Raw genomic sequence first — 72,089 nt, 5'->3', positions numbered from 1 at the left:
TTTGTGCTCATCACAATCACAATAGCTCCTCATGAAGTTTGTTTGCATGTTTTAAAGTTATCATAGGACATTTGTTAAAACAGAAGGTGTTTTGTACAAAGGTGTAGCATAACCCCTTTTCTCTGGAGTTTCTTGTTTCCAGTGGCCTGGGAAGTTTTATCTTGATGTATCAATCTATCAAACAACTCGTACGAATATATATATTTTTTTGTGAATGATTTGAGTGGGGAAGAGAAAAATTGTAGCCTTAGGTCAGAAAACTACTCTACACAAGCGCATAGACGCCAATGCTTGGTCAACAGTTTGCAAGAGCGCAGTCTTGTTTGTGTGTAACCTGTTTCCTGCATTCTTAAGTACTGGGAAGGAAACAAACCGTAGTACTCAAGGCAGCCATAGAGTTGCCTTCCAATGTTTGTGCCATTAATCAGGATGTATTATTTTTAGTTAGCTAGCTATGAACCGCTTTAAAAGAACACGCTGACTTTTTGGGACTTTAGCTTATTCACCGTGTCCCCCAGAGTTAGATAAGTACATACATAGGCTCCTCATCTCCGTGCGTGCCGTAACTCTGTCTGACGCACCCACCGCTAGCCTAGCTTAGCACAAAGACTGGAGGTAAACAGCTCCAGCTAGCATACTGCTCCCAATAAGTGACAAAATAACGCCAACATTTTCCTATTTACATGTTGTGATTTGTATAGTCACAGTGTGTACAAATAACAAGGTCACATGAGACACAGCCATCTTCTAACTGTATACATACTGGGAACTATATTCTCAGAAGTGATTTGCTCGCAGCACCTGAGAAGCCCCGTGGTGAGGAGCAGAGAGTTCGCTCAGAGCGTTGCGCTAATCACTCAGCAGAAGTAGCAGTGTTATAGTTCCCAGTATGTATATTAGAAGATGGCTGTGTCTCATGTGACCTTGTTATTTGTACACACTGTTGTACACGTTATTTTGTCACTTATTGGGAGCAGTATGCTAGCTGGAGCCGTTTACCTCCAGTCTTTGTGCTAAGCTAGGCTAGCGGTGGGTGCGTCAGACAGAGTTACGGCACGCACAGAGATGAGAAGCCTATGTATTCTATGGACTTATCTAACTCTGGGGGATACAGTGAATAAGCTAAAGTCCCAAAAAGTCGACATGTTCCTTTAAGACAGACATCTAAGGATACAAAAAAAAAAAGCGTAACACTCGCATTAGGCCTATACATTTGTTAAACTATTTTTGGAGTTTACAATAAAAAACAAAAATTGCTTATTTATAGAAGACATGGACAATTGTATTGATATGGCATCCGCAGACAGTGATTGACTGTCGTAAAACTCGTAAAGCAGTTCAGTAACTTAATGCTTTCTCTAATGGTAGAGCGGTTCAGGTTGGTATCTCCTTATATAGCCTACAAATATGTATGGTAAAGAGTTTGCATTGTTATATTTAGTAAATGAGGAAAATTAATGGAAAATAAAATCAAAGGAGGTGGTAAGTGGTTCACCAGAGAAAACTGATCACAGATTACGGTTTATGCTAATACCTGCTATAGCACCCCTTGTGGCAGTGCTGGGAATGCAACACTTGTGTTGTTGTCACACATTTTATCATTTGAAATCAAACTCGAAAGAAAGAGTTTAGAAAGCGCTTGCGGTCACATGTTTGTGTAGAGTATGTTTCGGGCCTAACTGCAAACATTTTTCTTTTTTTTTACCTTTAAGTAAAATAGCTATACAATAGTTTGGGATGTTAAAATGCATTGTGTGACAATGTTGACCATTAAGATTTGTAAAGAAATCTGATCGTTTTATTTTTACTTTAATTATTTAAACTAATCCTAGCTTATTTTTTTGTTTTTTTGTTTTTCTCTAGTGTTTTAGACAAAACTCTCCAAACTGTAATCTAAATAAAATATAATTAATCTGGTTAAGAGGATATAAAGTAACTGCATTTGAATACTTCTGCAAAAGCTGTGCATATAACGCCACAACGAAAAATAATGCATGCTTACTTGATTCGGCAACTGGCAAAACAAATTTGTGGATATTATTTAAGACATTGGTTTCTGTCATTGTATTTTTTGGGGGGAGTTTCTACATGTTTCACTTTTAGCTTCGGCGAGACGCCACTCTCAAGGGCTACTTTCATTTCACAACTTTATCTATTAGGCTTTATTTACTAGAGAGATCTATTGTGTGACTTGTGTCAGCCAAGAAAGCTTTAATCATGTTACTTTTGCTGTAAAAAGACACATTCAGTTGGACCACATCTATATGCACATACATTTACTGTTGCCTACTTTGTACCCTGAACTCATTTTTATCACAGACAGATTATTTCTATCCTGTATACTTCTTTGTAATGTGCCAACATGCCTGATTTCTGCAATCACGCAGTCTTTCCTTTTTGTTTTCCTTTATTTAAGTTCTGTGTAGGTTGCCAGCTGTACTATTGGAGAAGATAAATAGATTTGTATGCATTACTGTACTATTTTGGAAATATGACTTGCCTATATTGATCTTGAAACTGATGCAAAGATGTTATTAGGGATTGTTTCTGACTGGCTTCCGAAGGATTCGGATTGTCTTCCATTGTCGAAAGGTATTGCTGGATTTGAAAGAGAATGTGGCATATGTATGAATTCTGTGGAGATGTAAAGAACACATTATATTTATTTGAGCAGTACTTTGTAACAATGTCATCTTTTTAAACATTGCCTTTATACATGATTTTCCGGTTTCTGTCAACAAAACACTAGGAGCAGGAATTAAATAATGTAGCATTCATTCAGAATTTGCAAGCAAGTTTTTTCCTTTTTTTTTTTTATATAAGTATTTAAACTAAAGATTTTGTTTGTTTTTAAAGGTGTGTTAAGCGATTTCTGAGAAATGCTGTTGAAAGTGGATCGGACTGAGCGGCAAAACACACTTTCCCAATCAGCAGTAAGAGGAGTACACACTCAAGGCCAATTTATACTTCTGCGTCGGGTGCGCGCAGTATACGGCGTAGCATACGCATAGACGTGTACCATACGCCGTACCCTGACGCGCACCTCCTCAAAAATGTAACTACACGTCACGACGACGCGGACCGCAAGATCTGTGATTGGTCGGCTTGGTAGCATTGCTCTTCCTCCTACGCGTTTCCGGCGTGTTCTTCTGCACCGCCCGCCATTTTTAAATTCAGAAGTTCTGTAAATTCAGAAATTTCACTAAAATTGACTTTTTTTCCAACTCGATAAGCTCCAGCTCCAACATGATCCGCTCTCTTTCAGTCGCCATTGCTTGTAGTAGCCAAATCAAAACAGCCACGAGGAATCTATACACAGTGGAGCATTAAAACCCGCCCCCGCCAACTAGCGTTTCGGCGATGTAACTGCAGAGCAACGCAGACATAAACGCAGAAGTATAAATGCTCACGACGCCATCTCCTACTTGCGTAGCCTACGACGTACACTACGGCGTACACCCGACGCAGAAGTATAAATCAGCCTTCAGTGCCTGTGTTGTGTTGCATAACTTGTTTGTGAATTTGGGGGCGGAGCTTTCAAGATGGGGTGTGTTTGTTTTTGGTGATTTCAAATATCAACAACATTTTTGAGAAATCGCTTACTGCACCTTTAAACATATGCATTGCTTCCTAATGACAGAATGTAGTCTATTCTTCTGAGGGTGTTCATTATCAACAACAACAAACAAAATATCAATTGATACATTTGCTAGTCCTCGTTCCGTATTTTTTTATTTTTATTGAAGAAAATCAAGTTTCCAGAATCGTATCCAATTAATAAAAGGAGATAAAAAATAAATATGAACTAGAGGTATTCACCCTTATTTCATAACGTGGTAAACACCTCTGCAAAAAGCTATCTGCTAATGAAGGTGCTGAATGGGGTAGATCTCTAAAGGTATCATCTTTGTGGAAACCTTGAATCGTGTGGGAAACATGCTCTGGGATTCAAGAAGAAAAGCAGAAATAAAGGCTTATTTCCAGATATATTTGTTTGAAAGGTTGCTGCCTGTATGCCTGTAATAACCATAATGACTGCAAAGTGCAAACGTGTGCAAGCACACGTACAGAAATACACCATGAAGTCCCGAAGTGGGCGGCGCATAGAGAAGACAGGATTTGCGGCTGTCATGTTACGTTAGGGCGGGAAAATCAGTAAGTTTAGTTTACCTTATTACCTTGTGTGTTGTGATCTCCGTGCCAATAAAGATCACAGGTTTTTATTTTCACATGATAATTTACATTTTTATGTGTACTGGTTTCAGTGCATGGGGTTGAACGTCACCACTGCGGCCCCGCCCCCTTTGACGTCAGACACCACTGCCGCTGTTTCCCTGTTTCAGACCCATTTCGATTGGACGGTTTTTAAGTGATTTTAGCCAATCACACTCGCCCAGGTCAGAACAAATGAACAGGAAGAAAAGATGGCGGCGAGGAACGGAAAGAATGGTCTACTGGAAAAAGTAATACACCTTTATTGTATATCTCCTTTTATGGGATGTTATGAGTCTTGAGAGCACAGCGTAGTTTATTAATATTTTTTTTTTTTACATATTTCATCTTTCGCAATCTTTCGTTATTCGGACGTGGATGTTGATGCGACCATGGCGCTCGTTTGCGTGTCAGGAGATAAAATGTGAAACTTGTAAATGAATGCACGCGAATCGTGTACAAATTGTTACTTATCATGTGTATTGAAAACTGTCGAATGCCGTTTAAATGTCTAGATACAGAAGATTACACAGCATTGCACTATGTTGCACACAATATTGTGTTATGCTCCTCATTTCCTTTCGCATGCACCGTGTCATTTTATTTCCAGTCAGGAGGTCACGTTAACTTAACGTTTTATTTGGTTTCCATTTCGGTCAAAATGGACAAGACATTTTTACTGTGACTTCCTTGTTAATTGTGATCTGACACATAGTATTTCAAATTGGTGGTTTTCAGTCGCGTTATCAGAAGCTGGTTTACAATAATTTTAAATAAAGCAAACTGGATACAAATGCACAAACTTTAAAATAAAAATCCCCATATAATATAAAAGGCAAATCTGCCTAAATACTAACATACCATCGTTATTCAGGAAATCTATATTAACGTTATATGCACTATTATGCAAGTTATTTAAAATCAGAAATCCCCCAAATACCTGTAATTGCTGTAAACGTTAGCCCTTTTTTTAAAATATATAATTTAAAGATGTTTTTTTTATTGTTTTTGATTATTTTCTTTGTCATTTGTTAGACTTGTTGTTAATGTGTTCCAACAACCAGTCAGTAGTGATGCAGGTTCAATTTTTTACATATACACGTAAAAAAGCATACATGATTTGGCTGAAAGTGATAACTTTCTGTTCAGTAATATGCCAGATGATAGTTCAGGAGCTGTGGGCTGATTTAGATCAATAACTTGAGGCGTTTTTGAGGGATTTATTCAAAGATTCATGATACACAAGTTGCAACCATATGTTACGGAGTCCAGCCACTGAAGGCAATGCAAGTATAAGATGTAGTCTAATAGAGGCATTTAATTGCATTTCATCACATTCAATTCAAACTACTAACTATAATATAATCTTATAAAGACGTTTATTTAAGCTGTCAATTCAGTAGCAGCACAGACATATTAATTTAGCTTAAACGGTGTAGCACTATGTTGAGTTTGCATACCTATCTTGCACATATTAAAATATTAAATACTCTATTTGGCTTGACAGTGTGGCTTGCTAAAATCATATTGCATGTGTTTCAGTGGAGGATTGATGAAAAGCCAGTGAAGATCGACAAATGGGATGGTGCAGCTGTGAAGAACTCTCTAGATGATGCAGCGAAGAAGGTCTGTGTGTATATATATATATATATATATATATATATATATATATATATATATATATATATATATATATATTATATAGGCCTAGCTAATATATTTCATATTACACATACACCGGTTAAAAGTTTGGGAACATTACTATTTAATGTTTTTGAAAGAAGTTTCTTATGTTCATCAAGCCTGTATTTATTTTATCTAAAAAAAATATATATTGTTACATATAATTACAGTTTAAAATAATGCTGATTTGATAGTCAGTTATTATCAATGTTGGAAACAGTTTTGAACAAAATAAAAAGGTTTATTCAAAATAGAAATCTCTTCTAACAATATACATCTTTGCTATTACTTTTTGTCAAATTAACACATCATTGCTAAAGAAAATTATTAATTTATTTCAAAAAAGAGAAAAAAATTAATGACCTCAAACTTTTGAACGTTAGCGTATATTGTTAGAAACTATTTCTGCTTGAATACGTTTTTTAAAAAGAACAGCATTTATTCTATCAAAGAATCCTGAAAAAGTATCACGGGTAAAAATATTAAGCAGCACAGCTGTTTTCAACATTGATCATATTTGATCATATTTGATCATATTTGAATGATTTCTGAAGGATTATGTGACACTGAAGACTGGAGTAATGATGCTGAAAATTCAGCTTTAATCGCATGAATAAATCATATTTTAAAGTACATTAAAATAGAAAACCGTTATTTTAAATCATAATATTATTACCCAATATTACTTTTTTTTTTCTCTGTATTTTTGATCAAATAAATGCAGGCTTGATGAGCATTTCTTTAAAACACTGATTTCCAAACTTTTGGACTGGTACTGTATGTTGAAATGTTAGTACAATTAAAAATAAAAAGCTGATCAGAGCTGTATTTTCAGCATCATTACTCCAGTCTTCAGTCACATTGTTTTTCAGAAATCTTTCTAATATGATGATTTGCTGCTCCTAGAAACATTTCTTATTATCTAACTAATAATTGTATTCAGCTAAGACGCATTATATTGATCGAAAGTGACCATAAATGTAAAAAAAAACAAAACAAAAAAATATAAATATATTAAGCAGCAAAACTGTTTTTAAATGGATGATAATCGTATCAATAATAACTGAGCAGCAAATCATATCAGAATTATTTCTGAAGGATCATATGACACTGAATAAATTGCATTTAACAATATATTAACTTGGTTATAAATTATTTAAAATAGTAATATTATTTCACAATATTAATAAGTTTTACTGTATTTTCAAATCAAATAAATGCAGCCTTGGTGTGCAGAAGAGACTTCTTTCATTGAAAAATCGTAATTGTTCCAAACATTTGCCCGATTATGTGTGTGTAGATCTATTTATGTGGTTTCTTGAGTGATTTATTTGCATACTTTGTTTTTATACTGGTTATGTCCATTAGATGAGTTTTTAAATCTACGTTTTTCTCCCCCATAGGTGCTGATTGAAAAATATGGCTACATTGAGAACTTCAACTTGGTGGATGGACGTCTGTTCATTTGCACGATCTCCTGCCTTTTCGCCATTGTAGCTTTAATTTGGGATTACCTCCACCCGTTCCCAGAGTCCAAGCCCGTGCTGGCATGTTGTGTTGTTTCATATCCTTCATTGAGCAAACTCGAAACGCAATAGAGACGCAACGGTTTGACAATGTAAATGAATGTAAATTGGGCACTGCTTCAGTTCTTGTCCTTAACAGATCAACACATACTTCATAATGATGGGGATTTTGACCCTGTACACTTCTTACAAAGAGAGGAACATCTTCCTTGTGGCCTTGCAGAAGGACCCAGCTGGAATGGACCCAGATCACAATTGGCAGCTGTCCTCTAGCCTAAAAAGGTGATTTTTTTTTTCTCTCTCTCTTCTATTTATTAGTGGTGATCAAACAAACTCTTACCATAAAGATCCCGATAAACGTTCTTTAAAAGAAGTTTGAAATGCATGACCAGCGATATAGTGACGCAGCCCACACTGCCGAGAGGCTTTTAGATGAATATTTAAATATGTTCTGTGCTCTTTCCTAAAATAAACGCGCTGCAAAAATGACAAAAAAATTCTGCAACTCAGCAGTCAAGTCACGTTTATTTATAAAGCACAGATTTACTATATTAAAGGGGTGGTTGAGTATGATTTCACTTTTCTAACTTTAGTTAGTGTGTAATGTTGCTGTTTGAGCATAAACAACATCTGCAAAGTTACAACGTTCAAAGCAAAGGAAGATATTTGCTTTTAAGGACTACAACTACAACTGGTAGGGACTACACGACATTCCTCCGGGTTAGTGACATCAGCAACCCTAAAGTTTACATAAGCCCCGCCCCCTGAACACACAGTCCATGTTGAGAAGAGGAAAAGTTGTTGTAGTCGAGCACATTTGTGAGTCAGCTCAAACTTTAGCATCCATCTTTTCACATGCAATAGAAAGTCCCTCTGTGTGCATCTCACAACAGTTCCTATACGAGCGACTTATAGATTACCATGACAGAATATGCTAATTGAAGAGAGTTAACTCCACATCAGTTAACCATTCAGAGACGTCCTGTTGCTTCTACATGTTGTCACTTCTTCTTGAGTCTCTCCATCTTTGTCTGACTCTGTTTTAACATTAAAGACAGAACAGTTTCTGTCATCTTAGTGTGTCTGCGTGTGGTAATCGCAGCTGCTAACACACGAGCTCTTGAAACCCCGCCCTCTGCAGCAGCTCATTTTTATTTAAAGGGACAGACACAAAACGATGCGTTTTTGCAAATCCTCAAAAAGTTTTACATGCTATATAAAAATGTCTGTGGGGTATTTTGTGCTAAAACTTCACACACACACTCTGGGGACATCAGAGATGTATTTTACATCTTGTGAAAATGGCATTATACCACCCCTTTAAGCATGAAAAATAATTAGAAATTTAGTTTAGAATGTCAAGCTCATGTTTTCACTCGTGGACGTCTGACCTTGACGGACTAAACAGAAGAAATGAACCGGAGAAGATTTCCACGTTAAAGAAGACAGAGCCTCAGAGACACGCCTAACTATTATGTCATCGCAACGGACCAATGATAGTTTGAAGGCGTTTACATGCCGGAGCGAACTCTTCCAAGAATTCGGAGCGAAATCCAAGAATGAACTGGTGTGAGGTAATTTAGAACAAAATCAGGCCAAAACTAAGTTTGTTTGGAGTTCGAAACATCTTCCCAAACTCCAAACAAACTTAGTTTTGGCCTGATTTTGTTCGAAATAACGTCACACCAGTTCAGATTTCGTTTTAAGTATATCGGGGTCTTAAATGTTAAAGGACAATTTCGGCGCAAAATGAACCCAGGGGTTAATAACACATGGTTACCGAGTCGATTGTTCTCTGGGATGTGTTTTCATGATAATCGAATGTAAAGAGTTTTATCTCTAAAAACTGATTAGCTTATAAGTAAAAAGAAATCGCTAGTTAATACCACTGATAGAGGTGTGCGATATATTGTACGATAATATCCAAATTGTTGTCTGGACGATATGCAAAATTGGGATATCGAATATTTCATAATTTGTACAATCCGACCCCCCAAACATGAAAAGAGCTGAAGGAAGTTAAAGAGAAAACAAACAACACACACTATAACCTTCTAAACTATGATATGTAGCGATTTTAATACTGTATGGGGTTTGCTTGATTGTATTTTATGGTTTTTTTTCCACACCAGTTCAGATTTCGTTTGAAGTATATCGGGGTCTTAACTGTTAAAGAACAATTCCAGCGCAAAATTAACCCAGGTGTTAATAACACATGGTTACCGAGTCGATTGTTCTCTGGGATGTGTTTTCATGATAATCGAATGTAAAGAGTTTTATCTCTAAAAACAGATTAGCTTATAACGCTAGTATATTAGGTATCGAATATAAGTTGACAAGGCTCAAAATAGCCTCACATTAACACGGTAGCATAATGAGGGTCCCTACATGCAAACCGAAGCATTGAGAACTTTGTGTGTACAGACAGTTTAATAAGAAGATACTTTATAAAGACAGTACATTACGCGTATACATACAGGCAGGAGCCATCTTGGAAAACAGTCTCAACTAGTCGAGCAACGAACGCCGTGCTAAGTGAGCTGGTCGATAGGTGAAAGTCACAGTTCAGCTCACTTAGCACGACGTTCGTGGCTCGACTAGTTGAGACTGTTTTCCAGAGATGGCTCCTTTTGAAGAATTGTCCTCTAAACATCAGTGCAGTGCAGAACACCCTAGCAACTAGTGATGGGTTGGAAGGTCGATTTTTCTTGATCATCTAAATTTTTCATTTTGATGAACCAATATAGATTGCTAAAATCAATTTTTTTTAAAAAGCAATCGTTTAGTCCAGTGCTTCTCAAACATGTCGTGGGAACCCCCTACCACTGCACTGTTTATGGATGTTTCTCTTATTAGACAGTCTTGCGCTTATCACCAAATTCAAGTCTTGCTTGAGAGTTGAATCAGGTTTGCTAGATGAGGGAGACTTACAAAATGTTTAATGGTCGGCGGTCACCAGGACAGGTTTGAGAAGCACTGTTTTAGGGCTTGTTTACACCTGCTCACTTCCTGTTTTCTCTGATCGAACTGCTATCCGATTGTAAAAAAAGTGAATTTGAAATCTAATCGTGAATTTTGTGTTGAAGCTCCACCCTATTAGAAATGCCATTCCTCAGGGGAAAAAAAGTTTGATACTGTGGTTTACTATAGTACTAAATGGCTTGTGTCCGTTAGGTTTGATGACCAGTATACGTTAAGAGTGTCCTTCACTGACGGGAAAACCAAGCTGTTCAGAGAGACGGAGTTTACAAAGTCGGTCGGGGTGTTCTTCGACGAGAACGGGACGCTGGTGATGGACCAATTTGAAAAATATGTCTCAAAGCTTCACGACACATTGGCCACAGAGAAGAAGACGAAGTAACGGTCAGTCGAAACTGGCGGCGCAGGCCTTCAGCGACCCAGCGCACGCAGTAACGGTGGCTGTAGTGGGACAAAACACAGATGTTATTCAGGCTAGTGAGTGTTATCACAGTTTAGCTCAGCTCTAACATTACGTAAGGTCAGCACAGTGTTTTTTTTTTATTGCTAATGCTAAATAAAACCTATTTTGTCCAATTTTCTTTTTTGTCAGCCATGTTTTGTTTTTAAAATGCAAGTAACCGGTGTCTCAGTTTATTGCTCTTTATAAAGAAAAAAAGCCAGGCATTTCTACCATATGCATAGATAAGAAAAAGTGTTCTTCAATATCAATGTATTTAACACTCACTCTAAAGAAATAGTTTCCATAATATTTTTTTTTCTGGTAATCAGCAGTTCAGTTTTAGATATTGGAAGAATATTTATATTTTCATAAAATGAGTCCCTCCTTCCTTCAGGAGTGTTTTTGGATCAGAGGTGATCTACATTAGTGCTCCCACATTTCACGACGCCTTGTGAAGCGTTGTGTCTGAAACAAGCAGATTTTTGTACATCTGAGCACCCGTGTATATATAGAGCCTTATTAAATGTCTGTTCAATCTGCAGATTTTTTTTTTTTTTTTTTCCCTATTCTGAATTTTATCGGTTTAGGCTTTAAAGGACAACGAAAAGCAAAGAAATGACCTGTCCATCTGTTGTGTTGTCCCCCTACCGCTTTGATACGTTTATGTTTGGCCATTTATGCTTGAACCAGGGATAACCGTTTTATGTTCCCTGTTTTTTTTGTGTTGTGAGCATCGGATCAGTCTTGACCTGTTTTTCACACTCAGGAGTGAATAGACCTGAATTTCCTGGTTTTCTGTCAACAGCCATTTTCATATAGATTATCTTAATTTATTTTGAAAAGTTTAGAGCCGTACATCTGGTTGCAGTTTGTTTCTCCATATTGTGAAATATTAGGCCTGCTGAAATCCACAGGGACTTCTTCACGGTTTTTGTCTAATGATATTCAGCTTTAGCTACCCATATTGTATGTGCCTGTTATTCTCAAACAAAACAACAAAAAAATTAAAAAATAAAGTAAGGCATTTTTACATTTGTGTTTTGCTGTCATTATTTCAGGGACATTTGCCAAATTTGTTTGACGCTTTTGTGATTGACCGTTTGCTCATTTTCTAATCAGGGTTCATATTCTGATCAAGCGTTTCTGCAAAGGACCGATCATTTACATGACAAGAATACTCCAATGATAAATAAATGAATATGAAAACCGGTGCAACATTCAGTTTAAGCAAGTATACAAAATATTGCTATTTTTATTTTTCAGATTTTGAATATCCACTAATATAATATAGTAAATATTCCAATAAAAACAGTTTTGATTTTACACAACCATCTGTGTCTCGTTTCACCTAAAACCACGTTCAGATGTGTGTGCAGGATGTTTTGTTACATAATGTTGTGTTTACATAACCCTGAATTCCAGTTAATACTAGCATGTGCCAGATAAGTTTTCTACAGAAACCATAATATTGACTTGTGTACACATGCATATGTAATTGGAATAAAAGACCATATTTCAGTGAAATCGATAGTCATTCACTTCAAAATATGGTCATTTTGTGTCAAAGCAACCACATTTCAGAAGCTTTCCCTGCTGAAATTTTATATTTAAGACAGACAAACATAAATAGTGGGGCCACACTGAAATTCCCATATCTTTGGGATTGTGGGCCTTAAATTGTGGGATATAGGGTCTTAAAAATGAAGATACCAAAACATTTTTGGTAAGAACCAAAATCTAAAGTGATAGAAGGATATCTTTATACTTCTTGAGTTCCAGATTTGCAAACTTGAAGGGGAAATGTAGTGCTTTTTCCCATTTTTGAACTGTCATTATTGGCATATAATGTAACAGATTGCTAAAGTCAATAGATTTTACTAATATACCAAAAATAATAGTGATTTAAAATAGCTATTTCCCCCTCCTGTAATTGTCACTTTGGCCCCCTTTACAAAATAATGGATTTGACAGTAAATATTCATGGCATTTAATATTTTGGCTTCATTTATGCATTTCTTTCACCAGAAAGCAAAATCAAACCAACCAACCAAAGGTTGAGTTGACATGTAATGGACTTCTCCAATCATGTAGTTCTCCTAAACCTCTTTTCTCCCTGTCGACTGCAAGCTCGCATTTCGTCTTGCCTCCATCCAGTCAACAATCTATAACCCTGTCCTTTTTTTTCTCTTCCATAGCCCTTTTTTACTCCGATGTATGTCACAATACTGGAGAAAAGATCTGTCGCCAATGCATTGCATCTTTAAAATCGACTGAGGTTTGCATGTTAAGTCATATGCAGTTCCGCAGGTCATTGCATTGACCACATGCTACTATTGGGGATGAGATGCCACAAATAACATTTGGTCACTTTTATCCTGTCAAAGCGAGTCCGTGGCCTAGACATTATTGTGATGGCAGAGCCTGTGTAAACAGATCTGTGGGGCTTCGTCCCATTGTGCCCGACTTATATGCACATTGATGGAATGACTCACATTTGGCCCCGTCCAATAAAGTGTTCATGCACGTGCCTCCACCAACTCATGAAAACACCGCAAACAATGAGGATAACACTCCCCCTTTTGAACTGTGGACCATTTCAATCTGAATAGAGCCGATTTCAAAGGCTGACATTTACTTAAAAACACGTCCCTTTTTAAATCAAATCATCAGGATTGGTTTCGAGAACATATGTACATTTTACATTCACTCTTACAAAGAGATTGTTTGCAATGATGCCGAAGAACCATTTTGTTCCATTGAAGAAACTTTCAGTGAACATTGTTTTCTTCATTTGAAGAGCATTTTAATAATCTAAAGAAACTTGTTTTCCACCATAAAGAACCATTTGTGGAATGGATACAATGTACCTTTCTTTTTAACAGTGTATCATTGCATAACACAAGGGGTTGACCGGCCTCATGTATGATAAATGTTATTATAACTGTCAAAAGTAGGCATCTTCAATTGGACACAACTCTGACATTCTGAAGAAACTATATAGACGTGTGTGTTTTTTTTAAAAGATTGATTTTATTCAGTTGAAACACCATTAAGTACAACACTGAAAGTATTCAGCAATCCAGCTGCTTCATGACCCAACTGTTAAAGGACGTCGAACTTGCATTTGCCCTCTGTGTACGGAAGGGGTTGTCGCCTTGCCGTGAGATATGTGGGTCAGTGAACTCTTGTTGCTCAATGCTGGTCATATTGCGGAGACCCACGCTGAGCTGCTTTCACTCCACTAATCCAGTTAGAGCAAATCACAAACAAATATACTGCATGTATAAAGGGACCAGTCTAATAATAATAATCATCATCATCTAAATATAGATTTTTTGAGTACACATTGCTGATCCTTTTGACAAACAAAATGTGGATATATATCTTTAGGTGTAAGTTTTGCTGCTTTCTTACTCAGTCTTATGTCAGGTGATGGTTTTGGTGAGAATAATGCAAACTGTTGGTTACATTTTACAGCATAACTCGTTCTTGAGGTGCGGCCACATTTACTGTTGCTCGGTGAAATCTCGCGAGCGAAGTCGGGTAAAAATCAGGCAGATTCCAGTAAAAGAATCAGCGCGGTCGTGAGTTTTGTGTTCAAGTTGGTCATACAAATTTGCTGACCAACAGAAAGGTTTGAATGTTACTTCTACTTCAAGCTGTGCTTCATACATCTCTACGCTATTGGCAATATTGCACACAAAATTTCACCAATATGGCCGCACCTTTATGCTATCATTCGGAGATCAACACAGCATTTCTTATATTCTGTGACAGAAGAGGTTCTGCGTCCAGTCTTGATGAGCAGGAGCTTCTTCAGAAAGGTTAAAAGCGCAAAGCACAGCACCTAGAAAGTGAGAATACAAATATTTGGTTAGAATATCTATTATTTGTGTTACTTTTTTCGGCAGAAATATTTCAGGTTACTAGTAAAAAAATAAAATAATAATGCATTGACAGGTATCCACTTACCAACTTCAACCATATAACTGAGTTACAAGGTGGCGATTTCGTATGAATTCGTATGATTATTAGAAAAAAAGCATGAAAGTCCACCCTTAACCCAAACCTAACCTTTACTGGGGCGAACGTATGAAAATGCATGAATAAGATTGGACAAATTTATACTTTGAATTAAGGCCCGTTCACACAAAGAACGACAACTATTAAGATCACCAAAGCGATAATATTAGCGTCCGCACCAACAAAACGATAACGCTCTGTTTATTACAAGCGATGCTGCGGGTTTTGTTGACTGCCGCTTTAATTGCTCGAGCTCTTTAAAGCAGGATGGATTCTGATTGGCTGTCTATGTTTTTATCTTTCATCAGCTGGGAAAAAAAATTGTTCTGAAAGTGATTCCAGCCATATCGTTTCTCTGTGCCGTTATAGTTGTGGTGTGGATTCTACTGTTCTAACACATTGAGAACGGTTTCCAGAACTATCTTTATCATTATCGACAGTACTAAGCAGATTACTTACAAATTAGTCGTTTGCTGGTTCCAAAATTACATGACAACAATTGTAGTCAGTGACGTAATCCATTAGGCCTACATGACACATTTACAGTAATGTAATCGAACTACTGTTTTGATTACTTTTGACCTTATTCGTTTATCACATTAATTTGAATAATATAATCTTGTACCATATTAATCGAACTTGAACATAATTGTATTATCTATTATTTTTATTATTGACCTAACTTGTTCGGTTAAAATCTCAGGGAATAATTCAAGTAAATATATTAGGTCTACGAGGTTCAGCTCACAAAAAAAGTTGAGGAATTCCTGCATTGCATGTAAATATGAAGTTATGTGAATTTGTAAATTTTAACGTGTTTTGAAAGACAAACGCCTTCCAAAGAAAGTAATACATGGAAAGTAAAAATGTCTCAATGAGGGATAATTCAAATGAGTAATTGACCACCATTGTGAAAATAATGTGTAATACTGTAATCAACAAAACGTAACTATAGTCTGATCATGAGTATTTTAAAACATAATATAATTGAATTATAAGTACTTCATTTTTGGAATGTGATTGCGTAACCCACATTACATGTAATTAATAAGTTAAAACCCAGCATTAATTATCATTATAGTTACCATCCTTGGTGTGAACAACCATCAATTCGACAAAACGCAAAATAGTTACGAATTGCCGTGCGATTGTTGGCATTTACAATGGAAGTCTATGGGGCAAGTAGTATATATTGTCCCATAGACTTCCATTGTAAGTGAATATTTGCGAATATTTTGATGTTGTACAAAAACTATAAAACAAATGTAATTTACGCAGAACGTTTCAGTACCTGTATCTTCGGGGACAACCATGATAGCCAATCATGTACTCCTGCGCATAGCAGTGCTTCCTGCACAGTCCTCGATATCCACAGGTCCATCCCTGCACCTCCGTGTCATTGGCTGTCGGGAGATAAACAACAGTCATCATGCACAATTCATACCTGTCCAACAGTCATAACTGTCTAATGCTATCAATCTGCCAATGCACATCAGCATTGTTAATACTAGCATTAATATCCAGACCAGTTGTAGTAGCGACTGCATATTGCAATGTAAAAGTACCTTGACTCGCTGACAGCAGCAGCAGAGTCATCATCATCATCATCAGTCCCAGTGCCCTCATGTTGTAGCATCTCCGTCTCTCCGGCTGACCACTCATTTATACTGTACAGCAGCCGGCCTCGAGGGGAGGGACTAGTCTAGTCAATAACAGACTTTTCATTCCTTTATCTGCATCAGCTGTGAGATTATGTATGCATTTTTTTTTTTTTTTTGTTCTAATCCCAGCAACATTTTAAAAAAGTAATTTACCCGTAGAGAAGAGATTGTCTACAGTTTCATAACTTGTTATGCCCAGCATGCAAAGAAAGAAAGGAATATGTTTGGATCAATTATAAGGACTGATTTGATTGTTTTATAATAATCGATACTTAAGGGTCTATTGGTAAAATGTTTAATGTTTGAAAAAGCGTGAAAAATGAGCCCTTAAAAAGTATAATGGGCATGTTATGTAATGCATTGGAATTTACTGATGTAATGTTGCATTGTAGCCGCGGGTCTTTTCTTTCAGTGCCTCAGTGGCCAAAATATTATTACACGTTTGTTAAAGCATGCGTGTCAGCATATTGTGTAGTCATTTGTTTTGTTTGTGATATGAAACATGACGAATTGTGTCGACATCATTTTTTGGCCAGGCTGTCATACAAAAAAACAAATGAGAGAGCCAACAACATATTAATAACTGATTTTGTTGTAATCAGTGTATGCTTTTTTGCATAGTAACATAAAACCTGTAGTTTTTTTTTTTTTGGTCAAATCATTTTGTCAGTTAAATACATTGACCAAGTTCAGTGTTTTGTTTTTTCGTCATGTTCAAAATATTTAAAGAATTATAAAATATTTTACCCATATGTTGATGGTTTAATCAAATTTATAGTCATTCAAAACTAATAACCCCTCCGGACATCACTTTTGGCCACTGACACGTGTTGTGTATAATTGTCTCAGGAAATATTGATAACACATTATTTTACAGGGTCCTTGTCACATGCTCTATAGTGATAACTAATGATGCGTAATTACATGCAGCTTATCCAAAGCAAACCCAGTACATGTAGTCAATTAATATAACTTTAAATGTATAGGTATCACAGGACACCTTAAAATAAAGTGTAGCCAAATGGTTCAATTTCAATATTACACAGGTTGCAGGTGTAAAATGTATATGATTTTAAGGATATATATGCAAGATTACATAAAGTTGAAAAAAAAATTATTTGATGGCTCTGTATAATTTGGTATAATGCTTTATGAACTATTTTTATTGTATGTTTATTAATGTTTGACATTGCAACTCAAAATACATGTCTTTCATTCATTCTTTCTACCTACTTATGCTACATTTTGCATAGTTTTGCATAAGTTATGGGTCATTTTCCCTTTACTGTACACTAGGGGGGCGTTTACACCATACATATGTATATGTAGATGCCACATTTGACTCTTGGCACGTTGGCATAGGCTATATCTATGGTTTACATACGGATCCGCGGAAAAGACTATAAACCTGTATTCTGCTGCCAGACCAGTATTTGGCGATGACACTTTGTAAAGAAACTGAACATGTAATGCATGAGACATCACAGTTTTGACAAATGTGCATTCTTTTTTTTTTTTTTTTTTTGTATAAAAACAGTATCGGAGGTGATAACAGTATCGTTTTTAAAAAATTGTACTTTGAAACCCGTCAAGAGTCGTGTTTTCAGGCCCCCAAAAACGCCGTTGTCGTGTAAATGATCGGCCAAAAAGAGTGTTCCCTAAATCTTTGCAAAGTTACATCGCCAACTACTGGCCATATGCATAATACGCCATTTTACGCTAAGACCTGATCAGAATCAATGCTGATAGAACTATTGTTGTTAATTTAAAAATAGTCGATAGTAATGTTGAATGACCTCATTTAACACTCCTTATGTGTGTGTTTCTGCAGTGGAAACCCATTGGAAAACAGGTAGTTGGAAAAACAGGTAGTTGTGCAACTGTGTACGGCCAGAAACGTTGTCAGCAAAAATCTACTATTCAGGACCCACATCAGCGGCTATAGCAGCTCACATGCAGGACCTTGTGACCAGGACCCTTTCTCTCTACACGTACACACCCCATTCACACGCACTCACACACACACTGGTTTCAACACTGTTGGGTAAAGAACCATACCAACTGAACAGCCCTTTTTTTCTCTCTCTCTCTCAATGAAATGGGCATAAAATGATAATGATGTCTGTCCACCAGAGGGTGTACATGTGCCTTAAATCTGTTCTTAGTGCATTCTGCATTGGTAGAATGAAAAGTTGAACAAGGCATAGGCTATTTGGCTATATTGAACTTCTATCTATGGAATTGATAAAATATAGATAGCCTACATATATAAAATATACTAGCCTATATATATATATATAGCCTATATACAATATTATAGCTTAGGCTACTGACTAGGCTTTATTACGTTCTATTTAGCGTCCGTTTATTTAGCGTTAGACGACGTTTATTGAAAACAGTTCCGCTTTTTAAAACGCACCTCAAGACCTCACCGATTTTTCCCCGTGTCGTGTGTTCCCTTTCATCGCAAAAACGCGTCCCGTGTGTGTGTCTTGTCCTGTCCTGACCGCACGGTTATGGTGACGTCACCTTCTGAACACCGCGCGCAGGTACGGCTCTTGTAAACAATAACATCGCGAGGAGCGCGTGAAAGACTCGGAGGAGCCGCTGAGGACCAAACAAATGCGAGATCTCACTGCATTGGCCAGAATCGGATTTAGTCGCTGCACATTTTAAAGGAATGGCATGTCTTATGGCAGCCTTTTCAGTCAACAATACTGCAGTCACCAACTCCATCATAATGGTAAGATTGTTATCTCATTGATATCTATTTATCTATATGTATGCATGTATATATGTGTGTGTGTAATATATATATATATATATATATATATATATATAGGCCTATAGTCAACAATAAAAAAAATATACATATATATATATATTATATATATATGTATACATTTTTTATTTAACCATTTAATACTTAACACATTTAGCTGCGTTAATAAACTATGTTTAAAACATGCTTGATTGATATTAGTGAACCCGAGTAACCCTCTTTACTGACTCCGTGCACAGATAGTCAGGTCTTCACATGACTGTCCTGGTGTCAGACTGCATACCAATGCAAAGATATTTCTAATGCATGATAAGTTGCTAAATGTTGAATATAAATATACATTTAATATATAAATAGAAAAACGTATATGCCAGCACTAATTTGGTAAATTCTTACAATTTCATTTGTGATGATGATGTTTTAATATCCTTTTATATTACATCATACAGTTTTAATATGGAGGAACACATTACTGCATTAAACTCACATTTAGCCATCACTGTTTTTGTTTTTCCTCTGAGCTTAGAATAAGCTTTGTCCGATAGTAACCTCATCTGCCGTGTGTGGTTAGAGAGAGAGAGAGAGAGAGAGGTTGTCTCTCTTTATATTTCACATGCATTTCTGATAAACTTTTATTTTATGCTACATATTACTATACATATATGTTATATGTGGTGTTGATGCTTATTGCTTATTCTTCTTAATACAAAAATAAAATAAAAAATACTGTCAGTAGTACAGTAATGGCATTAGAGAGCAAATGCATGGTCCTTCGATATACCATGGTACTCCGATGTACTTACTTTGAAATATACCATATATAATTGTTTACAAGAGACATTGCTACTTTTTATTGGTATGTACAAATTTACAACAAATTTAGGGTGTGTGTGTGTGTGTGTGTGTGTGTGTTCCTGGTATTACCTATGTTATGGGGACCACAAATATAGTCAAAACCAGTAAATTCTGACCTCATGGAAACATTTTTTTTTTTTTTGGCCCCCATGAGGAAACAATCATAAAAATCATACTAAGCAATGTTTATTGAAAATGTAAAAATGCAAAAAAAAAAGTGCAAAACAAGTTTTGTGTGATGGGTAGATTTAGGGTTAGTTTAATGGGAGAGAATATACAGTTTGTACAGTATAAAAATCATTATATGTCCCCATAATACATGGAAACCGTGTGTATGTGTGTGTGTGTGTGTGTGTGTGTGTGTGTGTGTGTGTGTGTGTGTGTGTGTGTATTAATACACTTCTTACACTTGTTCATTTTATCCTTGATACTGATATTTTATACTTTTATACTTGACACTTGACTCTGAACATCAGAAATTTGCCTGCAGAAATTTTGAGTTCTAAGTCAAGTTTGAGTTCTAAGTACAATCCTCCGGTCTTTTCCCTCAAGGCTGCGGTGTATTACATAAGCGTTCTCTCTTTCCATCCTCAGAATACCAATGGACCTCCGGATCTCATGCTAGACCCTAGAACCGTGTGTGTGTCCATTGATGAAATGATATCCAAGCCTGTCGGCAGTCAGCAAACGCCACTGTTGCACGGACACCTGAAAAAAGTTGAGAACAATCTGACCGAAGCCCAGCGGTTTTCATATCTCCCCCGCAGACCCGCAGTCAACATCGAATTCAAAGACCTCTCGTACTCGGTTCCTGAAGGCCCGTGGTGGAGGAAAAAAGGTAATGTTTGACACTTCAAGCCCCGAAGCACTTTAAATGTCATTTTTGAAGAGGTTGTGTAAAGGTTGTGCTTTAACATACACTTTATTGTGTTACATAACTAAAGCACACAAGTAAATATAAGTAATAGTACATTTCACGTAATACACTTTAGAAAATATTAATTTACTCAATTGCGACTTCATCATTACAAATGTGACACACATGACATACAAGTCTCAAAATAAATGATGATACAGTATATTTTAATTGACCATATTTTAATTGACCAAAGTTCACTATTCAGCTAATTACATTTACTATCAATTTAAACTATAATATATTTCCATTTGAAAACATCATATTCTGAAAAAGAATCATATTCTGTCTGAAAACATCACATTCAGTTCGTATATTCTTTTAAAGTATATTATTTCTATAATAGGTGCTCTGTTAAAAAGTATGCTAAGGTGAACTTCTTTTTCACAAACATAGGGACTCACATACTGTATATGTCTTTGTGCACTCCATTACATCTTTCATATTTAAAAAAAAATCTGCAACATACTGTATTTAAATCCATCTCGCGTAGGATAGTTGGAAAAGTTAATAGTAGTTTACTGTGATTTTTTTTTTTTAAACTGATATGGACACAGTAAATGTATGTCTATAATATGTGTTTTAAAAGCATACTACAAACTAATGTTAATGAGAAAGTCCATGTCTGCACTAATGAACTAATCTTGCCGGATGTTTTCATTTAATTTGCTGCAAGGGGATTTGTTGGTTTCTATTGGAAATATTCTGGGAATTGGATTGATTGCAGGGGGAATGATTTGTTTCGGATACAGATATAAATTGTCATGTGATATGGAGAGTGTAGGATGTTGAATGGATTAGCCAAGAGTGGTTTTAGGCTTTTAGTTTTTTTCAAAAATGTCCTTTTTGCTGGATGTTATCCTGAGAATGTCTGAGGATGTTATCCTCTGAAGTGAATTCATTAATTAAGCACTTCGGTTGACATAACCGCCCAGCTGTCCGCTTTGCCTTGGCTTTGCTCTTTTTTTTTTACGTTCACCTTAAAGGATCAGGGTTTTTATTTTATTTATTTTTTATGGACAGTGATGTCTTCATTAGGCTAACATCTGGATTGTAGTTTGGTTTTAAATGTCTTGGAATACAGCAAATGTTCATTAGCAGCAGTTTTGTCACTGGCAGAAAATCCTGAATGTGAGTTCACCAAGGACAACATCTTCATTGATCCGGGAACAACATTCCAATCAACCAATCAGATTTGAAGGACAAGTTTACAGTTAATGTAAGTTTAAGCTTACAACCAGGGTTATGTGCTTCTACATCAGTGTTATTCACTATCATTTCCCTCTGGTTTTAGGGAGAAGTTATGGGTTTAGGAATAGGGATAGGGTTAGGACATTTTATGTTGACCCAGGACCGCATCTAACTCAGCAAAATCACGGTGACCCAAGCCAGAAGGCAGAGTTCAGCCCAAGAGATGGGCTCTTTTCATCCTACAATCTGTTTTTTTGTTTGTGTTTTCCTGCTTTTTTATTTAATTATTTTGTCACTTGTCAGGTTGTATTTTTCACATTTCCCCCTATAGCTCAGAAGTATTTTTAGATGTGCTCATTCACTGCTCAGTGTTACCCATCCCTTCTGCTAAGACGAATGAATAGTGATCTAATATATCTAAATTTAATTGATAAAGCGAGAGACTGCAATGCTGTCTTGTATTTGATAAAATATTAAATTATATCAAAATGATCCAATAAAATAAGTATATACAGCAAGTACAAAAAGCCCAGCTTGTGGGCAGAGGATATTTACACTAACTCCTCCCACTATTACACAATTACAAAAGAAATCACGCTGATAACAGGATCGTGGAGTGGAGAGTAAGGCGACCGAAAGTTCGAATCTGCCTTTTTCGGAACTAATTCTTCTCCGTTTTCCAATCGCATATCAGCTCAGAGAGGCGTTTATTTTAAATAAAAATTAAGATGATATTCGAAAAGTTGAAAAAAAGCGTCAAACAGTGGAAGTAAAGTGTTTATAGGGTAGGGCATGGAGTTAGGGACAGGGACAAGTAATGTCCCAATATGGCAGCATCCATTCATGATTTTAATAAATATAATCACATACACTAATTATGTTGTTATCATTGCTTAGTGTTCTACACGATATTGCAATACACTGAGGTGCAAATATACAGTAGTATCTTCCACTATTTACATGTAAATAGGATTTAACTCTATTTGTACTATATTTACACTGCAGGTTTTGATGCCCAATTCTGAATTGTTGACTATATCCGTTGACTATATTTTTTTGATGGCCAGCATACATCTTCTTTTAAAAGTGACCCATGTCCGGTATCTGCATTTACTGTATACACTTGGTGAAACGACCCAAGGTAGACATATTGACCTGGGTCAAAAAGGAAAAATGGCGTGATTTGCAATGGACCCAGATGAAACGATAACACAAGCTCTAAAGGTCAGCAAAACATTGGATTGAGGCTTCGTCCTCCATTGCGCCATTGAAAAGAGTCATGTGATCACGGTTGGTGTCCACCTGAGTTGATGTCATTCGCCTCTGACGCTTTTTCAATGACGTACGACTCGCGTTGACAGGGAATTATCCGATCAGTCCGCTCACATGCAGATGCACGTATCCTATTCATTTAGATTTATTTCCACGTACGAATGAGGCCTGAAACCGCTCTGAGAATATGGGAATCCATGCGCTCTTTTCCTGCTTACACATTCATGGGCCACGTCCAATCTGTGCCACATGGGAGGAAAAATTGGAATTGGGTCACTTGAACCATGTAATGTAAATGCTGCCTTAGGGCCAGATTTACTAAACAGGGCAAATTAGCAAAGCACTCAATTCCAAAACAGTGCCGATGGGAGTGGAAAGTTCAGCCCGTGATCTATACTGAACTTTAAAGAACACAGACGCAGCCGGATCATTTCCATAATGACCAACACAATCTACCAGTCAGCGTTTGGTTTAAGACTTGCTTTGTTTGGGCGGTAAATACTGGCGTAAATTGTAAATTGATGAGCGCAAACCTTAGTAAATCACCTTGGTTTAAAAACTATCCTTAAGTAAGTCTTTAGTAATTCCTAAAAAATGTTTTTTTAACGCCAAAAGAGTGTTTTCACTGGCGCAAGCTGCTAGTAAATCTGGCCCTTGGTGTGGCTAATTGTAGCCTATACATCTAGGCATGATTCAGCATTGACACTTAGTGCAAATAGCCACTGCCATAAAGTAAATAATAACTTATCGAAATTCGAAATAAATCTCATGATCTCTGACCAGTCTTTAGAAAGCAAAATTAACCAATAATAATGTAGAATTTGGTAAACACTTATTTTCTAAAATGTTTCCTTCCCTCCAAACAAAGAGTCAACCCAGTTCAAAACGTCAGTAATATTTTTATTAATTGTGTGTTTTGTTTCCCAATGCTTAGTCAGAGAAATGTACAGTTTTGCTCTGAGAATTTCCAGTCAACTGAGAACATCTAACCTGCTTCTTAAAAGAAATTGTTCATCAATAATATAATTTGAGCACTAAAATATAATTATGCATATAAAATATAAGCTCTTTTTTTATGATGATGATTCCAACTGCGGGCATCACTGAAAATTTAAAGTTTAAATCTTCTTTAAAGGGATAGTTCACCAAAACATCAGCATTTATTCAGCCGCATCCTGTTCCAAACCTGATTTTCTTTTTTCCGTGTAACACAAAAGAAGATATTTTGCAGAATATGGTTAACCACACAGTTAATGGACCTCATTGACTTCCATAGTATTTTTTTTCATACTATGGTAGTCAATGGGGTCCAGCAACTGTTTAAATACATTTTTGTCAATATATTCGTCAGTACACTTTAACCATTTTTCAAAGACAATAGAAGTAATTATGAAATAGTCCTACTTGGGTCAAAAAAGCGCTCTTAAGTTCAACTATTTGCATTTATTATAAATGACTATTTTCACTGAAAAATAAACAACATGCAGGATTAAATGCTTTAGTTTGAATCACGTTCTCATGTTTCGGACAACTCGGATCATGTTCCTTTCACACAGCAGCGCACTCTGTGTCCTTCGCTGTTTTCAATGTGCGTTTTGTCCATAGAAATTGTCTATTCACTACTGTAAAGCCACGTGACTGACTGATGGTTTCCGAGTCAAATTCATTTTCAATTATTTTCATTATCGATAATAATCGATTGTATCGATATATATAGTTGTTGCAGCCCTAGTGTACTTTGCTCTGCACTGCACTTTAAGGCAGATTTAGTTGCTCATTTATGTATTCAATGCATACACATTAACACGGTATATGCTACTTACAGAAGAAACAACAGTATTAGTAATATACTGTTTCTTTTTTGGTTTCTGTGGAATAATTGTGCACCTTATTCATCATTTACACCTTAAACATGTATAGGAAATTACATACAGCAGGGACGGTTTTGATTTCATGTTGACTTTAAGCAAGTCCATGACATGTTAGCGATATGATTCCAGCTTTGCTTTACTGAAAAGGAATCGAGAGCGACGGGCTGTTTATTATCAATTGATTGCCATCGAAACCGGGCCTTTGAGCTGTCTAACAAATCTTTGTAATCCATACTGAGAGGAAAGAGAGAGCAGCGGCTCTAACAGCCGGTTACTATCGGTCAATAAACTGCAGTAACCTCCGCCTTGAGCTGCGGAGAAGGAAGAAACCGTCAGCTGTGCACTTGTGAAGATAAGGCTGCTAATGAGAGATGCTCGTGCGAGAGGAGGAGGAGGCACACACTTCTGTCGAGAGGCATAACTTGGCAGAATATCCTGGATGTAGATTGTCAACTCCATATTCAATCGCTGAAAAATAACAAACAACATGCACGTGTCTCTGTTCTGATCAACCCTGACTTTCCCGTCTTCATCACGTATCATAACACATCACATGTTCACAGGATCTACTAAATTAACATAAAAAATTGCACTTTATTATGAAATAGTCTAAATGTTATCTGCATGTGTATTTAAATGTTTTAAACAAAAGTTTATAGATCAGTGTTGCTGACTGTGTTTATGTGTTTATGAGATAATTTTCAGCTACATTTTCTCTTATACGTTGTATATATTGATAATATAACAGCTGGCAAGGGTCGGCGTACAGTGACACTCAGTTTAGCTAATTTATTATTTCATTTATTGTACCTGTTCTGCAAAATAAAGTATTCTGTTAACATGCTTAGACGTATGACCCTGGCAGTAGACGTACATTACATTTTACATAAAAGTTTGAATTTGTTGAATTAGTTGAATCTTGATGTTGTCATCAGATTTCTTCCAAATATTGGGGCCTCATTGGAAACATTGGAATAATTTGAACATTATGGATTCATTGCCAATGATTGTATCATGCATATCTAATAGTGCAATCCGTGATCGGTCTGTTTCCGGTGTCGTTTCTGTGACCTGAAAAGTTGTGACGACTCATCTGTCAAGGTCACATGACCACAACTTTATAGCTATTTGAAGGTCACCTGGTCAGCACAGAGAAAAGCTATTCATCATTACTCAAACCCTGTGAAGGTGTCCCTGGTGAAAAGGAAGCGAAATTAATCACACACTAAGTTTTTAAAAGAGATATATGGGTATATGCATGTTCTCTTCTCTTTGTATATGGGCTGTTTAGCTACCATATATATAAAAAAAGACTTGCATGTGTAAACTGGGTCATTAGCATTTGCTTAAAAACTGTGTATGGGTGCTTTCCATGTCAATTTGAGTACTTGCAATGTGCATATAAGAATGCTGTAGCTTGAAACTCATATTCTGTGTACTTTATGCATGCCTTAGACTAACTTCTGCACGATGTTTGTTTTAGTCGAGCTTTTAATAGCATTTAAAGAACCTCGCACAGCCTTGAGTAACCTCCGGTAGGGGTGAAAATGTCACAGAAAATAACATCAATGCCTAGCCAACTGAAGCATGAACCAGACCAAAGTGAACTCGGTGGTGTCTCCTCTCCTCCTCCTTTAGTATTTCTTCACCCTGGCTGATGATTTTCGCTGTAGTAGTATCTCCCAGATTTCACGCTGAGAGAACAACATGTGCAAACCTGCTGTAGAGAAAGTGAGGTGTTTGCCAAGGAGGCCTAATAGCTTTGGCTCAATTACCCAATGAGATCTGCCTACATAGGTCAAAAAAGGTCAAAATATCGGTCTGTAACACTGGAAGGGGAATCAGTGTTGTTTTGAATGGCACTTTTTATTAGTATTGCAATAAATCAACTGATGTATATGCTACAGCACAGAAACACTTAGCAAGCTCTTTCCAAAACTTATTTCCCTGCCCTGTAACTAATAGATAAGGAGGCATTGAACCTGCACTGTAACAAATAGATAAGGAGTTATGTCTAAATAACTATACGGTAAATTGTCGCCAAGAGCATGATTCAGCATTGACAATGATGTTGAACACGATCCATGCAAAGTTCTGCACTGCCATGTTTCGTATCTCCTTATAATCAGTGAAAAGTACGTACTGTAATATATACTGTATACCATGCCACTGAATGATTGACATGTTCTCTGGCATCTACATGGTACTCATAAGTATACCATGGTATCAGCACGGCGCATGTTCGACTGTACATGGTAAATGTCTAAACACTTACAAACATTAGCATGGTACTAATATGTTTTTTGGGCATGTTTTTCTGGCGCTACAATGGTGTTTTGGCCAAGTACCATCATGGCGTTCTTGGAAGTGCCATGTATGTAGAGACCATGATATGTCAATTTCAGTACTTTTCAAAATACCATAGAATTAAAATCTGATACCATGACTCTACTAACGTATACCGCTGTAAACCATAAGAAATCATAATAATACGATGGTACTTATTTGTTTGCGTAGACTAGCCAGTATGATCTTGTTCTATAGGTGGTAGGTTTTTCTATAGTCATAAAATGAAGAAACCATTTTGTTTTAGTCTGTCCACCTTATTCTTCAACGCAGAAGTAAGCTATTTAATATGAATATGCGATACGTCCGATTTATTAGCCGCATAGGTAAAAAACAACAAAGTGCACTTAACGGTAAAACTAATTGCTACAAACCAGTGTGTTTATGAGATTGATGAATTAAAATAAAATTATGACAAATACCAGTTTGCAACATTAAGCATAACAACTGACTGTTTTTGTGCAGCTGAAATTGCGCAAGAAAAAAATGTATTTGACAAAAAAATTTTTTAAAATAAAGTGAAAAAGACAAAGTCATATAAAGCTGAAAGTTACAGTCATACATTAGATAATTGTGGGGGGGGGGGGGGGGGGGGGGGAATAAAAATAATGCGGCTGAAATCATAATGACTCGACTTTATTTTCTGTGTTATATAATCATGGACCAGTGGAAGTCTCAATACAAAATGAACATGAATGTTAAGTACATTGCTGACGCTCTTCATTGGTCACGTGGGATGCGAATGTTTGTCGGCACTTCATTTGACTACCGGTCAAACTTGCATCTAACCCCACAGGTCATTGGAATTTGTGTTTGCCAAGCAATTTGAATGTTTTCCGGAAAGTTGGTTTTGGCCTGAAATGGCGTCACACTTGAAGTATAGCTTGAAGTATATCGGGGCGTTAAGTCGTGGTGCAAATAAAACAGTGATGTTATCATACAGCACACTTGATCGTGACTCAAAGTAACCCTTGTCCCTCGTGGCCAGGGAAATCTCTCTCCTCTGTTGACATGCAGCACACGTTAGGTGCGCCAAGCAAAACCATCCTGCCTTTATTTGCTTACCAGCTGGCTTCACCTAGAGACCATGCTCTTCCATTTCAGAAATAAATACACTGTAAAAAAATATCTGGTAAATTTACAGTAAAATACTGGCAGCTGCGGTTGCCAGAAATTTACCGTATAAAATACGGTAGCAACATTTTAGGTTTTACAGACCTAACTTCAAATTTACAGTAATAAACCGTATTTCACTCTCTGATATAATGTTAATATCTATTGAAGTATTAATATCTGTTTGTACCATTGTAGTACGCTGACAACCACCAATCACAGCAGTGATGAGAGTCACATGATCAATCAAAGCTCATCACAAGCAGTTAATACTAATATATAGAAGCTGCACAGTGTGATTCACACAAACATTAAACACCATCATAGTAACACACATTACATTTTAAAAAACGCAATAAATATGAATTTTACAACATTAAATGTAACATAAAACCCTAATGTACATCACTGATAAGAAAAAAACTACGCATGGAATTGTGGGAATGTCAATTTAAGTTTTTTCACTGTAAATTATACGATTTGTTCTTTTTAACTTTCAAAAACTGTAAATTTAAAGGTAATTTACAGTAAAATTACGTTAAATGTACCATTAGATCTATCACAGTTATTTACCGTATATAGTAAGGAAACTTTCTGTTAACCAATTAACAGGTTTTCACTGTAGCATTTTTACAGTCTTTTACCGTTAAAATCACAATAATTTTTTACAGTGTAGTGTGATGCGCCTTTGGTGGGGTTACTATAGCGCATGATCAGAGGGAGAAGCCATGGGATCCTGCGCTAAAAGAGGACAGAGAAGGTCAGAGGTATTTGTGTATTGCTCTGACGGATTGTAAGCACAATCCAATTAAGCTGGCAGCCACTGCAATCAACTGGATTAGCATCTCAGCCGCAGACACTGGATAAATAACAGGTTACGATCGGTCATCCTGTAGATGTCCTCTTTTCCGTACACAAAACATTTCCCAACTCAGTGCATGTTAATTGCAATTCAATGAAAATGTATTGTAGTGTAAAATTATTTTAAATGCGATTAGCTGAACTTTAGAGTCAGACGTAAGTGCATCTTTGTGTAGTTTAATAAACTTTGGTTACACTTTATTTTAAGGTGTCATTGTTACAGTGTAATTATACATTTAAGTACTGAGTAATAATAAGTAACTACATGTACTTACTATAGGGTTAGGGTAGGATTCGGATTTGGTTGAGGGTTAGTTCATCATAATTTACTGTTATTACTACGGTAAGTACATGTAACGTAACAAGGACACTGTAAAATACTGTGTTACCTAAACTACTATTGTTAATAAATCTCTATTGTATTTGAAATATGAGTAAAGTGCTCTACGTCATACTGACAAGTATTTATGGTAAAACTGAAATATATTTTAATGTAATTTCTATTGAAACGTATATGGAAATATTACACATTTGTGATAAAGCTGCAATTCAGTTTAAAATATATTACATTAAAATACTTTCAAGTACTTTCATGTGCTTTAGTGTTAGTCAACGCATCAAAATAAGTGTACTTCTTTAAATCATTATACAAGATTAGTAAAACACTTAAAATGTACTTTAATGATGTTTATATGTCTATGTGTTTTTAATATGCTTAAAAGGAAGCAGAGAGAGATCGCGGAGCAGCGCGCTGATTTAGAACGCCAACTTTTGTTGCATTTCAGAGAAATCTACAGACGCAAATAGACAAAGTGTAGTGAAATAAAGACCTAAATGTGTATTTTGGACTTTTCACCACAAGTCTGAAAGAAGACATGTTATTAAAGACAAATAGGCCAAAATCTCAAAATTGACCAGTGAAAAAAAACCTGCCTGCCATGTCTCGCCTTAAGACAAACCATGTGCATATTCATAAGTCAACACCATTGCTGATAATTTTCTCTTTAAAACTGCGGTGAACCAAACACATGCAAGCTATTTTTAGGCATGAAAAAAAGTTCACAGAAAAAAAAAAACGTTTAGATGTGTCATTTTGTGATCAAAAATTAGTGATCAAAGGGATACGATTATTGACTACTTTAAAGTAAAATTTGATAATATTACAAAGTACACTTAAGTGGCATTTTATTTCATTATCACGAAACACTATATGCAGTTACAGTTGTTTTAAAAAAGTTAATATTTAAAGTACACGACTAGTACACTTATTTTTCACAAGGCTTTATAATCATCCCAAAAACTATTTACTGGTACTTAAAATGTACAGATGTCAGTGCATTAGATAACATAATCCTATGAAAGATAGCACAACCCCACACATTATTATGTATTTATTATATAATAATATTTATTATTTAACCAGGTAAGTCACTTAAGAACAAGTTTATTTTCAACGACAGCCTGGTAGGAGAATTAAGATCTCCTGAAGGACATACTAGCATATTACAACACACACACACACACACACACACACACACACACACACACACACACACACACACACACACACACACACACACACACACACACATTCATTTAAAACATTCACAAGTTGTGATAAAAACACTCCCTAATAGTTTTTTAAGTGCAGAGATTGAAATAAATGACTCCATTTTCAATGACTTTTGTAGCACATTGCAATCATTTGAAGCTGTGAAACTAAAAGCAGAGGTTTTTTTTTCTCGGGATAATAATTTCAAACTCAAACATTTCAAGCAAACATTTCATGAATATAGATTTTTCAGTTTATAAAACATAAATTGCACTCTGCTCTACTCTGCATATGAGTCAGATGGAAACAAATATACAAACAATGCTGTACAATTCAGATTCTATTACTGATTTAAAATGTATAATAGTATTTTTTTTTAAAGGGCACTTTAAAGGCACAAAATTCACTTTTACATGGTGTTTGAACATAAATGTGTGTTGGCAGTGTGTATACACAACCACCCTATAATGATAAAAATACAACCAGTGTTTTTTTTAAAAATCACCATAAATCATAAGCACTGTCTCAGAACGAGCCGTTCTCAGAATCAATGCAATGTGACATAGAATTGCACAAGCCCCGCCCACGACTGTTGATTGACACTGTAGTTTGAGCATAGACCCGCCCTGAGTGAGCTGGACACAGTCCGCCATTGTTTCGACGCTGGAGAAGCAGTAGAATGTCTCCGAAAGCGATTGAGGTGTTTCGTTTTTTGGATGTTAGAATAAATGTAGCAGTCTTCATTTACTCTCGTTGTTACTCGAGGATTGATCAGTACAACTACTCTCATGATCCAGCGTACAGTCTCCGGAGCGACAGGACTAACGTTACTGATCGCGGCAGAAATGAAAGTGAGAGCGAGCACTTTATATTCTCTAGCTCTGTGGGCATTATTGTCCGACTCAAACACCGTTACTTTGAGTTTCTGTTTTGATATCATCATCTTTCTGTGAGATGAGATTGTCCTGGCTCTGAGGCGAGCTGGTTAGGCTCCGCCCCCTGTGCGTGGAACCGCATCTAATTAACTTTTAAAGGAGAGACACTAAAATGGTGCGTTTTTCTCAGCCCCCCAAAAATCAAAATTTAACATGCTGTAAAAAATTATCTGTGGGGTATTTTGAGCTAAAACTTCACATACACTTGCTTAACACTTATTTTACATCTTGTGAAAAGGGACATAATAAGTGATTTAAGTAGTAGATTTAGCATGAATGAAAGCAGCTGCCGAGAGCGTTTTCAAGATGGCTGGCGAGTGAACTGACGTGTCTGAAAGGGGACTTTACTTTATCTCAGTAACTTTAAGATTTTGAATTTAAAAAATGCAGTTAAACAAATGCTTGTTTTCTAGTAATTTTGCGTGCTTGTTTCAAAACATTTGGACTCTTTATTTATTAACTTAATGGGACATGTCGCTCTTGTAGTCTAATGCAACCAAAAATTGTAATGAACTAATAAAATTCATACACTTTAAGTAAGTAAACGTTCAAATGCTCTTTGGGGCTATAGTGTCAAGAACCTACAGAGCAATGTTGCTTACAAATCTGCACACAAAGCAGCGTAATATGGTGAAGAATGCATTATACACCCTGACAAAAGAAAATGAATAGGTATTGTAGAAAGGTTATAGCATCAGCCCATTATTCTTTTAAAGTTATAGACAAAAAGGTACACTGAGAGGAACAGGTCAGATCGAGATAAGAACAGGGTTTATCCATAGATACCAGCAAACATGTTCATTCACCTGGAAATGTTCAGAAACCCACAGTGAACAAACAAATATCCCTTTTCAAACTGACCATTATGTAAGCAGGAGAACTTGAATGGGATTTTGGCAGGGTCATCACATGATTGGGAGGAGCAGCTCAGGTTCTCATTGTGCTTATTGTCCGGACTGTGGAAGGTTTCTCACACGGCTCTTTCTCTGTTCCTCCTTGTCTCAGGTTACAAGACTCTCCTGAAAGGGATCTCTGGGAACTTCTCCAGCGGCGCTTTGGTGGCCATCATGGGACCCTCGGGAGCTGGGAAGTCTACGTTAATGAACATTCTAGCGGGTTATAGGTTAGTATGACCACATGAAGCTTCCAGCACTAACTCTTTTACATTTAGGCAAATTGGTAACCCGTTAAACATGATAGTATTGCCAATCATTTAAGACATTTCTTCTCATATAGAACCTTAAGTGTCTTGGAAAGCGCAGCTTTGTTTGAAGTGTTGACGTAATTTCCACTGAAACAGAAGCTAAGGCGGGACATATTGAATGGCTCCTCCCCCTTTTCAAATAGCCAATAGCGTTTAGTTAACCTCACAGACTACAGGTCATACTTGACAGCCCCATGGAAGCGAATCGGAGCGCTGATGATACACTGGATTCAATAGTAGAGGTGTGAATAAATTCTAGCCATTTCATTCTTAATTAAAGTACAGTTGGAAAACGGAATAAAACTGGAGCGTTTGAGCAACCGAATACACTTCTCCAACCCATATTGCTCCGCGACGTGTCAACGGTCGCTTTGGCCAGGTGGTGTTTATAGCATAGGGGGCGGAGCTTTATATTCTAGAGAGCATTTGATTGGACAGAAGATATGATGTCATAAAAATCCATGATACATTTTAGCGGAAGTGAGTTTTGAATGCTTAGTTTTGAACAATTTTGACATTGTTTTGGAACACACCAGCTTATTCATAACCTTAAGGCTAACACATTACTATAAGCTAAAAAACTTACATTTACTTACATTTAAAATTGATTATTTCTTTAAGAGTGCAAACCCCCAACCCTTAGTGGGGCATAAGCAGATTGTACAAACACGTATTTATACGATTTCGCCACCAATTCGCCGAAACCTAAAATCGTTACGAATTGCCATGAAAGTGTTGACACATCCAGCACAATCATTATACATTTGGGTTATTTTTTTTGTATCTTCCACTGGAAGCTGTTCATTACTTATTTAAATGTATTATTTTTGCAGATACTTTTATGCAAAGCAGTTTACAAATTAAGAATGCCTGAAGCAATTATGTCTCAGTGTTGATGCTAAAGCAATATGTCTGAGTGTTGATGCTGAATGAATACAGCAATTACTTGACATGTGGGGGAGACCATAAATGGTTGTTCTGTGTTGACGTTACAAAAGACAGTGAGGATGTGCTTCATCACACAGGGAAACGGGCATGAAGGGGGAGATCCTGATAAACGGGCAGCCCAGAGATCTGCGATCTTTCAGGAAAGTGTCCTGCTACATCATGCAGGACGACATGTTACTGCCACACCTCACCGTACAGGAAGCCATGATGGTACGTGTCTGCTGAGATCATCTCATTGAGCCGCATTAGTGCATGCTGGAATCCCCATTCAATTAAAAGTCTCAAGTATCTGGAGCTAAAGGTACTTGAGTAAAGATATAGTTGAAGTTTCCACATTTATTTATATAAAAATTCAAAAGTACAAAAAAAGTGTTATAAAAATGCTTCTAACTACAGACATTTTCAAAGTCATTCAGGAAAATGAATTAATCAAACAATGCAATTTGTCATGACTGTCCACTGAACCCAATGTCCTAACATATTTTCTGTAAAATTTACATTCATTGTCAGATATGATGACAAGTAAACTAATGGCTGCTCTGAAGGTCTGCCCTTGTCAAAAAGAAGTACACTTTAGCATACATTTTATTTCATTGGTATTTGTAAGTACAGTTTAGAATATATAATTTTAAGATTTGAAGTACACTATGAGTGCACATTTAGTACAGCACACTTCAGGGTAGATGAAATTGTAAAGAGTAAATATTGTTGCAAATAGCATTAAGTAAAAGCACAAGCATTTACTTTAAGTAGTACTCAAGTACAGTAAAAATTACGGTAACACTTTATTTTACAGTGTCCTTGTTACATATGTTACATGTACTTACCGTAGTAATAACAGTAAATTATGATGAACTAACCCTCATCCAAATCCGAATCCTACCCTAACCCTATAGTAAGTGCATGTAGTTCATTAATATTACTCAGTACTTACATGTATAATTACACTGTAACAATGACACCTTAAAATAAAGTGTAACCCAAATTACTCAAGTAATACATAAAATTAGTTTTACATTGCGTGTAGCTTTTGTTACTATTTGTTTAATATTTAGTTAAGAAAAGAACATTATTAAAAGCAAGCACATTACCTCATGGTAAATGTAACGTACACAAACTTAAAAATAAACATATAATTAGCTGTCACCGCTAGTTTCACAGGAATATGTCTCGTGTAATTGCTGTTGTTGTGTTGTTGAGTTGATGTAAATCCCTCTGTTATCGGCTAATGCTCATCATGATCTAAATCACTCACTCTGCCTTCTCAGGTATCAGCTAATCTCAAACTCCAGGAAAAGGATGAAGGCAGACGTGAAATGGTAAGCGAGAGCCGTGTGAAGTTTCTCACCCGGTTATGTACGTACGGACTAATCTTTATGCTAAAGGTCAGCCATGGGTGCCTTAAACGTGACCTGATTGGCTTATAATATTGTTGTTGCATGACCGACACGGATGCTGTTTCAGGAATGTGTCCTAACTGGTGAACTTACAGTTAACGTGTACACTACCGTTCAAAATGTTTTTTTTTTTGTTGTTTTTGGGAAAGAAATAAATACTTTTATTCAGTAAGGGTGCATTAAATTGAGCAAAAGTAACAGCAAAGACTTGTCACATTAGAATTCGGTTTAAAATAAATGGTATTTATCCTTCTATTCATCAAAGTATCATAAAAAAATATATCACAGTTTGCACAAAAATAATAAGCAGCAAAAATAATAAGTTGTTCAACATTCAACTTTGATAATGATCAGAAATGTTTCTTGAGCAGCAAATCAGCATAGATTTCTGAAGGATCATGTGACACTGAAGACTGAGTTATGATGCTGAAAATTCAACCTTACATCACATTTAAAAAAATACTGAAATAAAAAAACTGTTATTTGTAATACAAATATTTCACAATATATCTATTTTACTGTATTTTGATCAAATAAATGAAAAAAAAAAAAAAAACATTAAAAATTCTTACCGACCACAAACTTTTGACCGGTAGTGTAGATGTGTAGGTGCATGTGCATGCATTGTCCTTATTCCAGTCCTTATTCCACATGACATGCTGTTGTTCTAGGTACGGGAAATCCTGACTGCACTCGGCTTGTTAGAATGTGCCAAGACGCGCACATCCAACCTGTCCGGAGGCCAGAGGAAGCGCTTGGCCATCGCCCTGGAGCTCGTCAACAACCCGCCCGTCATGTTTTTTGATGAGCCCACCAGGTGAGCCCCTCCATGTACACACATTACACTGTAAAAAAAATAAACAAATTAAATTTATGGTTAAAAAATTAAAAAGGCACCGTAAGTGCCTGAACTTTACCTTAAAAAGCACAGCAGGAACATTTTAGGTTTAACGAAACTGACCTTAAATTTTCATTAAAAAAAAACTATATATTTCATTAAAGGTGCAGTAAGCGATTTCTGAGAAACACTGTTGATATTTGAAAACCAACCCGAACAAACACACCCCTCCCTTCATTGCTCTGCCCCTAAAATGCATGAACACTCAATGCGAAAGTGGATGTCTCTTTATTATTGCTGAAATGAAGCAAAAATAATGCTGCAAAATAATGCAATGACACTCCAAACTGTCCTGTTACTATAGCTAACATTACAACAACAGCATATATTGTCTAACATATCTGTTACTCACGTCTGGAGCAGAAACAACACAACCTCTGCATTTTTTAAGGCCTTCCCGTTTAGGTCTCTCCAGCGCTGGAAAGCTTTTCTAATATTAATGCGGGCTCTAAAGCTCTTGTCTGATCTTAACCCCTTTTTTTCCCAGTGATATTCCTCTGACCTTTTCTCTTTTGTAATGTCTCTCAGCCATCTCTCTTTCTACAGTCTTTTTTCAAACTTCTCTCTCCTCCCCCATCACGAGTGACACGCCCCCAACTGCTGATTGGCTCACTTTCTCTCCTCCCCCATCACGAGTGGACACGCCCCCAACTGCTGATTGGCTACAAGTGTGTTGTGGTGCTCGATCTGATCCACTTACAACCGCCTTTCTCAGAAATCTCTTACTGCACATTTAACTGATATAATGTTACTATTCCATCTAAAGTAATAAAATCTGTTGTTTACCTGTATAATATACTGATAGCCACCATAATAATGCAGTTGGTAAAGGAGACACATGATGAACAAGCTGAAATAAATACACATAGAAGTGTCATGCACACACAACCACAAAAAACTATCATGATAACACACATGACTCTAAAATAATACAATAAACATTAATTTAACAAAATAAGATGTAACAGTACATCAATTATAACAAAAATTAACTGGAAAAGTACCTATTTAAATTAAAGGTGCTGTATTGAGTTTTTCTACTAAAATGAATCCATTTTTTATTACCTGTGTGTGAAGGGGTTGTAATCTCACAATAAAATGATCCACTTGGCTGGTTTTGCTATTACCTCTGAAAGCAAGTATTCCTATTTCTATGTGAAGTCTCCGGGTCGGATTTGCCGCGAAATCCAGTGACGTGACTGAGACCTGCATGCGCGCTCCCGAGCGTCTCGCCTCTCGTCTCGTCTACTGACTTTGCACTCAACAGCGACGACACTGCAACTTTATGACATGGAGTCTGCTAATACTAGGAAACGACTAGCACAACACAGACTCCAACACAAACTCCACATAATAATAAAAAACAAAAGAAAGCACACGCACGAGCACTCGCTTGTAAACGTATTGGTTGCAATCTGAAACATCACCGCTAGATGCTGCTGAAAACTCCATACAGCACCTTTAATATACCATCAAATGTAAAGTGTCAATCAGGGAATTGTGAGAATGTGCTTTTTCACTGTAAAGTATAAGAGGATTGATTGGTTTTACTTTCAAAATCTGCACATTTAACAGTATTTTACAGGAAAATTTAATGAAATGTCCCATTGGTTCTACAGATTTTCCACTGTATATAACAAGGCAACTTACCATTAACAGTCTTTTACCACTAAAATGACAAAAAAAACATGTTTTACAGTGATATATAATGCATGGCCATAAAGCGAAGTGACGTTCCTGAGCCAAATATATCTCTTGTTGAAAAGCTGTTACCCATGAGGTTTCTCTGTTATGTCCTTGTAATGCGCGAATGCAATTTCATTGCATATTCACTTACAGGCTTTGCCCAGATGGGACCGTTGAGACCTGGTCTCTACGGACTCTATTAAGCTTTCGTTTCTCTCCCGGGCTTTTACCCTCTAAGAACAAAAACGACTCTCTGATTCTCTGGAGAGCGCATACTAAAGTCAATTCGGCTTAAAACAATACTTTGTAAATCGCATTTATACGATTACCATGCTTATCCAAGGATAAACAGATTCTCCTTCATGGAAATCAAAACATGTGGCATCAGCTTCTATAGGTTGCATAAGACCAGGACCATTATCATTAATATAAGATGTCACAGAGCTGTGTTTGGTTAAGTGGACACTTTAATGGCTCAAAGGAATAATATTTCCCTGTGCATTAGATAAATATCCAATTAGCAAATTGCGTGTAGCATGTGCTATGATATTATTTGAATGCACTGCTATATCGACAGCTACTAAAGTATTATCCTGTCCTTTTAAAAAGGACACTTAATCTTCCACTTTATCCAGCGTCTAATATGGCTTTGATAGAGCGAGGTCAAGATTAGGATTTAATCTCACCTCTTTAACCTTGTCCAGCCCTCTGACTTGACACTTAAGTGATATCGCAAGGACACATTGTTATGTATTGCAGAAGTATGCTAAATTATCATATAGTAAATACAAAAATAATAAGTATCAGTGTTATTTTCGTATCATTAAATAGTTAAATAGGTATATGTCGTTTTTGTTATTATTATTTGTTGTTGTTGTTCTCGTTATTTTCAGTTGTACCGGTAGTTATTTTAGAAAATAAAGTTAGTTTTTGTGTTGAACACAAACGAAGATATTGTAAAGAATGTGGGTAACCAGACAGTTGATGGACCCCATTGACTTCCACAGTAGGGGGGAAAAAGGGGGGTCCATCAACTGTTTGGTTAACCATACTCTACAAAAAAATATTTTTTTGTGTTCAACGAAATAAAGAAAAGCATACAGGTTTGAAACAACTTGAGGGTGAGTAAATGATGACAGAATTTTTACTTTTAAGTGAACTATTCCTTTAAAGTGGACATAAGGCCTTGATATGAGAAAGCTTATTCTGCCCTAACAAAGGCTACATTTAGAGCAATTTTGTATCACGGCGCATGATATTAGCGGTATACTGCCGAAAGCCACATTTTGAGCAAACAGATCTTTAATAATTCATGTGCATCTGTAACCCCTCCACCTGGGTCCTAGCCCCGCTCTGTGTGGGCCTCAAACCCGGGTCTCCGGCGTGCTAACAAGGAGGCTGCAGCCTCCAGCGTCTGTCGCTAGAGCGCCTATTGATATTAGAGGAGTGAGGTTTACTCGCACAGTAACTACTAGCTGGCCTCCGTTACACTCACCCCCCTAAACCTCACTCCCACCCGGGTCACGGCACCAATATAACCCCTCCACCCGGGTCCTACTCGCCCCGCTCTGTGCGGGCCTCAAACCCGGGTCTCCGGCGTGCTAACAAGGAGGCTGCAGCCTCCAGCGTCTGTCGCTAGAGCGCCGATTGATATCAGAGGAGTGAGGTTTACTCGCACAGTGACTACTAGCTGGCCTCCGTTACACTCACCCCCCTTAACCTCACTCCCACCCGGGTCACGGCACCAATATAACCCCTCCACCCGGGTCCTACTCGCCCCGCTCTGTGCGGGCCTCAAACCCGGGTCTCCGGCGTGAGAGTCAGGCGTTCTAACAAGGAGGCTAAAGACTCGCACAGCGACTACTAGCTGGCCTCCGTTACACATCCATTTTGTTCATAGTAAAATGGCAGTGACACACAAAGGAAATATGTTATAGACAGTATAGATAAAACCGAAATTGTAATGCATGAGCACGCTAAAAAAACTTTTATAGCAATAGTTTCTCACGAGCATGGGATAAGTTTAATACTGTAATATAATACAATTCTATTAGAATGGAAAGTATTGATAAACTTGATAATTTCTTAGAAGAAAAAGGAGGAAAGGAAATCTGTACATAATAATCGTTACAGACTTGAACCTTGTCTGCATCGGAGCACCACAGCTTGTGAATGTGTGTGTGCTACTGCCGTTGTGACCGCTGTTTTCTCTCGGCCTTCAGTGGACTGGACAGCTCCTCCTGCTTCCAGGTGGTCTCGCTGATGAAGGCTCTCGCTCGGGGTGGACGGACAGTCATATGCACAATCCACCAGCCCAGCGCTAAAGTCTTCGAGCTCTTCGATAAGGTGATCACTGTTTTACACTCTGATTTGTGTTTGCGACGTTTTTTACTGCCTGTCACACCTCATTCTTGGTTCTTGGTGTGGTGTTTTTTTTTTCTCCAGCTGTATGTCCTCAGTCAAGGCCAGTGTATTTACCGAGGAAAAGTGTTAAGCTTAATCCCGCATCTCAGAGAACTGGGACTCAACTGTCCCACCTATCACAACCCTGCAGACTTCGGTAAGAAAACGACACCCTCAGTGTACAGAGGTCCAAAATGAGCAAACAAATAAATAAATAGCACAACTTTTTTTCGGGAATTGCTGGGCCCTTGCTTTCAGAAGTTACACGAGTGAATCAAATCTGACACAAAAAAAGCTCAGTGACTTGCGCATCTATTCATTTCAAATTTTACAAGTGAAAATTTACCGTCAGAAACTATTTTAATGAATTTAATAAAATGTTGGGGTTGGTATGATTTTTAAAAATGTTTTTGATGAAGTCTCCTGCTTATATAGTGAAGTATTATTAAAATTTGAAAGAATTTATAAAGATGAATTTTTAGCATCATTGTCACATGATCCTTCAGAAATCATTTTAATATGATGATTTGCCGCTCATTTCGAAAATTAATGCTGCCTAATGTTTTCATAGAAACTGATACATTTTTTCAGGATTCTTTGATGAATAGAAATTTCAAAAGAACAGCATTTATTTTTATATATATATATATATATATATATATATATATATATATATATATATATATATATATAATGAGGCATTTATATAGCGCTTTCATATGTACTACTGTACACCCAAAGTGCTTTACAATCATATATATATATATTGTAACAATGCAAAAATCTTTACTGTTACTTTTGAGTGCATCCTTGCTGAATAGAAGTATTAATTTCTATTTTTTCTAAAACAATATGATGATATTAAAGGTTTTTAATAGAAATAAGTAAATACTTCTATTCAGCAAGGATGTCTTTTATTATATATTATATAGTTTCATTTTTGTTACAGTTTTTTTTAAAGTTTTCCAGACAGATGCAAACTGGGTTTTTTGGACGCCATCTATATATGAATAAATAATATACTGAGCACAATCCAGAGAACGAAAATAATCTGCATCTGCATTCTCAATACATGACGCAGCTCAACCGAGTCTGAGAGTGTTTGTCGTCTTTTCTCCAGTAATGGAAGTGGCCTCTGGTGAATACGGTGACCAGACGGCTCGGCTGGTGACGGCTGTCCAGGAACGGAACTGTGAGAAAGACTACAAAAGTGAAATGAATGGTAATGGGGTCCATAACCCCTTCCTGTGGCACAGACCATCTGATGAGGTATGTACAGACACATGTGAAGCCTTTACGTAACATGATGCAGTGGGTGTTACGTCATATGAGAGACATGCATCTCTGTATTTTTTGGCTCAGATAATTTAGCACGAGAGATGTAATAATTGAACCTATTTTCTTTAGGACGCCTCGTCGTCGGAGGGTTGCCATAGTTTTTCTGCCAGCTGCTTGACGCAGTTTTGCATCCTTTTCAAGAGAACTTTTCTTAGCATCCTGAGAGACTCGGTAAGCTGCACCGCCACCTAGTGGGGACGTTTAGTGACACATACACAGCACAGCCAACATATGTCATGAAGAGCATCAGATGGAGAACCTGGTTTCACCAAGTGCAACATGTTCCTGGATCATTAACTGTAAACTTGTCCATCAAATCTGATTGGTTAATTGGAATATCAATCATCAGATTTGAGGGACACATTTATAACTAATGTCAAGTTTAGGCTTACAACCAGGGTTAGGTGCGTTTACATTAGTGTTATATAATGATGTGAATAAAAACTATCTTTAATCCCAATTACGTTTCAAGGTCATGTCTAACAACAGCTGGATTGCATTAGTCCAAATTGTGTCAGTCTGGGAAATTAAGTGTTTTCCATTTTATTATTATTATTATAATTATTATTATACTCTAAAAAATGCTGCGTAGTTTCAACCCATGTTTGGGTCAAACGCAATCATTGGTTTAAATGTTTTAATTAAGTTTTAAAACCAATGGTTGGGTTTGTAAATATAATTAATTTACTTTATTAAAATCTTGTATTAGTTAATGCACTGTAAACTAACATGAACAAACAATGAACAGCTGTATTTTTATTAACTAACATTAACAAATACAGTAACAAATGTAATGCGCATGATAAGTTCATGTTAATTAATGCATTAACTAATGTTAACTAATGAACCTTAATGTAAAGCGTGACCAAAATATGTATAAATGGAACACAAATCACCATTTCTTGTGTAAATAGCTCATATTGTGTCAATGATTACATAGGATTTTCATATTGAACGGTTATCATTTAGAACCTGAAATATTAGAATATACACTTGCAGTGGTTTGTCATCAGAATTGAATTATATTTTAATTCTACTTAATAAAATAGATGTATATCCTAAATAAATAAAAAAATCAAATCTGATTGTAAATTCAGAAGGATCATAAGCTTGATTTGAGAATGATTCTTCTCTGTTTAGGTGTTGACTCACTTGCGCATCATATCTCATCTTGGGATTGGGATTCTCATCGGTCTGTTGTACCTGGGCATCGGCAATGAGGCCAAGAAAGTCCTTAGCAACTCTGGCTTCCTGTTCTTCTCCATGTTGTTCCTCATGTTCGCAGCTTTGATGCCCACCGTTCTCACCTGTGAGTCTGTGCAATTTGTGTAAAAAGGTCCATTATATTCCTCACACAAGAAAGACTTTAATGCACATTTACTGTACTTTGCAACACTGAAAAAAACATGATATTTATATTCTATGGATGCTAATCCGTTCTTTCTGACTGTTGTTGTAGTTCCACTTGAGATGGGCGTCTTTTTGAGAGAACATCTAAATTACTGGTACAGTCTGAAGGCGTACTACTTGGCCAAAACAATGGCGGACGTCCCGTTTCAGGTAACAGGGAACAAATAAAACAGTTGAGAAGTAGCTTGCTCTTTTGAGATGATTCACATAGTGGATGAGAATACGGTTTAGATTGAGTACATACACATAACAGGATAAACGTGGAACAAAAAGGGGAATCACTAAGATGGTTATGGCATAAACATGTTATTGGAGCTTCAAGAGGATTTGCTTTTCAGGTCAAATCACTATTTGCACAATATGGACAAATCCCGCTGCAACATTACATAAGTGGGCTTTGCGTTTCCCCATCAGATATATTCCAGTGTTTCTACAATAATTTTACATTAACCTGACAAAATGGTTTTTTTTTTTTTGTATCCTAAAGAGATCCTATTGTGCTTTTTTTACATTTTCGTCTTTCTTAAGTGTGTATAATGTTGATATTTGAGCATGAAAAAGGTTTACAAAGTTGCAAAGCAAAGTCACTCCACGAGGAGATATTCTCTGTATCTATTTTCAAGGCCACTAAGCAATTTTGTAACATTGACTTGTGAACAAAAAAGTCAAATTGCTAGTTTTTTCTTTGAAAGGAGATACTTCAAAACACTTGCTTTCTGCCTCACAGGTGGTGTTCCCAGTGGCGTACTGCAGTATAGTGTACTGGATGACTTCTCAACCTTCAGATGCGGTCCGTTTCATTCTTTTCCTGGCTTTGGGGACACTCACGTCACTGGTTGCACAGTCGTTGGGACTACTGATAGGAGCAGCATCCACGTCATTACAAGTATACCTCTACTTCTTTCTTGTCCTGTAATGTTCTGTCATATACCTGATTTTATCAAAATAATTTGCCTCATTATCAATCAATCTTCAAAGCCATTTACAGAAAATGTACACTTTTGTCTGATGCAGTATTGTGTTTGCTTGACAGGTAGCAACTTTTGTTGGTCCCGTGACAGCCATCCCCGTGCTGCTATTTTCAGGCTTCTTTGTCAGTTTTGACACCATCCCAAAATACCTCCAATGGATGTCATACATTTCCTATGTCAGGTAAGGGAACCTCAGGAAATGCTCATTACAGCTTTCAGTTCAATGTTAAGATATGATAGATTCTGTATGTGCCAAATCATTCATCTGAATTATTTGAAATTTGGTACATGAACAGAAATTCTTACTTGAATTAGTTATACCTAAAGACGAAATGATTAACCAGCAATATCACAGTTTCACAGAGTTGGATGTGCCCTTGTGAAATAGATTTTAATAATGAAATAGACTTTATATTAAATGCTATTTACTGAACTTTTACTAGAGTGCTTTTTGACCCATCGTAGGACTTAAGTACATCTTTATATGTCATTTCATAATTTGAATCATTTTGAAATATGTTAAAGTGTACTGCCAAATGTATTGGCAAGGATTTATAGTAAAACATAGCATACTATTTCTATTGAAACTTGTATGATACTGTATGTATTTAAACATGACATACAAGTTTGTTATTGCACATTTGTAATGATAGCAGTTGCATTTTTACTATATATAAATATTTAACTTGTAATATCAAATAAGTTAAATGTTAACTACAGTTAAAATTACAATCAAGTACTTTACATATGTGTTAGTATGTCAATCAACACATCAACATAAGTGTGCTTCTTTAAAGCATGACAAAATATTACTAAAACAATGTTTAAAATGTAGGCTACTTTAAAGTAAAATTCTTAATTTGACACAAAAGTGTGCTTAAGTGTGTTAAGAAACAGTCATGATAGTGTACTCACTTTATTTCACTATGACCATTTTATTTCATTAATATCATATAATCTACAAGTAATAGTTTTTAATATACTTTTAAGATTTGAAGTACACTACAAGTGCACATTCAATACAATTAAGCACACTTCTTTTTTCACAAGGGTGTTCAACTCTTTTACATAACATTATAACATTGTTTCCTGCTCAAGATTATGTTTTACATCTCATTACAAAGATTAAATGTGCTACAAATATAATTTCATGTTGTCATAAGTACAGTAAGATGAAGTACACTCATCATAAAGAGGTTTATTATAGTGATTGTTTGATTGATATTTTATTTTAGGATTATTTAATACTACTTATTACCAATAAGTAAATAAATTATCATGATATTATCAATTCAAATTTTACTATGCAAATACAAAGAGATATGAAAGACTTGCAACTAGGGCTGCATAACGATTAATCGCAACTAATCGTTTGCAGAATAAACGATTAACGATTAATAAATTATACATGCATGTTTGTGTATTTATTTATACATAATTATTATACACAGTACACACACATATATGATGTAAACAAAAAACTTTTATTCTGCAAACGATTAGTTGCGATTAATCGTTATGCAGCCCTACATAGGCACAATGTAGTAGACTTAGTGTAGTGGATAGTGGTCAAAATACAAAATATTTGACAACAGAATGCTTCATTTGACCAATCAGAGACAAGTATTCCATAGAGCTGTACAATTAAACAAAATTGTATACCAAAAAACATTGGACATCTTAAGTGGTCCTTTTCTAAATCGGTTGTCCTCTGACTTTCAGATATGGTTTTGAAGGAGTCATTCTGTCCATATACGGGCTTGACCGCGAGGACCTGCACTGCGACAAAGACGAGACGTGCCACTTCCAGAAGTCAGAAGCCATTTTGAAGGAGCTGGATGTCGAGAATGCAAAGCTCTACTTGGACTTCATCGTGCTGGGCATCTTCTTTGTGTCGTTTCGTCTCATCGCCTACTTCATCCTCCGATACAAGATCAGCGCTGAGAGATAGACTCGTGCGAGACGTGATGGCGAGAGAACTGTCGAGACTTTCTTGCCCGGGGAGGGCTAGGCTGGAAAAAGCCCAAACAGAGAAGGGTTTGAACCATCGGCATGTTCGCCTACACTGGACAGAAACCCTGGGCTGAACCTGAAGTCACAGTATGTACTGTAAATGTCCAGCTTTTGCGTGCTTTTATAAGAAAACAAAGCGCTTAGAACGCAACCGTTTCAGGACTCAACCAAACATCTGCCAGATAGACAAAGAAACTTGGGCCGCACTGAAGACAATTCACAGGAGCAGACATCCAGCAGTCGCCTGAAAAAGTTATGGGCTAATTTGTGTGATCATATTGGAAAGCTGGAATCTTTTCTCTTGCCCTTGTGAAAAAAGAAGTGTGCTTAATTGTATTGAATGTGCACATGTAGTGTACTTCAAATCTTAAAAGTACATTTATTTTTAAAAAACTGTATTTGCAGATAATACAATATTGATGAAATAAAAGCCACTTAAGTGTAGTTACCAAGAGCACACTTTCATGACTGCTGCATAACTTAAGTTCGTTTAAAAGGGGCACTTTGTAATAATTTCATATTAAAGTGTACATTGTAAATCATGCTTTAATCATCTTTTGTCGTGCTTTACAGAACTACGCTTGTTTTCATGTTTCCACTTACATAGGCTACTAAGTCACATGTAAAGCACTTGATTGTGTTATTTGATATTACATTTAAAGTTAATATATTTTAAATGCACTAAATTGCAACTTCTTAATTACAAATATATTTATTTATACAGCATACACGTTTCAATAGAAATGCCCTAAAAGTATGTTTCTCGTTTACCATATGTTTGCCAGTACATCTGTCAGTTAACCATATTTCAAAGACGATATAGAAGCAATTATGAAATTACATATAAAAATTTACTTAAGTCCTACTTAAGTTCAGCTAATCACGGTTAAGCTAATAAATCATTTTAATTTAATTGCAATTAACATGCAATTAAGTGTCCGTAAACATTCAGTTTAGACTTAAGCAGGTCAACTCCTTTCAAACGAATGCTGAACTGCACTTTTTTTCACAAGGGTGTCCGTTTTTTTTCTTCTTTTTTTCTGTGCAATGATTGGATATAAAAGACAATCATTCGTTTCTGGTCTACCTGGCATTCCTTCTACTATTAAAAACCTCTCGCTCTGTTGGTAATGGCTGCCTACTGCTCTTGTAGAAGAATGATAACTTAGAAACTTGTGTAGGTCGTAACTGGGTTACAATCCTATCAGAGGAGGAACAAATCCAAAAGAGAAGTAAAGGCCCAAGATGACTGGATCTCATTAGAATGAAGAAAAGGATCAAATCCTAATAGCATGTCCATTCTGTGCCACTAGTGACACCAAACAGAACTGCAAAAGTAATGACTGTTTTTAAAAAGGTTTCTAAAACACTTCTGCTTCTGTCATTGGTCAAACAAATGGATAGTCCCACCTCCATCATGTTGTAAAAGCAACTGGCATAAAAGTACACAGCCTTGGGTAGTGCTTGCTTGATAATGTGTGATGTTTTCATTCCTGCTGACATTTCTGGGTCAGTGTTTCAAAAATAAAAAATCTGGGAAAGGAATTTATTTTAGCTTTGAATTAATTACATACATCACCTTTAAGGCTCCATACCATGTTTTTAAAAAAAACTGTCCAATATATATTTATGACTTTAGTCATTTTGAATTACTGAATTTTGAAATGAATTAGAAAATGAATTTTGGCATCTTTTGCAAAATGCTAGGCTTCACTTTGTCCACTGCATTGTATTTTTGTACATTTTTGGACTTCTTCACTAAGTTATCAATCCTAAAGTCGACAAACCCTAAAATGCTTCTCTTACATTCAGAAATGTATTTTAAGAAAGGTTTACAAGTTCACGTTTACTCTTCTAAATGCCTTTGATTTTCCTGAATTATAGGTTCGAAGGTTGTTTAAGGAATAATAGAGGATCTCACACACTTCCATGTGCCGTTTATTATCCAAACATGTTTTATTCACATTGAAGGGTCATTGTCATTGATTAATGTTATATTCTTTGTTGACATCTATTCGCAGATTTCATGCTTTCGGGTTACGGGACGATCAAAAGATGGTGTAATTGCTAAGTCATTGCAAAAGTGAAAATGTGACAAAAATGAAGAATGCTATTTATTATCTGTGTTCTTTGTGTTTTGCAGATGTTTAGTGACCTCCGAGCTATATGTCCCCATGCAGAGCATCATTCACTAAACATTGCAGGCACAATGAGAATGCTGAGCTTAACTCAAGTGTTATTACCATTAGAATCATACCAAACCTGATGTGGAAAATATCTTTTGAACCATCTTTGATTGCTGTATTACCTCTATTCTGTTGGAAGAGTATTTCTATTTGGAATGTAGGGCATATTTATGTTTTTTTATATGTTAATTGTATATTATGTTTCTTATTTAGCTTCCTTCTTTTAATCTTGCACTTACAGTATGAACCGTAGAATCAAAATGATAGGGATTATTAAATATATACATTCAATGGCTCTATTTTAAAAGTTATTTAATTTTCCATATCTGAAATGGTCTACTAGTTACAATATGTTTCTGTTGCACAAATCTAATGTATTAATAGTTACATATTAGATATGCTAATAAAGATTTATTGTTTTCAAACGGCTTGTTTTGTTTGTTTTTTAAATCTGAGTGTCTTATTTTTGATGGGTAAAAACATGACATAATATGTATAAAAGATAAGATTAATACGATTTAAAACGATAAAAATTGGCTCAAAGTGTAAGGACAATCAGTATAATATTAATCAAAAAATACTTTCTGGATACCTCTAACACATGCACAAGCATGTGGGAAAAGTGTCAGAATAGATGGGATGGATGCAGATGTTATCCAATAAGAAACGGTTCCAAACCTAGTGTCACAAATAAATATGTTAAGTTTCCCCAGGGTCCATCCAACCATCCATCCATCCATTCATCTTCCACTGCTTACAGCCTGAGACACTGATAATCTCCAGTATCTCTGTTTTTTCCTCCTCGATTATTAGCTCCATTTTCTCACTGCACTCTATGACATAATCCTGATGTATCAAATATAATACTCAACCAGAAAATATGAAATAATTGTGTTACTGTATTTCATGTCAGGCTTTATAGGGTTAATTACAGAATCATGAGACGTTTACAATATAATGATATCATATGATGATACGCATTGTGATATTAAAGATAAAAAATAAAGTGAAACCAAACTGAAGAATGACTTTACTGGTTTATTGACAGCCATACTAAACTAGGGCAGTCTGGAAAAGTGTGTTTTAGCATATTTCATAACATTTAGGACAATATAATTAGTTAAAATGCAACTAAGAAAGTCTGTTTCCACAACAGCCTGACAGTAGTTTATGCCACTGAACTATAATTCATAAAACTAATTATGTCCGAAGCCATGCAAGAACATGTATGCATTTGACACAGATGTTATCCAATTAACTAGCATTGCATTTATTAGTTCATCGGTTCAATGTTTGATGTTGGCCTGACATTTGAGCCCCACCTGCAAAACATTGTTAAGACTTTTATTTTATCTCAGAAATATTGCATGTTTATTGTCCATTCTGTTCTATATGCTTCTCTCATATTGGACATTGTAATGCACTCCTTGCTGGAGTTTCTAAATCCTTTCTAAACAAATTACAATATCTGTCAAATTGGGCAGCCAGAATCTTGCCTTGGACCTGGGTCATTGATCACATTACCCCTATTTTGGCGTCTTTGCACTGGCTTCCTTTCAGGTACTGTGTTGATTATAATATCTTTTAGCTGACATAAGGCATTGCGTGGTCTGGCTATACCTTCTGTTAACCCACAAGAAGAAAAGTGACTGTTACCTGTTTTACTCATCTGTTGGCATCTACCCCTTTTGTTAAAGCCTACTTAACTGTTTACCCACCTGCTTTCATTTTTGAGAATAAATACTCGCAACTGGGTCCTAACCTGAGTTGGTGTGTCGTCACACTCGCTCTCCAAATAAGTTTGCTGTGAAGTCACGGTGCAGAACTCCACCACACAAGAACACCCTTTGTGACAGAGGCGACTGGTATATATTGTGATGTTCCGTGCTCTAGTCATGACCGAAATCTTTGGACATACCATTTGAACACCATATAAATACTTCCGGTATTTCAGTCACCGGTTTTGACAATAGCGTTATGTAGCAAGAGTGATGTAAAAGACCATTTGAAATCCAATTTGAGCAGCCAGAGTGTCCTGACTGATACTCTGTAAAAATATGATTGGAATCCCTTTTCAAACCACCTCCAAATGCAGCTTCTATTGAGTAATCCAGAATTGTGATCCAAATACAGGCAAAGGGTCAAGCACAGGAAGGCAGTCCCCCCCCAAAAAAAGAGGCAGGGGACACAGGCAAAAATCAACATAAAACATAAAACCAGAATGCTCCGAGATGCAGAATAACACAAGGCAAGACTTCACAATGAAAGTACAGGCTTATATAGGGTGAGGTAATGAGCTAATGAGACAGCTGTTAACAATCATGGTTGATGGTGGAGTGCCCTCTGGTGGTATCAAGGGCACTCCAGCTGATGATCGTGACATAGCCCCCCTCCCATGGAGTGCCTTCTAGACTCTCCTAATGTGGTCAGAAAAGTTCAGGAGGGAGGCGGAGCAGAGGCGGGCCAAGGGGTGGGTTGGAGGGGTGGAGGGGTGGAGGGGAGGAGGAAAGACTGGAGACAGAAGAAGTTTAGGGGAACAGGGTGGATCAGGGTGGATCAGGCTGTGCAGGCGGCCGGGGTGGATCAGCCTTCGTGGCCCCTCCATAGGAGCCAGGTTTACAGCCTAGCTGTAAACGAACAAGTTAAACTGGTGGATCCACGGTGGATCTGGGTTTGGGACTCGGCTGCTGAATCTGTGCATGGCGAAGTACTCTGTTTCAAACTGCTCAGAGACTTGAAAGTTTGGTGATCCAAATGTAGCTTTTATTGAACAATCCATAATCATAATCCAAATACAGGCAAAGGGTCAAGTAGTGATGTGACATTTGAACCGAGGCGTCGGAGCTTGTCTCGAGAAAAAAGGGGCGTTCCAGATGAAGCTGCAATTCGAGGCTTGTGTTGTTAACGTGGAAATCACGTGACTGATGACAAACGAGGCCTCGGTTTGTGTGGACACGACATCGGTTCGGTCTGAGTGACGTTTCCGGATAAAGGGGGTTCGAAACTCACGCCACCTTGTGGGTGTTGTTAGGAGTAGTTGAATCAGTGTTAGTAGAGTCAGAGAGTCAGAGAGTCAGAGAGTCAGAGAGTCAGTGAGTCAGTGAGTCAGAGTTAGAGTTAGATAGTTGTGTCGTCGTCGTTATCGTGTCATATATTGTTATGATGATGAGGAAGGATGAACCCAATTGCAGACAGTAGTCAAGGCAACACGATTTATTATACAAATAACAGGGAAAACAAAGCCCACGAGGGGGCAAAACAAGATATGGAGAACAAGATATGACAATGGAGACTAACTAGACTGAGACAGGTAACTACAAGAAACAAATAACTAATACTGGTAATAGCGTAACAGGACAACAGCTCTTGACAAGATACTCAGACTGACATAGGTTTGACAAGGATTAACAATGAACCGACACAGGACAGCAAACACAAGGGGATTAAATAGGGAGACTAATGATAACAAAACAGGTGAGACAGGTAAAGCAATAATGACTAAACGAGGATAACATACAGGTGACACAGGTAAAGCAATAATGACAAAACGAGGATAACAAGGAGGGTGGGGCTAGAAGATGAGACAACACAAGCACATGGCCCAACAAGGCCATGTGTTTGCACATAAAACATGGGTCTGTCATGATCCTGCCTCAAGACTTAAGAAAGACAAGGACTAGATGGCAGAATCATGACAGAACCCCCACCTTAAGGAGCGGCTACCAGACGCTCCTCAAGGAGACATCAAACACGGGACATGACAGACTGAGACAAAGACACAAACCAACTAAACATGACAAACAACAATAAGGGCAGACACGAAAACACAACGACAGGGTTGGGGTGCAACAATAAAAATAACAAACACTGGAGGGGGGGCGGAGGAACAAGAGAGTTCATAGGGGAATGTCCAGGGTGGGTGGGTGGGACTGTGGTCTTGGGTTTACGGGGTGAGGGTTGAGGGCGAGGAATCCGGGCAGACTTGGAAGGGGACACATGAGGAACAGTCTTGGGGGAAACAGTTCGGGGCTGAGTGCAGACAGGGCTGACCGGGGAAACACAAGGCGACTTGATAGGAGTCTTGATAGGGACAACAGGGGGCGACGATACGGGACGAATCTTGATGGGGGAAACAGTAGGAGATGAAGCAGGACTCAAGACAGGGGATGTAGTAGGTGGCTGGGCAGTGGAGAGAGGCAATGCAGCAGCAGGCTGCAGAGCTGGAACGGGGTCATAGAATTCTGCAGACGAATCAGAACCAGCGCTCCTCACATCAGACTCGGAAGATGCGCTTCTCATGTCCGATTCAAGATTTGCGTTCACTACAACCGACTCAGGAACAGCGATCTCTGCAGCTCTAGGCACGGGGTCTGGGGACAAGACAGGCTTGACAGGGACTTCTAGGATTCTGACGAGACGTGACAAATAATCAGACAGGGTCTTGGCAGCAATGACGACCGGCATCTCCTGACTAGCTGAAACCGACTGTAACACTGCTTTAGCAGCAGAATCGGCCGCGGCTCTCTCTTCAGCTCTCACGACTGCAGACTCATGAGCAACCCTCTCTGCTGCCGGCACTGGAACAGCGTTGACTGAAGCGGGCTCTGGAACAGCGTTGACTGAAGCGGGCTCTGGAACAGCGTTGACTGAAGCGGGCTCTGGAACAGCGTTGACTGAAGCGGGCTCTGGAACAGCGTTGACTGAAGCGGGCTCTGGAACAGCGTTGACTGAAGCGGGCTCTGGAACAGCGTTGACTGAAGCGGGCTCTGGAACAGCGTTGACTGAAGCGGGCTCTGGAACAGCGTTGACTGAAGCGGGCTCTGGAACAGCGTTGACTGAAGCGGGCTCTGGAACAGCGTTGACTGAAGCGGGCTCTGGAACAGCGTTGACTGAAGCGGGCTCTGGAACAGCGTTGACTGAAGCGGGCTCTGGAGGAGACAGAGATGGAGGACAGAAAGCTCCCTTCTTCCTCTTTCTCCTTGGCCGCGGAGCAGAGACCAAAACCGGGCTTGTGACCAGTAGGGGAAGCTCAGCAGGGACCGTAACTGGTGCTGGGAGGAGAGACTCTGGCAGGGTTGACTCCGTCGCTGAAGACTCCGAAGCAGACTCCCACGAGATCCGTCTCCCTCGCTTGCCGCGGAGACTTACAGGGGCGGATGACGCTTTAGGAGTCGAAGTGGGGCACCCTTGTTCCTCCTGCGTAACAACGCCTAAGATGCGACTCTCCTGGATCACAGGCAGACGGTGGAGATCCCGAGGAAGAAGTCTGTGGATCCTCCTGGGAGAAATGATCCCAGAGTCGGGCATAATTCTTCAGGATCCACTCACCCTCGGGCGGGACCGGAAAGTTGACCCACTCTCTGTCGGTGGGAGACGACAACCAGCATTGTTCACGGAACTCCGATTGTCGCTGGGAGGACATACTGTCTGCTGGGTTCTTCTTTGGTCGGTTCATTCTGTTATGATGATGAGGAAGGATGAACCCAATTGCAGACAGTAGTCAAGGCAACACGATTTATTATACAAATAACAGGGAAAACAAAGCCCACGAGGGGGCAAAACAAGATATGGAGAACAAGATATGACAATGGAGACTAACTAGACTGAGACAGGTAACTACAAGAAACAAATAACTAATACTGGTAATAGCGTAACAGGACAACAGCTCTTGACAAGATACTCACAGACTGACATAGGTTTGACAAGGATTAACAATGAACCGACACAGGACAGCAAACACAAGGGGATTAAATAGGGAGACTAATGATAACAAAACAGGTGAGACAGGTAAAGCAATAATGACTAAACGAGGATAACATACAGGTGACACAGGTAAAGCAATAATGACAAAACAAGGATAACAAGGAGGGTGGGGCTAGAAGATGAGACAACACAAGCACATGGCCCAACAAGGCCATGTGTTTGCACATAAAACATGGGTCTGTCATGATCCTGCCTCAAGACTTAAGAAAGACAAGGACTAGATGGCAGAATCATGACATATATGTGTTAGGGCTGTATATTATTAGATTATATCAGGTTAGATTAGTTATAGTATATTGTTATTATTAATTATAGTAGGTATATTATAGTATTGTTATATTAATAGATACGATTATTTGGATTGCTTTAGTTTTTTGGATTTGGACTGGACTGCCTTTTGATTTGGATTGCCCTTTTGGATGTGTTAGCTTTTTGTGACCTCTTCCTTTTTCCTTGTAATGGAGCCAGCAAGAAAGAGGAAATCCTCCCCTGTCTGGGAGTTTTTTTAAAGGGCACCTATTATGACATTTAAAATGTTCCTAATGTTGTTTAGGGAGTCCCCAACAACAGTTTTACATGCATGCAATGACAAAAAACACTTTTGTTGTCGTATAATATGCATTTATTTTTACCTGATTTGCTCACCGACTCCCAAATGATTCGTTTAACGACTCATTTTCAAAACCCCTCCTTTGCGCGACGCTAATCTGCGGTGATTGGTCAGATGACCCAGCAGTGTTTACAGAGATAATACTTATTGTTTAACACGGAGTACAATGATGCTTTTATCAATTAAATTGTGTTATAATAATTATTATAGTCCACTGCTTTGTAGTTTGTAGTAAAAAACTAAAAATAAGATAAAGAATGTAATGTTATGTTAGCGAGCATAGCCCAGAGTTCATATAGTAAAAGCACAATCAGTGTTTGTTTGCGTTAGCCCGATGCATAAACATAACGTTTTAACAAAAATAAAAAAAATTAAATGTAGTTACGTTACTACGAGGTATTACTCTATTCTTTAAGACAACTCCGAAAACAACGACAAACACTTCACATAGGCTATCTCAATACAATTGTCATTGAAGACCTAGAAGCTAAACGGTGCTTAACGTTACACAACAAACAAAATAATTATTAAGCATGCTACATAAAACATAAAAGCAACAATTATTAATAACACTTACAGGTTGTGATACGGAGGAGGAAGCTGATGCAAATACACTTGGAACTGAACCTTCCTTCAATATCAGACGGCTCGCGAATCCAAGTTTGAGTGCATTTAAGTTGGTAAAGCAATCGTCTTCAAAATGGCGCGAACAAAGCACAAGGCTCGGACTATACTTCTGTGGTATAGTTATATGAATTGTAGCCACTTATTCTTCAAATGCTCCTCCTTGGGCAGATGAAAAAAGTTTGCTTTTGAGTCGCACTTCAGAACACAGCGGCTCGTCGCCATGATATTTTCCCTGGCCTTGGAGCGCAAGAAGTGGGCGTATCGTATTCAAATAACTTGACAAGTTGACGTCATCTAGTCAGAGAAAAAGCTTCGGTCTTCTAACGATTCATAAAAATGACTCAGAGTCGACTCTTACTTTTGAAAGACAATAACTTTATATACGGTGCACTTTCACATTTCAAACTTTGCAGGATGTTTTTGTTCACTTAGATCTATGTTACACACTACATGAAAGGTAAATTTCAAAATTCCATAATAGGTGCCCTTTAAATGGTTGGTCACAATAAGGTATGTGTATTATTATTGTTTTACTGTCTTGATATAATAATAATACTCACTATAAGGCTGTAAGGTATTATATTTCATGTCTATTTGTTTATGTTTCTAGGAGAAATGTTTGCTGTGCCTAAAGGAGATGCCATACAGCAATAACACCTCCTCCATGCTCAGGCATTATCGAGCACTGCACGAGCATGTACAGACTAATAACAATCCACACAGTAGTCAAAGTAATTAATAATAATAACAATAATAAACATTATCTAAATTATATTTTAGGTTCCTACAATACACCTACATTTTATTTGATTATAGATTCCAAAAAAGAAATGGTAAATGAGGCCCTGGTGTACATGGTCATCAAGGACTCCCAACCCTTTTCCATTGTGGATGAAGATGGATTTAAGGAGCTTCTGCATGTGTTGGATCCCACTTATGTTATCCCAACTCGAATGGTATGTGATTAATAAAGTGATTCATCATTATTTAAGAAGTCAAAAGTAAGATTATCTACATTTATTTTTATCCACAGGGTTTGAAGGCCATGTTTGAGCATAAATACAAGGAGGCTAAGGAGAAGGCCAGAGAGCAGTTGCAGAAAGTTGGGGCTATAAGCCTTACCTCTGACATGTGGACATCGTTAAACATGGATGCCTTCCTTGCAGTAACTTGCCATTTTATAGATGACAATGACAAGCTCTGCAATATTTTACCAGGTGTAGAGCATTTCCCTAAGACCCATACTGCTGAGAACTTGGATACTGGACATATCAAGCTCATGGAGGAGTGGGGCATAAAGGATAAAGTGAAGTGCCTGGTAACTGATGCTGCATGCAGCCAACATGATATCATGTTGCACATGCTCTAAACCTTATTGTGAGGAAATCTTTTGATGACATCAGTAGCTTCAATGAGAGAAAAGGGTGTCTGCCTCCAAAGTGATACCTTTGATGAAAATGCTTAATCGTGCTGTAATGAGTAAGCTAGAAGGCCTTAAGTCCAACTTAACAAGGCAGCTGGGTGACAGCCTTGGACGGAGGGTCAGGGAACACGCAGTTCATTTGGAATCAATAAGTGTGATGACCATACCCATGTTATTGGATCCCAGATTTAAAAAAAAACTGGGATTCTTGAGTCAAGGGAAACTGCAAGAAGCTATATCAAGATTAAAATCTGAATGTGTTACTGTGATCAGAAGTTCTGGTCTCCATGGTCAGCTGCCAGCCTCTTCAGAAGCTGTTCAATCTTCAAACAGTAAATAGTATATGTCTTTGTTGTGATTATTACTGTGAACCATTGTTAATTGAGTTTTTTCTTTGTACCTCTATTATTAGGTGACCTTTGGCATCTGCTGGATAGCACGGTGGATCACAGTAGAATGAGCTCAAGTGCAACAGCAGATGCTACTGTAGAAGTGGACCGATATTTATCCAAAATGAATCTCACAAGATCTGAGGATCCACTTGTATATTGGGCTCAACATAAACATCTGTATCCTCATTTATACCAGCTGGCACTGACATTTTTATGTTCCCCCGCATCCTCTGTTCCATGCGAAAGGATCTTTTCCAAGGCTGGAGAGGTTCTGTCCAAGAAGAGGAAAGCCCCAACAAACTTGAAAAAATTATGTTCCTCAATAAAAATAATGTGTGATCCTTCCTTCACCCACCACAAACTGCAGTGTTGCAGTTTGTTCCTCTAATTCCATAGTCCCATAAGTACAACACTACACTAAAACTAGTAACAGTTCAATGCACAAAACACACCAGAAACAATTCTTAACCTTTCCCACCCCACACTTTTCTGTTGCAATTTGCGTTATTACACTCCCTCCACCATAAGCACTGCACTCAACACAGTCTCACTTTTGTTGTTCCTACTGTCACTATCCAAACAATTAATGAATAATTAATGAACTGTGTGTGACAGTTGTCTCTGCACAAGTAAATTAAGACAGAAAGAGAAACATATTTTATTTGACCCAGGCAATGGACAAATGTCTGCTCAGGTCATTGATTCAGTATTAATTTATTGGTCTGCTATTTCTTTGCACAGTAGCTAGGTGTCACTAGTGAGCAATAATGAATGAAGCTTCGAGTAATTAACCTTTTGGTGAAGCAATGGGCAGAAAGGTCTCAGTGCTTCAGGAAGCCTAATTTTGCCATTACTAGGGTCAAGCACAGGAAGACAGCGGCAAGAACCTGAAAATGCTCAGAGAAGCAGAGAGTAACACTAGACAAGACTTCACAAGTAATGACTGAGATACAGGCTTATATAGTGTGAGGTAATGAGCTAATGAGAGACAGCTGTTAACAATCATGGTTGATTAGTCCGGGTAGTGGGTTATGGGTAATGTAGTCTGAGATGGTGTGGCAATAGTCCGGGGTGGAGTGCCCTCTGGTGGCTATCAAGGGCACTCCAGCTGATGATCGTGACACTGCTGTTCAAATCTTCGCATTAATGACATTAATCAGTGTACTCAATACCATACAAGTAGAAGAAGGAGATGATCTTGATGCAATGTGACAAAATAAATTAGATTTGAAAACTAGGGACCAACATACCTTGAGATCCTTGAGAAACATTGTGCTTATATATATATATTTTAAAGTATTGTCACTCGCTGAGTTGAAATTATGGAAGTTAAACAAAGGATCGTGGTCAGGGGCCAAACAAAGTTGCAAAGAATCAACCCATCTGGCACTGGCCTGCATCTACGAATGACTTACCTTGTAGTAAATCCACGCTGGTGGTCTACTTTTGACTGTGCCTTGCTGACATGATTTGTAGTGACTTCCTTTCCTTCTTTAGCCACTTCTGTGAGGGAAAGTATATTTGATGCTACGCCTGTTTAACAAGACTGGAACTTCATTGTAACAAAAAAGGTGAAAACTTAAAGACAAAACTCTCCTTCCAAAACAAGCAGTGTAGTGTAATGTTGGTAAAAAAAAAACTGTCTCTCTTCCCCCGTGCCCCTTGCCACATCACTTCCTGTTTAAGATGGCTACCTTCAGGAAATCCCCAAAAGGGGTGCAATTATTTCCCTTTACCACAGTGGGAGTACAGAAAAATAGTTACATACAGCCATGACATTGAGTAACATTATTAATAGCCTTATGGCTCCTACATGCATGATGCCGACAAGACACGGTTCCTAAATTCCCCTGTCTGCCAGGCCGGCCTCTTCAGCGATGCGGTTGAGAGCTGCACCCAGCAGTTTTCGGCCGCCCAGAAGCAGATTGAGGCCATAAAATATGTGTTGCACCCCCGCTTCCACACAGCAGCAGCAGCCTCCACCTAAGCTGCGTTGTGCCCAGCCCATCCAGGCGCCTGCTAAGCCAAGCGGAAAACGTAAGGCAAAGCGGCCCTGAGACAGGCAACCTGTAGTTGGAGGAAGTTGCCATTCGGAAGATGAAGAGACAAGCTTCTCTCCCTCCCCTGGAGGAGGGCTGGGTGGTAAATTTGTGGTTTTGATTTCTTTCTGTTCCGCCGCTGGCCTCAAAACCAGCGGTACCCAATTTCCTCTATGTCTGGGTCCCAAGAGGGCACAAAGAGCAGTGGCTCACGTAAAACCACACCACTCTCATCCTCCTCTGTCTCTAGACTTTCTCACACACCCTCTTCCTAATGGTGGAACCAGGTAAGTGTCGTGCCACGCACTCAGACCTCGTTACCTGTGTTCCACCTCGCTGTCCTGCTGCGGGTATGCCTGTGGTTCCAGCCCTTGCTGGAAGCCTGGTTAGCTCTTCCCAGCCCCTCTCGCTGGCTCATTAGGACTATCAGGCTCGGCTATGCGATTCAGTTTGACGTCCCCCCAATTTCAGCGGCATCCATTTCATGTCTGTGAAAATGGCCGATACCTATTTCTTGCGGACGGAGATCGCAGTCCTACTGGTGAAGGACGCGATAGAGCCAGTCCCTATATGAGGTCGGGGTTTTACAGTTTCTGCGCTCTGAGTTTGAGGGTCGAGCATATCAGTACCAGGTCCTGCCCTTTCGGCCTGTCCCTGTCTCCCCGCGTCTTTACGAAAGTCGTGGAGGCGCCCCTTGTTCCCCTTGTTCCCCTGAGAGAACACGGCGTTCACATTCTCAACTATCTCGACGACTGGCTTATTCCAGCACAGACTCAAGATAAGGTGTGCGAACATAGGGACATGGTGCTCAGTCTCCACAGGGAAAAGATCAAACTCGCCCCCGTGCAGAGGATCTCTTTTCTCAGTATGGAGTTGGACTCACAGTCTCACAGTCGGCACACCTCACAGAGGAGTGTGTCCAGTCAGTGTTGAACTGCTTGAATTTGTTCGCCTCTCCAGAAACGTCCCACTGCCAGTTGTTTTACTCTCTGACCAAGGGACAGTCGGTTCAGATGCACTGGGTCACAGCTGGCCCCAGGCCCTACGCAAGTATGTGTTTCCCCCAGTGAGCCTACTAGCAAAGACATTGTGCAAAGTCAGGGAGGACGCGGAACAGGTCCTCTTGGTAGCCCCATAATGGCCCACCTGGAACTGGTTTCCAGAACTAATGCTCCTCGCGACAGCCCCTCCCTGGCGCATTCCTCTGAGGAAATAACTACTTTCTAGGCCAAAGGAAAAGTAAACAGTATATGAAAAAGTATTAGAGTTTGCCATGTGGTTGATGCACAATGTTGCTTGTTGAGCAGAAATAATCATTCAGCTGGACCAGAAACCATGTATGAGTTGCCAATAAGGGACCACATGGTCCTACAACTCTTGCACAGAATAGTAGGCTGTGACTTCCAAGACAACACAGATGATGGCGAAAGATTAGTCACGGGAGTATCCTCAATTGCTGGAATCTCTGAGAACTCCCCCTCCGCCATCTTAGAAATGGTGGTGAAGTCAGAAACAGATGGATAGGTAATTTGGCCAGCCAGAAAGCACTTATTCAACTTGGACTTTGACTGTAGTTGAGCTTGTACCTCCCAGTGCAGCTTCGACTTGTCAACAGCACATGAAATCACATCAAACAACTCTGTATAAGCCAGAGATGGATGCGCTTCCTGCCCACTCGGGGGAGGCATGTCAGTTGGACCGCCTGCAAGCTCCTCAGAAGTTGAGGACAAAACATCATCCTCATCCAAGCTAACCGAAATCTCAATGCGAGTCTCCGGACTTGGATATAAATCCTTGGGGGTTAGCTGATCTCCCTTCCTTCTTTCCTTCCTCAAAAAGAAGGAGAAATGAGACCAAAACACTTTCACCCTGAAGTTTTTTCAGTGTGGATAATTAGATGAGTCGATAAGCATTCAGTGAGCATGCTGAAAGCTCAAGAACTTAATGGACTTAAGTGTGTGAGGGCAGTATATGTCCTCGCTCGTAATGAAGCAGGTACACAGAGCTACACCCTTCTGAAATGGTATTATGCTCACCCTGAGAAAATGAGAATAATCCATTCAATGAACACAACAAATTCTAATATATAAACCAACTACCATGGGCAGATAAATCTTCTTCTTGAAGAGTATTGATGAGAGTATTGATGACGTGGGTGGTTGCTTATGAGGCACAAGTGATGCAATGCTTCAGTGAGTCTTCAACCAATTGCCGTACATATTTTTACTGACAAGTTCTTCAAGGAACCAAAAAGGGTCTTCATAAGAAATCAATGTAAAAAACCCTATTTTGGTTTTACCAGGAACTTTTATTTTTCATGATCAGATCAATGATCAGTTAATAATAATTTCAAATTGAGTATGTGCAACCAAACCACAAAATTCAGGTGCATTGCAACAAGAGTTTCACCATAGATATCTCTGTAAAGGGAAGGGATTAATTATCTTTATTTTTCCATGTCCTGCCTCGCTGTAGATTGTCTATCAACGCCTTACAGACTATGGGCCCTATTTTAACGATCTGAAACGCAAGTGTCAAAGTGCAAAGCGCAAGTAACTTTGTGGGCGGATCCCAGCGCTGTTGCTATTTTCCCAGAGGGATAAACGACTCTTGCGCCCGACGCAAATCTAAAAGGGGTTGGTCTGAAGTAGCTTCATTATTCATAGGTGTGGTTTGGGCGTAACGTGAAATAAACCAATCAGAGCGTCCTCTCACATTCCCTTTAAGAGCATGCGCGCTTGTTCCGTGGCGGATTGCTATTATAACGGCGGATTTGCCAGCGCACGCCAGGAGCGGTTCACAGCCGAGGAAACCGACGTTCTCGTCAGGGCTGTAAAACACAGAGAAGTGACATTGGGGATGATGGGAGAAACCCACCCAAATTAGCTTCGGTTAAACAGGCGTATATTTTGGGTAGTAAATGTGTAGCCTAATCTAGATTTTTTTATTTTTTTTATCTAGATAGATATTTTTCACATCTTCATGGACACAACAATGATTTCCCTCGTGTGTTAATATTTTTCCTTGTAATAATGTATGATTTGCAAAAATGAAAACTGCTGCATCTGTTTATATTAGAGAATCAAAGTGGATGCGCGTTAACATTATGGCCAAGCACGCGCCCTTAAAATACCATATCACTAACGCACAACGCGCCACTGTCTTTAGACTGTTTTTTTCCTAGTCAATGGCGCAATTGCTTTCTAAAACTGGAAAATAGAGCCCTGGAAGTTTTGCGCCGGAACACGCCTTCTCTTTGCGCTGAACCGCCCCCGCGAGCGCAAGTTCATTTCCTAATTTACCGACGTGCGTCTGTGGAGGGAAAAGTCCGCTGTGCGCGGGTGCAAAATAGGAATGATACATGCGTCGGTGTTCAAAGTCAATTGCGCTGGGTGCAAGATAGGGCCCTATGTGCCCATGCTGATAATTCTCTTCATGCTGAAGGATGCTGCTAAGACATTGCGGCATCAGATGCTAGAATTGAGGAACGGGGCAGATGTGGTCCAACTGCTGAATGAAGACTCAGAGCGAGGACGCGGGAGAGCTGATCTAAAGAAGCGACTGGAACGCCTCACACAAGCTCAAGAACTGATAAACAACAGACTCTCAAATCTCGAGTTTCACAGTTTTTTTTAAACACCCGCTTCAGATTCAAAGGAGCTTCACAATCGGCTAGAATCCGATGAACACAATGTATTGAGGAGAACCTGTCGCTGCCGCGTCGCTGTGGATAGGCCTACTGTACTGTCATCAGCAATCTCAGAGTATACTTTTTGTCAGAGAGAGACCAATGTGTCGTATTAATATTTAATATTTTCTTGACAGAACCATATCAGAGATTTTGATTTTGAACCATATCTCCTTCTCCTGTCTCCCCAGCCCCTTTTTATTCCTGTCTCTAAAATTTTTTTCTGTTCTTACTATTTCTTTTACAATTTTCCTTTATAAATCATTTTACAATCTGTTTAAATGCCTGGTGTGGTTCTATGCACAACAAAGCTAATATTTTATCACATAACTTGTTTTTTTAATATACGAGACGTATTCATTTTGTATTTAATGCTATTTATTCCATATCTAAATATAGATTATATGAAACATCATTGTAATGTGTGATGGCAATTTTATGATATTCATTTCTCTTTAGTAAAATATAGATGATTCAAAGAATGTCACATGTGTGTCTCTCACTTGTAGTGAGAGAAGATTCTGTTTATGAAATGAATGTATGTTTATACACCTGAAGTGAAGGAGTGAGACACTGAGAACGGCTGGGCAGAGGTCAGAGGTCATCTAGTTTGGGTGGGGGCTTAAGGGTCAACTAGTGATAAATTGAAGCTATCAGTAATGAGTCCTTGGTCTGTGGAAAACTACTAGGAAGAGCAACTGAAGACCTTGAAATGGGTATAAAATGTGCGCAGCCCTCCACTTCTGGGTCTCACTCACTTCACAGTGTAACTTCTGTGTGGTGACGGCTGACGGGGAACTTCTTGCAAGAATAAATCATTTTATAAAATCTAATTTGATTCAGAGTGTCTCTTACGCAGTGATGATGTTTAAAAAGACATTTTTGCCACAACAAATGTAGACAACCAACAACAACAAAAAAAGGTTAATTACTTTTGGAGGCTGGCTCCATTTATTTATAAAAAAAAAAAAAAAAACTTGTATACAAACATGGAAAACCTGTAATTTTGCAAAGGTTAGTGACTCAGAGTTTAAACTTAATACATGTGCATGTTGTGTAAACTGCAAGTAGAACGGTGGAGAACGTTCCCTTGTAGTTGTGGAACTGGGATCCTGAGTTGGGGGGTGCCTTTATCACCACATGCTTCCCATCCACCGCTCCAACGCACAGAGGGAAGTTCCACCGCTCCTGAAACCCCTCTGCGATGGACCTCCAGTCATCGGTGGTGGGCACAGCCATGTAGCCCTCCACAAGGCAGTCCCAGATGGCAGTCACTACCTGGGCAACGATCTGGCACACTGTGGAGACACCAACCCTGTAGCTGGACGCTATCGTCCTGAATGAGTCCCCAGTGGCAAGAAACCTAGAAAACATTGTTATAAATATTATTACAAGTACACTTGTAGTTTCATATTCAACAAGTATACTATTAAATGCTTTATGGTATATTAAAATGCCAATAATCAAGCACTATTGCTTACAGATAGAGATATTTAATTTCTAGGTTATAGCAGTTAACTCAGTCAGTATCACTAGAAAGATCACTGTGTTTATACAGAAGAACATGATGTTGCAGGCCCCGTGCAGAAAACCTTGTTTACAGATTAGAAAGTCCTGTGAAAACAGGGAAAATTGAAGAGACCGAAGCAAACGTGTGTGCGTCGCACATAATCTCCAGCAACTGTCTATTTAATTGGGTTTTTTTCCACATTGTTTTCAAATAAAGTATTTTTTTTCTAATTAGTGCATAAGTGTCATTCTTTCATTTTCTCTATTATCACAACAATGCACATTTCACATTTACATTTTCCTTTTTTTTCTCCACACAAAATTATACATTATAGCTTTTCACATGGCTCCTTTAAATCTACTCAGAATGAGCCAAAGGGTATTTTATATAAAATCAACACATGACTAAACATGTAAGGCCTAGAAACTCGAGAAATATATGTAACCCATACGTAAACATTATAGTTACTGATTTTAAAATCAGCACTGCCATCATGTTACATTAGCATTAGTTTGTTACCTCTGAATTGCCAGGAAATAGAACAGTATTAACTTACAGTTTGCACTGAAATGGCTGTTTGAAACATTTGGCTGGAGAAATACATGGATATTTATACACATGAACTCTAATCAACCAATACACAAATTTAATACAAGTTAACTAATAAATGAACGCTATACCTGGTAACTGGAGCCTGTATGAATTGAATATAATGCATTACACGAGTTAGGCCTACATAAATATCACAGCGTCCACAAAATGGCGGACAATCTACACACATTCACTATTTTCACCAACCAGAACATTTATGCACAAAATATTTACACCATGAACATACACAAAGATCTCACATAACTCATATGCATATTGTTTAGTTGTTGCGAAAGGCATACCTGTGAAAACAGGAAAATTTTAAGAGACAGAAGCAAACGCGTAGCCTATGCGTCGCACATAATCTCCAGCAGCTGTGTGTGAGGGCGCCGGCGCAATGACGTTACAGCTCCTCCGTCACAGTCCTCAGTTCACTTTTTAAAATAAAAGTCCCGATCTCTCAGACCCAAATAATGCTCTATTAAAATGAGCAAATAAAATAAAAGAAATTTCACCCAGAACCACAAATTGACATATTTTAGGATGTCACAATGACAGTATCACGTCTGCCAAGAGAATATTTTAATGTCTAGGTTATAACGTTAGCAGTTAACTCAGTATCACTAGAAAGATCACTGTGTTTACAGAAAAACATGACAGTATTAACGTTACGTCTGCCAAGATAATATTTTAATTTCTAGGTTATGTCTTAGGTTATAGTTAACTGAGTATCACTAGAGCACCAACAGTGGTATCCGTAGCCTAACGTTACCACAGTTTTTAAAGAACATTGATACCATAGCATATGTTAGCATATTGAATATACTGTATTTAAAGTATCATACATTTACTAACCGAAGACAGATGGACAGGCGCTCCGCAGCTGGGATAGATCGCCTGTAGTTGGTGTCCTGGAGGGTGATCCTCGCTCCGATGCGGGACAGCAGGTCATCAAACTGTGTGCGAGACAGGCGGAAGTACCGCTGAAAGCGGCCGTCATCCAGGCGCAGCTCCTGGAGCAAATGGTGAAACTCGCCAAACTGGGTCCGCCTCCGAAGGGTCTGGTGGACCCAAATACGGCGACAATGACCCCTACGCCGCTGTTCTGCTCTCCAGAGCAAATACAGAGCGGTGACTCTCTCGATAAATGATCTATCAAGATCACACATCTTGTAAAAAGATGGCAGTCAATGGGTTTCGAAACTTTTGAAACTTTCGCCTCTGACGCGCGTAAATTTCGCCTCAAATTTGTTTTTACGCGCGTTCATTTCGCTCTTGACGCGCGAATGGACACAAAGTGATCAAGCGTCAAACTAGACGCGGCAGGCGCGAATTTGACGCGCTATTCGCGTCCGGTGTGAACGCACAGTTAGAATTTTCATCGAAAAATGTCATCTGAACAAGTAAGTAACATTCACGTTTGTTCTGACCAAATTCGTGCTGCTGAATATAGCATGCTGATTAAATCTAACAATTGCTTATATCACGTCAAAACATGAAAAATATATATTTTCTGAAGTCCGAAGTCTTTGGGTTTTACAACTGGTGAATCTCCAGTTGTCACTGGTGATTGTCGCTTTAAACTTTCGGGATCCGCCATACCAAGTGCTAAGCTAAATCTCCACCATCATCCACACACGCTATAATAGCCAAGACTCCTTCTCTATGTGTACAGAAGTGACGTAATGACGCAAAGACATGCTCGAAATTCCCGCGGAAATCCACCAGTACCACTGGAATTAAATTTATTATTACAAGCTTACCGTTTTGAATCGAGGTAAGGCAAGCAGATCGTTTTGAACACTGTCTGGTTACGTTTTTTTTCAAAAATGTATTTTTTGATATTTTTAAACCCAAAAAAGTGCCGGACTGCAGCTTTAACTATTAGAATATACAATTATTAGGGCCCAAGCCTTGAAAAGGCGAAGGCCCTATTGTTTTTCTTCGGATTATTAGGGCCCAAGCCTTGAAAAGGCGAAGGCCCTATTGTTTTCCAAAGGATTATTCTTCTTAACTATTATTATTATTATTAGGGCCCAAGCCTTGAAAAGGCGAAGGCCCTATTGTTTTTCTTCGGATTATTAGGGCCCAAGCCTTGAAAAGGCGAAGGCCCTATTGTTTTTCTTAGGATTATTATTTATTATTATTATTATTATTATTCTTTATTATTATTATTTTACTACCTTTTGGGCACTTTTGGGGGCCTTAACGTGCTCAAAAACTCTTGAAACTTTGCACAAATGTCAGAACCTGCGGCCATTAGGGCCGCGCTGAAGCTGGGACCCGGGCGTGGCAGGGGGGCTCGGCAGCGTCCCCTGGAATGGGATTCAAAAACATGTCCATATATCAAACACGCTTGCATGTAATAATATGAAACTCGGTACACATATAGATCTCATCGGGCCGAACAACTTTCGTGCTCTAAGTTTTACGCCAGTCCAACAGGAAGTCGGCTATTATGGGCTGTATGGAAACGCATGTTCTGGCATTTGAAACACTTCTCCCAGAGAATTCATCCGATGACCACGAAACTCGGTGTGCATGAAGTCAAGACATGGAGGATGCTAAATTGCGGACGGATTTTTGATATCTCGAACGGTTTGGCCGTGGCGAGGAAACGAATTTATGATTAAAAAAGGATGCATAAAGTGTTATAACTTAGTTATAGTTTTACCTACAGTTACAAAACTCAGCGTGTGTTTTGATCTTATCAAGCCGAACAACTTTCTAATTTACAGTCATTAGCTCCGACCAACAGAAAGTCAGATATTGTGGTTTGAATGTGGATTGTGTCTCTCTCTGTCTCTCTGCCTTTCTCTGTGTGTTTGTCTGTCTGTGTGGGGTGGGGAGGGGAGGGGGGGATCTGTGTATGTGTGTGTGTGTGTGTGTGTGTGTGTGTGTGTGTGTGTGTGAGGAGGGGGGCTAGTTTAGTTTAACCCTTTCTCTGCTGTGTGCAAAATCTCGGGCACTTTTGGGGCCCTTAACGTGCTCGAAAACTCTTGAAATTTTGCACACAGGTCAGAACCATCAGGGCCGGGCTGAAGCTGGTACCCGGGCGTGGCAGGGGGGCTCGGCAGCGCCCCCTGGAATGGGATTCAAACACTTGTCCGTATATCAAACACGCTTGCATGTAATAATATGAAACTCGGTACACATTTAGATCTCATCGGGCCGAACAACTTTCGTGCTCTAAGTTTTACGCCAGCCCAACAGGAAGTCGGCTATTGTGATTGGTATGAAAACGCATGACCCTGGAATTTGAAACACTCTTTCTAGAAAATTCATCCAATCGCAACCAAACTCGGTCAGCATGAAGTAAAGACATTGAGGATACTAAATTGCTGACGGATTTTTGATATCTCGAACAGTTTGGCCGTGGCGAGGAAACGAAATTATGGCGAGAAAAGGGAAACACGATGTGTTATAACGTCTTCATACATTAATTGATCTTGATGAAACTTCAGTAGCGTGTTTGTTGTAAGAGGCCGATCACATGGATGTAACTAATGTGAGTCAAAGTTATAGCGCCACCAACTGGCAGCAGGAAGTGTGTTACTTTTGACAAAAGTGGGGGGGTTAGTTTTACCTACAGTCACAAAACTTGGCATGTATATTGTGCACATCGAGCCGGACAACTTTCTGATTTACAGTCATTAGCTCCGACCAACAGGAAGTCAGATATTTTGGTTTGAATGTGGTTTTGTCTCTCTCTGCCTCTCTCTGACAGAGTTCCCCCAGCCATTATGTGTGTGTGTGTGTGTGTGTGTGTGTGTGTGTGTGTGTGTGTGTGTGTGTGTGTGTCTGTGTGTGTGTGTGTGTGTGTCTGTGTGTGTCTGTGTCTGTGTGGGGAGGGGAGGGAGGGCACACACACACACACATAGACAGCCCCCCCTGTGTGTGTCTGTGTGGGGAGGGAGGGCACACACACAGACAGCCCCCCTGTCTGTGTGTGTGGGGAGGGGAGCAGAAAGACTATGAACAATTGTGCCATCTAGTGTTTTATACTATGTATAAATGTGTTTTTTTATTTTAAACAAGTGTTTTAAAGTACACTAATTTCAATTAATGATATGCTGCATTTTTATGTATATTTAAACATTATCAAAGTTAGGATGTCATTTTTTTAGTTTCAAAAGTTATCTGTCTCTGTCTCCCTTTGGCTGTCATTACCCTCCCCTCACTCCCACAGTCTCACTTATTTCTTTCTGTATCAAATAATATTATCATAAACAAAAAGTTTGAGTTTCTTTTTCAATCAATGTATTATGTGTAACTTAAAAATAAGCAGATTAAACAGATATGTTTGAGGGCAAGACATGAAAACGATGAAATATGATATAGTATTAGTAAAAGAGTGCAGTATAGGGTTGGATGAATCAGATAAATAACATATTTTGTTAAAAAAACATTTGGTTAAATAAAATCGAGTGATACATAGGGCTATATTGCCCTCTCGACAGTCAAAGCGGGTTACGTTATTGCCCGTCGTGCACAGGAACCCGAAAGGCAACGGGGTGGCGGCTTATATATATATATATATATATATATATATATATATATAAATATAGCTGCAAGCAGCGATGGAGGGCCCAAGCCGGGGGCACCGCCACCCCGGTGCCTTTAGTGTAACTAAAGGCACCAGGGTGGCGGTGCCACCGGCTTGGGCCCGTAATCGCTGCTTGCAGCTATATTTATATATATATATATATATATATATATATATATTTATTTATTATTATTATTATTATTGTACTACCTTTTGGGCACTTTTGGGGGCCTTAACGTGCTCAAAAACTCTTGAAACTTTGCACAAATGTCAGAACCTGCGGCCATCAGGGCCGGACTGAAGCTGGTACCCGGGCGTGGCAGGGGGGCTCGCCAGCGCCCCCTGGAATGGGATTCAAAAACATGTCCATACATCAAACACGCTTGCATGTAATAATATGAAACTCGGTACACGTATAGATCTCATCGGGCCGAACAACTATCGTGCTCTAAGTTTTACGCCAGTCCAACAGGAAGTCGGTTATTATGGGCTGTATGGAAACGCATGTTCTGGCATTTGAAACACTTGTCCTAGAGAATTCATCGGATGACCACGAAACTCGGTGTGCATGAAGTCAAGACATGGAGGATGATAAATTGCGAGGGGATTTTTGATATCTCGAACGGTTTGGCCGTGGCGAGGAAACAAATTTATGGCGAATATTGGAAACAGGAAGTGTGTTATAACATCCTCATACATTAACTGATCTTGATGAAACTTCAGCAGTGTGTTCGCTGTAAGAGGCCGATCACATGGATGTGACTATTGTGAGTCAAAGTTATAGCGCCACCAACTGGCAGCAGGAAGTGTGTCACTTTCAAAATGCTTTGAAATCACCCTCTTATTTTTACCGATTTGCTTCAAACTTCATCTGTATAATGTAAACACACGACAGATGTAGACCTGTGAAAGGATTATTGATATCTTAAATACTGTTGCCATGGCAACGCATCAAACTTTAATATTCTTTTTTAAAGTTTTTGAGACTCTTAGCATACTTGAAATTGCATGAAACTCGACAGACACTTTACATTTATGGCCTAGTACACTTGTGCAAAGTTTCAGAAACGGGCGTGGTAAGGGGCTCAGTAGCGCCACCTTTAGTCAAAAATGGGGTATTAGTTTTACCTACAGTAACAAAAATCGGTATCTATATTTATCTCCCCGAGCCGGACAACTTTCTAATTGACAGTCATTAGCTCCGACCAACAGGAAGTCAGATATTTTGGTTTGAATGTGATTTGATGGGAATTTTGCCAGTCTCTCTCAGTGTCTGTGTGTGTGAGAGAGGAGGGGGGCTTTATTTTAACCCTTTCTCTGCTGTGTGGGACTTCTCGGGCACTTTTGGGGCCCTTAACGTGCTCAAAAACTCTTGAAACTTTGCACACAGGTCAGAACCTGCGGCCATCAGGGCCGGCCTGAAGCTGGTACCCGGGCGTGGCAGGGGAGCTCAACAGCGCCCCCTTGAACGTGGTCCGAAAACTTGGTCCATATATCAAACACGTTTGCATGTAATAATATGAAACTCGGTACACATATAGATTTAATTGGGCCGAACAACTTTCGTGCTCTAAGTTTTACGCCAGTCCAACAGGAAGTCGGCTATTATGGGTTGTTAAAAAACGAATCCCCCTGGAATTTTATATACTCCTCCTAGAAAATTATTTCGATCGCCACCAAACTCGGTCAGCATGAAGTCAAGACATTGAGGATGCTAAATTGCGGACGGATTTTTGATATCTCGAACGGTTTGGCCGTGGCGAGGAAACTAATTTATGGCGAGAAAAGAGAAACACGATGTGTTATAACGTCTTCATACATTAACTGATCTTGATGAAACTTCAGTAGTGTGTTTTTTGTAAGAGGCCGATCACATGGATGTAACTAATGTGAGTCAAAGTTATAGCGCCACCAACTGGCAGCAGGAAGTGTGTTACTTTCAAGATGCTTTTGACTAAAGTGGGGGGGTTATTTTTACCTACAGTCACAAAACTCGGTATGTATTTTGTGCACATCGAGCCGGACAACTTTCTCATTTACAGTCATTAGCTCCGACCAACAGGAAGTCAGATATTTTGGTTTGAATGTGGTTTTGTCTCTCTCTGACAGAGTTCCCCCTGCCATTCTGTGTGTTTGTGCGTGTGTGTGTGTCCGTCTGTCTGTCTGACCCCCCCCCCCCCCCCCCCCCCCCGTGTGTGTCTGTGTGTGTGGGGAGGGGGGCAGAAA

General features: G+C 38.4%; 4 protein-coding genes and 1 long non-coding RNA gene across 9 annotated transcripts in view; 4 read left to right on the top strand and 1 right to left on the bottom strand.

The window, feature by feature from the left end:
- rnf169 (ring finger protein 169) overlaps window positions 1–2,676 on the top strand; it is a 9,602-nt gene extending 6,926 nt beyond the window's left edge. Inside the window, exons 6-7 of one of the 2 annotated variants that reach the window (XM_079609525.1) lie at window positions 1–496; window positions 1,115–2,676. The exon at window positions 1–496 is cut by the window's left edge and continues 1,639 nt beyond it. The gene's annotated coding sequence lies outside the window, so the exon portion shown is untranslated. Of the gene's footprint in view, window positions 563–1,042 lie in introns of both variants that reach the window. The other variant, XM_079609524.1, reaches the window with a different exon arrangement.
- A 1,422-nt stretch (window positions 2,677–4,098) lies between these two features.
- spcs2 (signal peptidase complex subunit 2) lies at window positions 4,099–12,384 on the top strand. Its single transcript, XM_079609822.1, has 6 exons — window positions 4,099–4,155; window positions 4,266–4,463; window positions 5,755–5,838; window positions 7,299–7,459; window positions 7,569–7,703; window positions 10,596–12,384. Exons 2-6 carry the CDS (start codon window positions 4,425–4,427, stop codon window positions 10,780–10,782), a joined length of 606 nt encoding a protein of 201 aa, XP_079465948.1. The 5' UTR covers window positions 4,099–4,155; window positions 4,266–4,424; the 3' UTR covers window positions 10,783–12,384.
- Window positions 12,385–18,701: 6,317 nt separating this feature from the next.
- On the top strand, window positions 18,702–49,097 carry abcg1 (ATP-binding cassette, sub-family G (WHITE), member 1). 2 transcript variants are annotated; one of them, XM_079609821.1, is made up of 15 exons: window positions 18,702–19,269; window positions 20,758–21,001; window positions 33,226–33,343; window positions 34,450–34,582; window positions 35,641–35,691; window positions 36,441–36,586; window positions 40,576–40,699; window positions 40,799–40,913; window positions 41,877–42,025; window positions 42,164–42,265; window positions 43,235–43,403; window positions 43,554–43,654; window positions 44,232–44,390; window positions 44,538–44,656; window positions 46,198–49,097. In XM_079609821.1, exons 1-15 carry the CDS (start codon window positions 19,207–19,209, stop codon window positions 46,424–46,426), a joined length of 2,022 nt encoding a protein of 673 aa, XP_079465947.1. In that variant the 5' UTR covers window positions 18,702–19,206; the 3' UTR covers window positions 46,427–49,097. The 2 variants fall into 2 exon arrangements, with proteins under 2 accessions (XP_079465947.1, XP_079465946.1); XM_079609820.1 differs by having other exon boundaries at window positions 40,576–40,913; window positions 46,198–49,096.
- Window positions 49,098–56,307: 7,210 nt separating this feature from the next.
- Window positions 56,308–56,836, top strand: LOC306997547. Its single transcript, XR_013797379.1, has 3 exons — window positions 56,308–56,405; window positions 56,491–56,630; window positions 56,708–56,836. It is a non-coding gene; the product is annotated as an uncharacterized lncRNA (long non-coding RNA).
- Window positions 56,837–63,456: 6,620 nt separating this feature from the next.
- Window positions 63,457–66,683, bottom strand: LOC306997154 (uncharacterized protein). 3 transcript variants are annotated; one of them, XM_079610282.1, is made up of 3 exons: window positions 66,173–66,683; window positions 64,536–64,579; window positions 63,457–64,469 (listed from the first exon to the last, which is right to left on the bottom strand). In XM_079610282.1, the coding sequence occupies exons 1-3, from the start codon at window positions 66,484–66,486 to the stop codon at window positions 64,240–64,242; spliced, it is 588 nt and encodes a 195-aa protein (XP_079466408.1). In that variant the 5' UTR covers window positions 66,487–66,683; the 3' UTR covers window positions 63,457–64,239. The 3 variants fall into 3 exon arrangements, 2 of the variants coding, with proteins under 2 accessions (XP_079466408.1, XP_079466407.1); XR_013797281.1 differs by lacking the exon at window positions 66,173–66,683 and adding an exon at window positions 65,620–65,702 and having other exon boundaries at window positions 63,457–64,579; XM_079610281.1 differs by having other exon boundaries at window positions 63,457–64,579.
- Between the last annotated feature and the right edge of the window lie 5,406 nt (window positions 66,684–72,089).

Source organism: Phoxinus phoxinus (genome assembly GCF_949152265.1).
Source record: "Phoxinus phoxinus genome assembly, chromosome: 4".
NCBI lineage: Eukaryota > Metazoa > Chordata > Actinopteri > Cypriniformes > Leuciscidae > Phoxinus > Phoxinus phoxinus.
Note: the sequence above shows the minus strand (reverse complement) of the source record. Positions and strands in the feature narration are given on the sequence as shown.

Coding starts and splice junctions, on each gene's coding strand:
- spcs2 (XM_079609822.1), top strand. CDS start 4,425: ATGGCGGCGAGGAACGGAAAGAATGGTCTACTGGAAAAA. Junction 5,839..7,298: donor TAGATGATGCAGCGAAGAAG/GTCTGTGTGTAT, acceptor TCTCCCCCATAG/GTGCTGATTGAAAAATATGG. Junction 7,704..10,595: donor CTGTCCTCTAGCCTAAAAAG/GTGATTTTTTTT, acceptor TGTGTCCGTTAG/GTTTGATGACCAGTATACGT.
- abcg1 (XM_079609820.1), top strand. CDS start 19,207: ATGGCATGTCTTATGGCAGCCTTTTCAGTCAACAATACTGCAGTCACC. Junction 42,266..43,234: donor TTAGCATCCTGAGAGACTCG/GTAAGCTGCACC, acceptor TTCTCTGTTTAG/GTGTTGACTCACTTGCGCAT. Junction 43,404..43,553: donor GATGCCCACCGTTCTCACCT/GTGAGTCTGTGC, acceptor CTGTTGTTGTAG/TTCCACTTGAGATGGGCGTC.
- LOC306997154 (XM_079610281.1), bottom strand. CDS start 66,486: ATGTGTGATCTTGATAGATCATTTATCGAGAGAGTCACCGCTCTGTAT. Junction 64,580..66,172: donor CGCCTGTCCATCTGTCTTCG/GTTAGTAAATGT, acceptor AATGTTTTCTAG/GTTTCTTGCCACTGGGGACT.